Raw genomic sequence first — 71455 nt, 5'->3', positions numbered from 1 at the left:
TTGCACTGCATTCTAAGTGTGCTGTCTAATTTGATTAATGCTGACATCTAATATAACCGTAGCCTATTTGGCAAAAGGTTGCCATGATACTCAGTCTCAGGGCAGCATGTGGACAGAGAGGACCATTGTGAATTCCCCTGCTTCTTGGGAAAAACCCTTGAGCGATGAAAAACAGGATTTCCTCTTATTTTAGGCCTTAGTCTTCCCATTTCCTTCTCCTATAGGAGATTTGTAATAGGCAGCCACTCAAAACTCTGATATATCAGATAAATCCAGCTTGGTGTCAGCCTTTCTTTAAATTTCCATCAACAGGCTTTTACACTGCTGATATTTTCAACATCATGAAATCAGAAGCGATGCACAGGTGTAATTAATGACAAGAATGATTCCCCCTGTGGCTTTTTTACTATAATGTTTCACGGTGTTAAAAAAAAAGGCCCTTTAACAGATCCAAACACAAACTCAAAGTTTCTGCACCATGTCATGTTACTTCTCAAATGATCAACGGAATATAGCTGTATTTCACAATTAAGTTAATATTACATCATCATTTGTGTTGTTTTCCACATAGTTTGTGTAGCTGTGTAAGTCACTGCTAAACATTGACATTTTCTACAGTTTATGTGGTAACCCATAACCAGCTGACTCTACTTATATTTATACTGCTGTGGCTAATGCTACGACTGCACCACAGCTTACAGTATCTCCTTTTGAAATAAAAATGTATAGGTCTATTAATGTTTATTACAACTTACATCCTTATTTTTACCCAAGTTCGCTGCAGTTTTTATTGCTGTATTTTTATTACACATTTGATGATTAAAAATGATTAAAAAAACAAATGAAACTTGGTGTCACTCTCTGTTCCTGTCTGCTTTCTGTGTGTCGGACCAGAGTTTCCTCTCTCTATCCATTGATCAACCCACGCGCACACACACTGCTCCAGGACGGCTGCTGTGAGATCACATCCCCACAGCGAAGGTATGCAGACTCGGAAACACAAGCCTACACCCTGATCAGCAGTGGTTAAACACCATCCACTGTCTGAACAATACACCTCTGCTGTGTGGAGCTATGATTGATGGAAACATTTGTTGCCGGGTCAATACCACACTGCTGAAGTGATCAGGGAGCCAGAGCCAAGCAGCAAAACATGTAGGACTCAGGACAGCAGGAATGCATTGTGTGAGAACCTGTGCTCTTACGAAGGGACTTTCCAACTTCCCTTAGCTTGTTCTTGTTTGCATCTCAATGAAATGATCTAATCACCCTGTAAAATATATGCTTTAGTATTAGATTAAAGTAAGTCAAAATAACTTTGACTTACTAGCATGTGTGCGTATGTTTGGCCTCCTCAATGCATGTCCTAAATGAAACCAATTCAAAAGCATTGTTACATTTGGCCAAGAAACATACTTGTCCTATCAAAATTAAATTAAATTAAATTAACATTAACTGCTAGTTTTGGCCTTCAAAATCATTCATGTAAATCCATGTATAGTCAGTCACCTCAAATATTTATGTAGCACAACTGCACATCATAAGTTATGTTAAGGCACATTAGAAAAAGAGAAGGTGTAGACCTTCTCTTAGTAGTAGTATTTATAGAAACCCAACAGATCTCATCAAAGAGCAAGCACACATGGCAACAGTGGCGAGATAAATATTTCTCTGAAGAGGCAAACATTTCTCGACCAAAAAAAGGAATCAGAAAGTGAATGCAACATAATAAATTGTCAACAACCTTTGCAGCTGAGTTTGTCCTAAACTTTGTGATAAATTTGGCCAGAAACGTCCTATTAAAACTACACAATCTCAAGAACAATCAGGGCTGGTAAGGCCGAACTTTAACTTGGGGGAAGTAGGCTACAATAATGGTCTCCAAACCACATTATTCAGTCAAAAAAAAAGAACGTCATAGAAAAAAAAATATAACCTTTACCAAATATCATCATCTTTATATTCTGCAATATTTACACACCGGCTTCACCCAGTAAACACACACAAAAAACAATAATGCAACATCTTAGCCCTATGGGCAATTCGATGCGCCCCCCCTGCCCTGCCACAGTGAAACACCGCCCGTGCAGGGAGGGGCGCAGCGCTGCCGCAGAGGGGCAGTGGAGCAGGCCCACTCAAGGGGGTGGATCTGACTACACGCAGGCGTGGCTCACAGTCGGCCATATGAGGACGGGCAACTTGCTCTGACTCTGGCTGCAGTTACAGTGCAGTAGATAGGTGATCCAGTCATCTGCACTAAAAAAACGATCAATAACTCTGTGTAAAATAAATCAATATGTAGCTATTACTTTAACTATTTGCATAATGTCACTAAAATGTTACTTTTACAAAAAAATATATATTATTAAAATTATCCGTGATTCTAAATATGCTGCATCATAACTGCATAAACGTTCATAAAAATCAAACCGTTTTGAAATCGGACAAAAACTGAGTAAGTTGTGGTCATTATAGCAGAATATGCACCATAGGCTTAATGCTCTGAGGGAGAGAGTTGCCCGTTCCAAGATGGCCGCCGTACTGGCTACGCCGTGTCTTTGGGAAACAGCTGGGGGTGAGTCATCTAGTTCTTATATATATCTATGGGCCCACTGGCCCGGGGAGCAGTGGGACATGTGGTAGCGGATACCACAGCAGCAACAGGTGAGTGATGTTGTAGAGAGGGAACAAAAACCGTGACCAATATGAGTTCTTCTGATAGTTTTGCAGAGTGCAAGCGCCATGCCAACCTTGTCCACATGCATTCACCCATCTCCCATCACATAAATGTAACTTTTAACTTACCGTATCCAGTCCTCATTTAAATGAATGTGCGTGTGCGTGAGTCATTGCCGGAGAAGGTGAAGGGGTGCATGGAAAATCCAGGATACTTGAAAAGAACAAAAACTGCCATTTTGGACATAATCACATTTGCTTTAGCTGCTAAATTATAGACTTCTCACGGGTAGTATTAGCAAAAATAGTTAGTGAATTTAACATCATGAGATTATCATTTGCATCAGTCTCAAGTTTACAGATATGGTTTACAGAGGTAACTTTAGCTCATCCTCCCAACTTCTGAACAGTACAAGGCCAGCTTTATTATCTTACTCTTAGACAAAGACTAACATTAAGTTGCATTACACAGTGCCAGTAGCAACATAAGCATTAGCTGCTAAAGATTCAAAGTTTGGACAGTACAAGGCTATCACTAACTGCTAAACCTCTCCTAGTGTTATTTGGAAATTTCAAGGTTAGCATTGGCTGCTAAGCTGTGGACATTAGGCCTAACTACACACTTATCTTGAGACTTGACTATGGTAGCTACTCAAGAAGCTCTCAATGGAAAACAAAAGTTTAGTGAACAAAGGCTAAAAATAACATTTATTTATGTTATTTCAGGCATTTCAAATTTACTCACAAATATGCCAGACCATCATCAGAACAAAAGTATGGATGTAGGCCTGTAGGCTACTGACACAATTGTACACAACTGAAAAAGAAAAAGGGCTGTCCGATACTCAATAACTTTTGCAAGTTAACAAACAGAAACCCATGTAGGTTTAAGTTAAACATAGCTTTTCCACAGCAGAACTACAACACCCAGTCACTTTGCATAGAGTCAGTAACTACCTGGAGCAGGTAGGTCAGGATACAGGCATGTGTGGTTGTTGTTTCTTTTTTGTTCTCATCTCCTCTTTCATATTTTCACATCAGAGATCTAAAGGACACATTTTTCAGAGAGGAAACATGTGATGGGCAGACCTAACAACTAACATGTAAAATGAATACAAGGATACCGAAACAAATATGATAGCTTTATTTATATAGAATTATTTGCATCTCTATTGGACTGTTTAAATTCATTACGTAATTATCAGAGTTAATCATCACAATGTATAACTATCAGCCACAACATTATAACAGGTGACTGTTAATGTAGTGTCTTTTAGATATTGTTTAAAAACCAATGAGCAATGGAAAACAATTTAAACTAAAAAATAGGTATTAAATCACACTACAGATTATTGTTTTCAAAATGAACTAGTCACCCGTTTTAATGCTGAGGCTGATTATGATGCATGTTGTTTCGTGCCCCGTGCAAGCTCATACCATTTCTTTAAACATTGCGGTTAGTTACATTTCTTTTTCCCATGTTTTCAGAACTTATGAGATATCACCAGACTTTCAGTGGCTCCATCAAGAGGCAGCGAATTGGACTGGATATCCCTAGCAGGAGGGAAACTGTGCAGTGGTGGTTGCAATGACATTGACAATGGTAAGCTATTTCTTATTGCACTATTATAATGGAATAAAACAAATGTTTGAATGTGTAAAATAAATAAATTAGACCAATCAGGTGGTAGGCCTAAATATAACTTTGCTGTGTGTAATGTGTAATCTTCGGCTGTGAGCATGGTTAATCTTTTTTCATAAAGGGTGCCGCTCCATTTCTTTGCTGATGTCAAACCATTTCCGGACGGTAGAAAGACAGAGAGAAAGATAAATTGAAAATCATTTAGTTGAGTGTTTGTGCAAGGAGTAGTATCCCTCTTGAAAGATCACTTGATTGGGTTTTATCTGGTATGTTGTTGGCTTTGGTGTGGCACAGGGGAATTTCCTACATCCACTTTTGTTCCCCTCAGCGAAGTCATCTTCTATTAGTTGCAATATTCTCTATGCTGGAATTTTCCCTCCTTCCCTTTATGCGCTCGTTTATCTTTCTTTCTCTTTCACTCGCTTGCCTCTTGTGCAATATCTACGGTGAGCTAATTTCCTCTCGCCCTGATAATAGCTCTGGACCCAGGGTCATGATTAAAGGTTATTACAGCCATTAATTTCACCCTCAGTTTCTTGTCAGGCAAAGTTGATCATGTTGCCACCTCATCTGCTGCACCAACAATCTGATGTAACTCACTGTAACTCATGTGACTGACAATAAGCTGTGGTGTTATTTGGTGGGACTTCACTATCACCATGACCTCAGATTTCCTGTTGAGCAGAGATGATTTTATTTATTGATATTGCGACAGAGTTCTTTTTGAGCGGAAAAATGTGGCAATAATCAGCAGCTTATCAGCTATAAGTTTCAGTTTCAACTGATCTTGTTGATAAGATAGAAGGATTTTTTTCTTTATTTCTCAACAGGTAAAACCCTCAGACTCAGCTCGGACCATCAATAATCTAACTAATGTAATGACACTGGAGAAAAAAGTCAAATATATCAGATTTCTGAATTTTTCTCTGTGCTAATGGTTTTATTGATCATTTGTTTACAGAAGTGAGGTAATGGTTAGCATGTAGGCTACAGCACAATGATGAGAGAAAACATTTTACTACCATTAGATATTTCCACTACAATTTGATCAAATGCTTTCTCTGCATCCGGAGAAAGCACACAAAACGAGTCTGAATCATAAATGATCAGACACCAGTCTGCTTTTAATAGACCGGGTTTGGTCTGGATGATAGATCCACAGTTTGTTAATATTATTTTTCCATCCTCCTCACTGCAAACACTTCAGCCTAGATCTCAATGTATGCAGCAGAGCGATTAGTCCCTGACTCCAGTGGATTTTCCCCCCTCCTGAGTACTAGAGAAACAAGGGCTGCCTTTTGATCTGTCTGAAAAGTAGTTCATGGATTGTAGAAGATTCAGCAGCTACTGCAGACGTTCAGCTCAGCCAGAGTAATTGGGATATCTTATTTCTTTGCCTCTTTTAATGATGACAGGACACATTAAGTGCATTGAGATGTTGCATGGGGCTCTTTAAAGCTGTGAATGATAAGGAAAGAATGGAAGAACAACAGATTCCTCTGTCTGCACATGTGGTAATGTCTGTAGTTGAAAATGTAATATCATTTTAATTTAAAGGAGAAAACTGTTTGGTTTCAGTTGTTTAATTTTAAGTCTCAATCCAGTGATTTATGTTCAATAGACATTTGTTAATGTAAAAATGTTGAGCTCTGACCGATGTCTCACATGAGACTTCCTGGGACATGTAATGTTATTGTAATCTGTTCTTGCTCATCTCTTCACACACCCACTCAGGCAGGTGCTGGTAACTGAACCTCCCCTCAGGAGCCCAGTTAGACTGTGATCAAGACCCCTGAACCCCAGCTGCTCTGCTCCTCTGCTCCCAGTCCCATCGTTCACTGTGATCCACATCTTTCTGGTATTGACATTTTTAAATGATTGGTCCTGGTTGTATCTGGCTATTGTGGTGTTTGCTTTGTCAAACCTCAACTCTGGAGACTTTCGCCCCCATCCCTACACATTGGAGCTTAATGGAATTTGATCTGTTTTGACCACAATACTGAAAAATGACTGAACACTGCCATTACTGTTTGTTTTTTTTTGTCTATGAAGTGGAACAGGCATTTTGTGTGGGAAAAGATGCACCTATTGACTTTTTAGCCATGCTAGCTATGTGTCTTGGGGTATGCCAATGCCAGCTGGACAATCAGATCATCACTTCAGTCAGCAATGACGTATCTCATCAATTATTGGACAATGACACTGTACAGATATTTGTGGTATCCAGAGGATGACGGTTAATGATGTTTGTCATCCAATGACTTTTAATACCATCATCAGGTCAAAGTTTTCACTTTTCACTGTAAAAGTTTACAAGCATTCATATTTCCAATTTCTTCATCCCAACTATTGGTAAGATAATCAGTAAGTCATACTACACTGCAAAAACTCAAAATCTTACCAAGAATATTTGTCTCATTTCTAGTCAAAACAAATCTCATTATACCTAAAATAAGCATATTTATATATACATAGTTATACATAAAAAAAATAGCTTGTTTTTAAACACTTTTGACTTATTTCAAGCCTATTTTCACTTGAAATAAGTAGAAAAATCTGATAGTGGAGCAAGTTTTTCTTTCTTATTACAAGCACAAAAAACTTCCTTTCACTGGCAGATTTTTCTACTTATTTCAAGTGAAAATTAGTTTGAAACAAGTGGAAACTATCCAAAAACAAGTTAATTTTTAGGTGATGAGTCTTATTTAAAATGGAAAGAGATTAGTTTTGACTAGAAATGAAATGAGACATTTTGACAAGAAATAAGACAAATATTCTTGGAAAGATTTTGAGTTTTTGCAGTGTATTTCAGAGTTTCTCTTTTACTCAAGTCCCACTCAAGCCTAAAGTTTTAAGTCATTTCTGTCTGATGCTAATTTTGCGTTGCCTGCTTAGACAAGCCTCGGAGTGTTGGTGGAGCTCAGTCGTCGTCGTCAGCCGTCCGCCCCCTCACTGCCTTGTAGACATTCCTGACAGCGTCTCCTCTCTCTGTCTGATGCTTCTCTCTGGACAGCTGGGTCTTAAGCAACATGATCCCTGCTCAGCTCTGCAGCTCCTGCCGACACTTTGTGTGTATATATACAGCCAGTGTGTGGTTTTGTACATCCAATACACACGCATGTCTTAGATATGAGAGGTGCTACATTCATAAGATTCTGCGTGAAAAACAGGCCACCAACGAGAGATAGGGTCTAAATATGGGGAAATATCACCTTACATATAGTTTGCTTGTTGTTGTGCGCTTTTTTCTATATTTACGGTGTAGCGGATGTGGTCTGGACATTGAGAGCTATTAGGTTGCTACTAGGAATGTCTCACAAACAGAAAAGAATAAATCATCGCTCCCTTGGGAAGTTTTGGTGTTGTAATCTCTGAAACATGCTTCTGAGTCCCATGATTTAATTCCAACGAAAGGGTTTAGAAATGGTTCAGTAACAGTGACATAGCAGTGCTTCTTGCAAATCCACATTCAGAGTGGTGCCCTAACCCGTGTGACCCTATTTAAGTTACAGGTTTGTGACAGTGAACATCGCAGCCAGCGGGTGGGCCGAGAGAGCTGAAGATGCAGATCTTGGGAGTTCTTTCCCCGTGACTCAGCAGACAGAAATGGATGTCCAATATAAAAACAAAAAACGGCTGTCATGGCTACAGACGATTAGGAGAATGACGCCTTTGTGGTTAAGATGAGCAGGGGAAATTTGCCCAATTTATCCAGAATACCAGATCAGGGAATCAGATGACCTTTATTTGGATGAAGGAATGATAAATGGGAAACAGCAGTGAACCATGGAGAGCTGGATTCGGGTCAAACACTCACATTTCTTCATTTTCAATCCAGTTTAAATTCTCACTAAAGTTCACTTTCCCATAGAGACCTGGCGACTTGACATTGCCGTCGCCATGACCTAAGGGCGTGTGTCTGTCTCTGTGTATGCTCAAGTATTTGCTCTGGTATGCACTCACCTGAGCCATGCGTCACAAGGTGAAATACCTGCAGAGGTTCTTTCAGTGAAATGAGCCTGTGAATAGCACTGAAGTGAGATAATCCATTCCTTGGGTCTAAGAAAACAAATGACATACTACTCCCCTGCTATTATTTTCAGAAGGCTATAATGTTTCAAATTTATCAGAGAACAATAACTATAAGCCGTCATGTCATGATACACAATAATTAGACGCAAGTCCGAGAGGTTGTTAGTAATCAAACTCCCACAAGGTCTTGCCTAATCCCGGTGGTCTTTGCTGTTTGGGTTTTAGAGCGTTTTTATTTACATGAAGCACTAGCGTTGTGTCCCACTGGCGTCAGATTGGAATAGAGGTTCCAACAGATTTACAGGAAGCAGCGCGATACCCTCGTTCGGCGTGGGGAGCTGCACTGAGTCATGACGCATAGTAAACCAGTAAGTTACGCCTTGTGAAGTGGTTGTAACATCATTAAGCTCTCGGTGAGGCCACGCTGTCGGGAAGACTTTATGTTAAAAACATGACACAGTCACTTCTTATCTTTGTTTAGTATCTTTCGCTTTCCACAAAATAATCCGAGCGCACTCTTCTCAGACCTTTCAACCACATTTAATGACTTTGCTCAACAAATGGAGTTGGCACAGGTGCCGTGACGTCCTGTGAGCTGAGTGTAACTGAAGTCACACAATAACAAGACTATGAGAGTAGTCAAGGAGGCTGATGAGAAGTAGTTGAAAGCTCCGACAGGCTGTTGATGGGCCTTTGATCCTAATGATCTAGGATGGAGCCAGGATTTTTGGAAGAACCGAGGTGCTAAATATCAAATCCTTCCCACACTGCTCCCACTCTTTGAAGACGTTTTGGACTGAATATTACAAACATTTCTTAGTTTTTTTAAAAACTAATTTCGCATTTTAGCCTCAATTAAATCAACCTTGATGCTGGAAAAACAAAATCTGTTTTATAAGTACTGTGTTTAAAACGTGAGAGTTAACCTTTTAAACCCACAAAACTGTAACTGTGTAATGTGAACTCCTCCTGGGGTGGATAAAACCCAAACATTTTCCAACCCAGAGCTGAGAATGTGAGCACTCAGTTTTAGCTGTGGCCCTGCACGCGTGTGAAAGGGAAGGGAATTGAATAATAAACATTATGTTTTGATGCTTCACCTTTACAAGCCTGCAATTGCATCACATTTTGTCAAATTTCCATTCTAGCCCACACAGTGCTCTAATGGCCTGAACCCTTCTTCATGTTGAGGCAAACAACTTCTGTAGAAGAACAGTATCAAAGACTTCCATCTGCATGTCAATATGGATTAATGTCTTGAGATGTTGTGCTGCTGTGGACTTGAGAAGAGTGTGTGGGAGTGCAGCAGATGATGAAATGTAGCGAGACATGTTCCTTCTGGCCACCAAACTTCACCTCACAACACCCTGCTCAGCTGTTGCTCCACACACACACACACACACACACACACACACACACACACACAGCAGCTTGCTCGTCTTGTTAGTGCCGCATCTTCGTGTTTACAACAAACGCCTGCGAATCACTAGTTTTTGTCCTTCTCGGTTTAAAAGCTGAGGATGTGTACACAGGTCACGGCCTCGCACACTCTTACATCGTCTCCATTTATTGCATTTATCTTTTCCTTGAGAATGAAACAATGAACTCAGTGTTGCGCAGCTATGCCATCCACATAATGACGGCCTATGGAGCGAGCGCTGACGCCAAGGCTACAAGTATGGCCTAAGTATGTCAGTGCTGCGTCAGAGGATGTTTATACTGCCTGAGATCAGAGAGGAAGACACAGTCTGTATGTTCTCCTTGCAAGTGTGAGTGCAGGAAGACGGTTTCACATCCTGTGGCCAGATGTAGAGTACATTACGATGTTGGCTATCAACCATTGAAACTTCTGCTGGAGGTTCTTTTGGGGGTATTTCGGGAGTGGCTTGAAAAAGAAATTTTTACCTCAAAAAAGGACAAACAGGATGTTTTGTCTAAAAAAAAACTTCTTGTGTTGACAAGAACCCTTTTGTGAACTGTAGCTCAGGGACCAAAGGTGAATGTATGTGTGAGATTAAAGTGGTGCCAATTTGTGAAGGAATATTTTTAGAAAGGAGGCCTATCCGCTCCGGTAATACTCCTTAGATCAGTCTGACCCTTTGATGCATTCATTGTAGTGTGATCCCACTTCAAAGCTGCACACAGGCGCGGGACGGGACGGGGAGGCGAGGGGGGCGAGGCGTGCGCCTTTGCTACACACTTCATTACTGCTGGCCGGAGATTCAGCTTTCTGTCACCTCTGACCTTCGGGCATTTGTGCTCGTAACACACTTCCACTCTGTAAGATCCACAGCCGGAGGTATTTATGTGGAGGAGGGCTCAAGGCAGAGCCGACAAGGTTTTTTGTTTTGTTTTGTTTTAGCTCCAAATGCTGTCGCTCAAACTCCTATTGTATTGTATGAGCACCTCTAAAGCACTTTGAAATACAGTCTACTTGTACTTAAGCATTTTATCATGATGATCACGGCAGCTTAATGTTAAATGAAGTGCTTAGATCTATGAATGGATAAACATAACCTCCCCCAAGTTTACAAGTGTGTCTATTTTAAGTGAATCTACAAAACACTGTTGTAAAACCAATATCTCATAATTTTATGACAGTAGTATAGCAAATATTTGTTTCACATAAATTTTTTTTACCTACATTTTTTGACCTTGGTTTCTGGAATATGACTAAAGCCTTGCTCACTCACTCTTTTACAGCAGTAATTACATGGGTGTGTGCCCACATTGTCACATTATATCCACTGACACAGCCCTTATTTTATGATAGCGGGGCAGTAAAGCGAACTTCCTGTGTGTTTTTCGCTGCCTTGAAAAGAACCGAAGCGGCTGATAAACAGCCTTCAGAAAGGATTTGTCATCTGACCACCTGTTAGAAAGCCGCTTAAGTATAATTTAAAACCACACACAGAAACACTCACACACACACACACACACACCACAGGTAACAACACACAAGTAGCTTATTCCCCATTCAATTTCTTGCCACGTATGTCCTACTATACACCTACCACACCTCAGAGGCAGTTAATGTGCGTTCAAAGGCAACACTGAACCTTTCAAGTGTCCCGTGCTGGGGACTAAAACTGCTCCCTTATCAGTTATGACTCAAGCCTTGAAGCCTCCACTCACTCAGTGTGACATTCCACCTGACAGCAGACAGGAAGGGGACTTTCCTGTCCTCCACTCCCTTTTTACTTCTGCATGTCTGGCATTTACTCAGAAATACTTTGGTCGGAAACGGTCCCTGACTGTCAAATATACTGTTACTGACTCTGTAATCATGTCATCAGTTACTGACAGACTTTCAGTATAATAAAAGTAGATGACAGCAAGGATTTATGTCAAAAATGCAAGAATATTTATTCAAATAAATACAGTGACACACTGAACACACAGTGATAGTAAATAATTTAAACAACACAAGCTGTTTGCCAGTAACACACTGGAAACAAATAAATTAACATCATGGTTTTAGGAGTCATTCCTCCCAGGAGAGCAAACTTGAAATAGTTTTGACAATTCAAGGGTTCAGTCCTTTGTGTGTGGAGCTTCTAAAAATCTCTCCGTCTGTCGGTTTCGATCAGTTGTCCCGTGTCTCCGAGAGCTCAGTCCTGAACAATCCTTCATCTCTGGACCGGATGACCTCGTCTGTCTTCCTTTTTGGTCCGCTTAGTATTTCTTTATGGTCCACATTGACTCTGGAGGGAGACAGGGGGGGAGGGAAAGCACATGTCATTAGTTTCAAGATTCTGCCACCGTGTTTAGATGAAGTCACTGTTTATTTTTACTCATTTATAATCATATATCATGTCAGCTTGCTATATGACACGGTGCGTCGCTCACCATATTAGGAGTGGTTAAGTGCCATGAGTACCGGCTCAGGGCGCTCTCGCCATGCGCCTCTCCTGCTGTCCGGGCGACGCGCTCTCATTGTCCTGCCGCGTTTTAAAGTCCTGGATGGCCTTTCTGTTCTGGTAATCGATCAGGGCCATCGTGATCACCGCATTCCAGCAGTTCTCCTCCCCCGAGCACCGGAAATCGATCTCCTTATTGTCTGTGGTTACGATGGTGAAATAGACGAACTTGCCGGTGCGCTCCACGCAGTCCACCTTCTTGATAGACTGCAGCTTGAGCTCCTTGCCCTTGGTGCGCTTCTGCGTGTCCGCGTAAATGTTGAGGCTGTCCGTGGTCAGGACGCACGTCTTCCTCTTCCAGAATTGGAGCAGGTTGTCGCTCCTCTTCTCCAGCTCTCCCTCTTTGAGGATCTGGCTGATCTCCGCCGCTGACATTTTCATTTTTTAACGCCGGGCAGGTTTGTGAGACCCCTGCTGTGCCGTCCGAGGAGCCCGAGGAAGGCGCTTCTCTACACGCGTTTTTGATAATCCAGAGTGCAGTTGTGAATGAACCGAGGTGCCGGAGCACTTTTTTATAGTCGACTCTGGTCGGAGCCCTTCCCACTTGACGTCATATGGTTTGGGAATGCATCAACAGTTGCCAGTGGAGTAATTCAAGGCTGTGTGGGCGGAAGCTGCGGCGCAGGAGGGGGCGAGGACAGAGGAAGTCCTAACGTGGACCTAATTACACTGCCAACATGTTAATTAGTAATCCACATCCTACTGCGGAGATTAGTCCAAATATTTGCCCACTCTGCAGCAAGTGATTCAGTCTAATATCCTTAATTGCCAGATGCGCGCAGTGCACACAGCTGAGGTCGTGCGTAAAAGTCACCCTCTCCCTGTAAACAAATACAATCAACAATCATCTCTGAGGGATTTTAACACGAAATCACTGTTTTTATTTCCCCACACGCCGGGTAATTCATTCCCTTTACAACCCCCACCCGTGCCACCCAGCTCTCTGGTGATTCTTTTTAAAAGTTAACCTTTCAGACTAAACATGCATCACATCAGTGGTGTTTTACATAAACTCTGCTATTCCTGTCTGTGGATGTCAAGCCACTGAAACGCACCCAAACAGCCCACAGGCTGCAGTTTCCATTCAGTGAGCACGAGGTTCATTGGTGTGTACGTCAGTAGCAGCAAAAAGAGAAAGGGACTGGAGAGCACAGGTAGTCAGACTGTATGAATCATTCTCAGGTTGAAAATCCATCTCCATGCTGCTTTTAAAATTTAATGTTCTTATTTTTAGTTTACACAAAGATCTTAAAACTAGGACCACTCCTATCTGACCGAATGAGCACAGGGTCTACTTACAACTACTTTGTATTCAATTAAATCAGTAATTTATGTGGATGAGGGACTGAAGTAATACATGCAATCATTTTCCCCATTGGCAATTTTCAAGAAAATAAAACTTCCTGTGAGAGAAATCAACCAACCATGACATGTAATAACACCAATTTTCTATCAAATTATCTGTTTTCTTCAAACTACAAGAAAAAATAAGCCTCGGGACAGTTTTGACTCCGAGGATAAGTCCAAGCTTAAAGGATGAGGGAAAGATATAAACAGAAAAGGTCAGCTGATAATGTGTGGATTTTGACCAGGTGTCATATAATGCAGCAGGTGGACGTGACCAAAAATGAAAGCTACGTTGAATGACTCAGATATAGCAGTCCAGGTGTGTCCGCTCTCTTATCACCCTCAGCTCTGTCACTTCCTGCCTGAACTCATTCACATTCACAAATGAGTGCTCGTTGGCCTGACTTATTCATTTCAGACTGACAGTAGCAGCCTGTTTCCGAGCCGAGCTCCTGGAGTGTGAGTGAATCAGTAGGAAGCTGTGGTAAGAAGCCAGATGTTATTGAGTCTTCCTCCCCGCAGTTTATCCGGTCCTGTCCTGACACAATCAACCATCCTGACCCCTGTTGTCTGGTTCAGATACGCACATCACGCATGCGTCAAGCACCCACTTCAGGCTCTCCTGTCTGCCTCTCTATCAGTCTCCCCTCACAGACCTTCAGGGAGTGAAACGTCGACTTCCATCCTCCTCAACAACACACATGCGCCAGTTCTCCAGCAATTACACAAATTACTGGGTGACCTCGTGTGCTCTGTAAGTAGGGGACCACCCATAAAACTTCACACATCAACACCGCCGTGATCTTACACACACGGGCGGCAGCGAAGGCCGCTGTGAATCAGCTTGACAGCCAGTCAGTCAGTCTACTGAGTAAACCCCTGCATCAGTCCTGACACTAGCATCCTGTTTAATCCTCTGATCTCAAAGAAAAGGAAACCACATGTGTGTAATGAGTCAAACAGCGTGCCAGCTTCTGTTGAATGAGGAGGCGCACCACTGCCTCTTCACCTCCTTCCCCCTTTGTATTAGGGGCTTTTCTTTTCGTTGCCTAGCAGTGTGTGTGTGTGTGTACATATGGACATATGTGGGTTTTGTCTTTGTCTGAAGGAGTGCTGTGGTGGAGCCACGGAGACATGCCCAGGCAGTGACTCAGCATGTGGTGAAGCGCCTTACTTTGGAGGCGTGTGCTTGCCAAAGGAGGGCCAGGTGTGTGAGTCGGAGGGTTGCACATGTGTGTGTGTTTACACAAGTTGAAATCATTGTCTCTATCCGTGTATGCATAAGGATGATTCTGTATTTTTCTTGAGAATTAGGTTTGAGTTGAATTAATCACATCCTGACGTATTACTTTAAAAGCAGACATCACCTCAGAGTTACACCTCAGAATAAATATGAGACATTATTCAGGCTGCACAGTCAGTTTTCTTTACATTGATGGTTGTGGTTCCCTTTAGTAAACTCCCCCACACATAATATACTGCAAACAGTGACAGTGGTGGCTGAACTGAAGCGCTCCAAACATCCCAAACCGCACAGTGAGACTGCTCAATTACAGCAGCAGTAAAACTCAAATGTGTCACTGTTTTCTTTGTTTCTCAGGCGTATGGGAAAGAACATGTATTTCTGGAGGGAATCAGACTGTGTGATGGATTTCTGGAGGTGTGTTGTGACAACCCTGGCTTCATATCAGTGCCCTCCGGCCCTCGCTGTCTCCACATAGACAAAACAAAACCCTCGGAGAGGAAATGAGATAATAGGTCAGCAGCAGCATCAAGTGAGGAGGGTTTTTCTTTATCACAGAAATGAACAGATAAACTCTGAGTAACTTACCACAGGGGTCAAAAGGGCTTCATGTCTTCTTCTCCCTTTTACTTTGTTTATTTCAGTGTGATGGAGCTTCGCAGCCACGGGCGCAAAGGTGTGACAAGGCAGCAGGTGGAAGGACCAGAAAGACTCACAGACTGGGATTCATGTCGAGGCATGAAGCTGCAGAGTGTTTAAAGTGAGTCACAGCATATAAAAGAGACTAAAATACAAGGAGCTCAGCTCAGTGAACCCTGCAGGAAATGTTTTGTCTTCATGTAAATACAAGATCCAGGGTTATATAGGCCAATGTATAACCAGATCACAGAACATGTAATAACGTGCTGCAGCAAATGACATTGTGCAGTTTGACCCAAGGAAGCCTATTTCTATAGGGGAATTTGTAAATGATAGACAGATTATTTTTAGCGTTATATTATTTACTTTTTATTTAATCTACGGTCTAAATGACTGTAATAAAGATTTAACGTCTCTGATGAAAGAGAGACATGGCCAGTGTAGATAAAAGTGTGGACTCTGTAAACTGCCACACCTACAGTAGCAATTACTCTAACACCACTCAGAAATCAGTGGTTGTAATGGGCTGCAGTGTCCTGGGCACAAATGTTTGCCCAAGCCCATTAATGAGATGAAAGAAAATATTCTGCAAGACAGTAAAAATAATAAGAAAAATGTATTTGTATAGCACCTTTAAAAACAGTTAAACAGTTTACAAAGTACTTGACAAAAACAACATACAGGGACCACAGAAGACAGAAATGGACCGCCCAAGCAATACAGCAACACAGGCAATACAACACCTCAACAACAAACTGAGACCAGGAAGAAAACAAATTATGTTCAACAGCTTTTTCTTTTTCTTTTTTTTGCAGGTAAATGTGTTCATGCTGTGGGTGTTAATGTGCGCTGCGTTAGCCGGTGAAAGCCTCCCTCAGACTGTGAACTATACATAGTCGGTCTAACAATGGGCAGCAGTATGGATGAGCTGGCTGTGATGGGCCGTTGACAAGTACAGCAGAGCCCGCAGGTAACAGCTGCATACTGTGACACATTTATGACTTTAGCCTGTCTCTCCCGTACACACACACATGTATACAAACACACACACACACACACACATATACACACACACCCTCTTCAGCTCTTCTGCTCTTTGGTGACATGCCCTTGTGATGAGACTCCGGAGCTATTTGAGGCATTGTTCTGATAAGCCCTGTGTGTGTGTGTGTCTGTGGCATTCAGCAGCGTGGGAAAAAGAACAAATGGCTGATGAGGGCAGCGTGCACGGTCAATCACAATGCTGCAAGAGGAACCGTTGGAGAACAATGAAAACAGAAATGACTGCTGTCACACACTCTGCACTGTTTTAGGAACTGGGTAACCCTGTGCGATGACGGAGATAAATAAGCCCTATCGCATTCTTCATAATCAATCAGCGGCTTTCCTGTTACATTTCAGCAAGGTGGAATAAGTATTAAGATCCTTTAACTTACAAACACATAAATAAACTTAAAATAAACTTCACTTAACTTAAAAGTAAAAGCAGCAACATGTATTTTGTATCAAGTATCAAAAATGAACTCAATGTGCAGAGCAGCTGCAAAACGTTGCATAGAGTTGTCAGATCAACGTAATGGAATAAAGATGATAAAAAACATTTCTCTCTAAAATGTAGAGAAGAACAAAAGCGTCTCAAAATGTTTCTTAAGTTCAGTATATGCAGGTATTTTCAGACTTGAGCCGCAGGGAGCACTGAAATTAATAATTGTGATTGCACTGAATTATTGTATCCCACACTCTCTTCAACACAAAGGTGTGTGATTATGTAGTCTGCGATAACCATGCTCCTTCACACGCACCACCAACCATGTGAGTTATGAGATGTGATCTAGCGAGTTCCGTTGAGAAACTCACACGTTATTCTTGCCAAATTTGACTCTGCAAAGAGCGACAGGTATGCAGATCTGCGATCCTTCTCCTTACCAGGAATGTAGCGTTCACTTTGCCAGCTGCATAGTTTCACTGCAGCTTACATGATGAGCCTAAACTACTCTGTGATGGGAGCAGGGCCTTTTAGGTTTGATGGTCTTGTGTTGTGTTGTGAGCCACAGAAAATGTTAAATTTAATGATAGTTTATCCAGTAACAATGTGCACTTACTGTATACAAAATGTATACAAGATTTGTCAGATAATTTGGATAAAGCCAACAGAGAGAATGTCAAGAAGATGAATTAGTCGGAAATTCCCCTGAATATTTGCTCATTTGTGCAGCAGCAGTGATTGAGCAAGTCTAAATTTGACTGGAAGTCATCAATCAAAATCACATCATTACATTCTCATAATGATTACCTTTTATTACCTCATGCTCCCATGAATTTTATAAAGCAGGGCACGCTGCAGCAGGCAATTCTGACATATACTTAAACCAGCTTTGCAAAAGACTTCTTTTTCTTCGCCTGCTTTTATGTTACCTAATACCTGTTCGTGTAGTCCAGGCTGACTGGCAGCTTCATCCGTGCTCAGAAATCAATGAGCGTGATTCAGGTTAAACACACCACACCTAGTTCGCTGTTCATTCACTGATCCATTCATAAATCCGGAGAGAGGTGTGCTGCATGTCGCTATGCTGTAATTGGGCGTGAAGCTTGCTTTCCCACACATACCAGGCAGAGCAGCAACATGATAATGCAGTAAAGCAAATGAGATTAGCTTGGTTATAGTGTCCATTGTTTATAATGTTACATCTTAAGCACACATAGATAAACTTAAAAGAACAATGCGTGCCAGGCTGACAACTTTAATGAAATAGATGACCGCATAATTTCCCGATAACTCTTTAAACACTTTAAAATGCACTGACATACTTCTTTACAAGAACCTGATACATTCTTCTTATGATAGGTACTGTGTCTCCTCCCACAAACATGCCAGTCATGTCGACTGTGTGCTGGGATAGAATCTTTCCTGAAATAACCCATGATTGTGTTATTGCCAACAGCTGCCAAAATCCATATTTCCATCATCTGACACCCACATAAACCAGTCAAACACTCCAGAACAAGATGATTGCAGAGACCCGAAGGATATGGAAGGGACAGGTTCGCCTGAGACGATGGAAAAGGTTTATTGTGAAACCCTGTGTTAGTCACAGCCATGTTTGGTCTCGCTCTTGGAAGAGATTGTGCACTGCTCCTTTCAAGGACACTGCTCTTTCTCAAACATGAGTTTCCCATGAGGTCTTGTTTATGTGCAGCAGATGCCATCAGGTGTACTGACAACAGAACAGCCCCTTTGAGTGTTTATTCATATATTTGCTTTTTATTTGAACGGCAAGCCTAATTTCCCCTCAAATTGTGTCTTCTTTGGTCTTGGCTCACTTAAAAATACAATTTTAGACTCTGCTCTGCATCAGATTTGCAAAAACTCAAGTCAGAGGAACGACCAAACATTTATCACAGTGGTCTGATCACTAATGATTAACTGAACAGGGTTGTTTTTTTTATTCAAACATGCATTAAATGGCCGTAAAATTGTGAACACTTCCACTGGGGTTCTGAATGAGTGTGTCAATTTAGCAAAACTTACGCAAACAAAACTAAACATCTACTAGGCTTGGGCGGTATTGCGGTAATACCGTATACTGCAGGTATTTAAAAATAGCAACGGTATCAGTTTCAATACCGTCATGAAAAAATGCAATGCACTTATACAGGAGATAAGGATTAAATATTAAATAAAAGTAATTTAATGTCTAAAATTAATTATATGTCCAGTAGCACTTATGTGTGGTTGAATTTTAAGTTAGTTTAATATGTTTTAGCCTACTTTTAAACCCCCCCCCCCCCTCTCCACTCCCCCGTCGGACACGTTCCTCATAGTCACTCTCACTCACACACACACATCACACAGCCAGATCGCTCTGCACACAGTTTATTAACTTGATTAGTTTCAAAAAGTTGGTCAGGTTTTACCGTTATGCCTGTTATTTCACCAATAAACACAGTAGCCTAGATGAGCGTGAGTGACTGAGCTGCGGCAGGTGGGGTGGGGTGGGGGGTCCGCGGCGTGGAGCGGTGCGCGACTCTGACTGCAGCGGGGACTGTCATGTCTCTGCTCCGTGACACTGTGAGACTGACTGCCGGTGAGCCTGTGGGACGGGTCCCGCTAATCGTTGAAAACACCAGTGATACGTCTCCAAACCAGAAACTTGGAAAAAGTCGCTCTTGACAAGAAAAAAAAAAAAAAAGGGACCGGACCTGCCGTGCCGTGTAAAAAAAAAAAAAAAAAACTGACAGCGAGTGCGTGTCATGAGTTCCTGTATCTGGCCCTTCAAAATAAAAGCCCTATAGCCTTTCATATACAGTTCGGTCATATTGATTTTGACTTAATTTTGACAAGACAGGGCTCCAAATGTTTTTTTTTTTTTCCTGCGACCAATCAACCAATGAGATTTTGGTCTGCTAATGTTTAGCCCTAGTATTCAGTTTCTGAATGGTGAATACACAAGCCAATGTTTGGTAATGCCACTTACGTCATCATTTTTAATTAGTCACGGTAATACCGTATACCGTGGTAAAATGTGGAGGAAGTTTGACGGTATCAAAATGTGGATACCGCCCAAGCCTAACTACCGCTGTGTACTATTTTCAAAATAAATGTAGACCTTCTGATGGACCTAGATCATCAATAAGTTGCTTCAGTTTATCCTTAGAACACTTCAATATTTGTCCTGCATTCAACAGTTGTCAAAGCATTTCACACAAAACTAAAAATGTCAACCTGAACCTGAGAAACTTCAGGTTTGTACTTCATGGAGCAACAGAAAGAGGGAGAAAGATCAAAATGTCTCTAAAGCAGACATGCCCATAATGGGTCTGAAGTCTTGTGTGAGCAAAGCTGAGAGTTCTTATGTCAATGCCACCAGTAACATTATCAGATCTAAGAGGTAATGGGCTCTTTATCACGCTGCCAGTTCAGCTCATTCAGTTCTGAGCACCAACCCGCCGTCAGCAGCATAAAGCACCACTCTATTCCCTTTCTCTCTGTGGAGCTCTATCTGGCTCACTTCACTTCCGACCGGGAGAGGACGATACAAAAGACCCCACACAGACAAACTCGCTCAAAAACACACACTCATATTTATGCTCCCGTAGAAGAGCTGCCAAAAGCACCTTAGGGCCAAGAGTGGGTTGGGTGGGTGCAGCTGCGTTTGGGAGGAAGGTCGGAAGAAGACTGTGCCCTTTACACTTCTGCTGGACAAGGATGAGACGATGGTGGACGGCGTCATTTAGGGATAATCCCAGCACTCTGAATACTTTCCTTTGTTTTGCTGCTCCGAACATGTGCACAGCATAAAATCATCTCCTAACAGATTTCTTATATGTGTTTTTGATATAGTTAAAAATCCTCTTTGTCCTCTCCTCCTATACATGTACACACTTGTCAAAACATCAAACAGCTGAGAGAGGAGGAGTGTGCAGAGGAGGTCAAAGAGAGCACAGGGGATGAATCTCTCTTTTCATTCTCCCTCTTCGCCTTTCAACAGGAGTTGATATAAGTTATGAGTCAGTGTCTCACTCTCTGAATGTCGAGGACAGGTGCTCTTATCAGGTTCAATGAGACAAAAAATTGAACGCCTCAGGACAGAACACCAGGCACTGCTCATCGCCCTGGCTAATACCATCACTATGGTGAAACCTGGTGGTGACATTTATATGTGGGCAGGGATAAGGACACTGATCCTTGAAGAAAACCTACTCCAGACTTAAAATGTCCTTTCAGCATGACGAAGACCCGAAGCATACAGGTAACACAATCACTGGAATGGGACTCAAACATGTCTCTGAGGTGGTTGCAAAAACCGAGGCACTCTCGAGGTTGAAAAGTAAAAAGCCTTTAATTCAGCATGGCCATTCACAGACATGCATGCGTTTTTTGACATGTCTCTGACTGGGCTTGAACAAAAGTCCAAACCTCTTCAGAGAAACCTGAAGATGGCAGTTTACAGATGCTTTCCATCCAATCAGATGGAGCTTGAGAGGATCTGGGATGGAAGAATGGGATAAAGCGTCCAAATCCACCTGTGTAAAAGCTGAAGTATTGATCTGAATATGTGTGTAATTGGTTGACATAGGCAAAACATGACACTTTAGATTTCAATTTTAAGTGCAAACCAAAAGCAAGTGTGAGTAGTACAGTTCCATTTCCCAGGCCCTGCTACTAAAAGGCACAGAAATGAGTGTTCAGACACAATCAGGCTCCTTGTTACAGTGAGGCAATTCTCAAACCCCCCGCACAGCAGCCACAGCATGAATAAGGTCTTGTTCACAAGTCTGTAGGGCAAAATCCCCAAAATTACAGAAAGAGACTGGAGAGATTTCAGTCTGTGGTTTGTCTGTGTGGGACAGAAGGATCAGAATTCACTGCTGCCGACTCGTTTCCTCCAAACATCACAACTCCTTGTACATTTTGTTCTGGTACTTCTATTAATAATACAAACAGTTAGATTGAAATGGTGTTGATAGTGACCTAGGCTGCAACTTGATCTTGATTAAACCCAGACTTGTGTTTTCTCACATTGTCCCGCTGTCACCTCTGTTCCCATGAAGACAGAAGTCAACACACACACACACACACACGGATGCGAGTGTTGCCGGACAAGGTGACAGGATAAGAAAGCACCTGTCTTTCAACACTTGACCAAAAAAAAACTTGAGTTGCTAGGACACAAGTGTCGCCATCCTCCTTCAAAAAACTTCAGCGCACTCAAGACGCAATCTCCCACAATGCATTACAAGGGTCTCACAGAGGAGCATGCATGTTTCCTTTATCTAGATGACAGGATTCCAGACATTCTGGTCGCCTTGCCTGTTGGGCCGACCATGAGGAAATTCCTCCGGCCTGGATACCAACCCGCTCGCTGTCACAAGTCACCATGTTGCTGGTGAGGCAGAAGGTCTTCGGGCTCTCAGGTCAGCATGCTGAGGCTGTGACTGCTGGCTTTGCTCTAAGCTCTTGCCAATTATTTGCAAATCATCACCTGATGCCCATGAGAGTAAAAGTCAGCGTGTGGGACTTTTCAGTGTCCTGTCACATTGTGCTGTCAACAGCGTGTGCATTGACCCGTGGTGCACAGTCTCTTTCTTGACAGCAATATTAGAAATGTCATGAGCCGGTCGGTTTGGTATAGTCCGCTACGTGCCGTGCTGAGTCGGCCTTACAGACACGTTGAAATGTCCCAGCAGGAAAAGTACAGGGGTAAATTGTAAAAATAAAGACGATAACATTACATTTTGCTGTTTCAGTGTCAAGGTCTTGCACTTGAATCAAATGGAGCCATTGTGTTGTACCTGTTGTTAAAACTACCTAAAGGTCAATGACAGTTTTACGAGAACTTCACTCCATTATTTTCACAGCCCCCCTCCTATTTATCAGGGTTTTAAAATACCACACATGATGAATCTGACATTTATGCGACGGGACGGATGAATAATGTAGTACTTAAATCAAATGTTTGCTTTTTTTTTTAATTTTCAAAAAGAGAAACTCAGTGTTTGGGTAGGGTACAACTGTTTTACACCAAGTGGGACACAAACATAAAACCAGGGACAAAGAAGACAGCAGAGACAGCTCCATGTCACACAACTTTAATAGAATATTTTAACTAACTCTGTACAAATTGAAAAGAAATATTGCGCAAGTAACAAATTGTGAATAAGAACCAGTTAAGGCCATTGCTAGCACACGGTCCAATGTGGTAGATTTGATGTCGACCGTGGCTCTGAGAGATCTGTCCAACAAGATCTACAATCGTTCTTTTTAAAAACAGAGAAAGGGTGGGTTATTATTTCGCTGTCGCTGCTATCGATGACTAGCCACCAGGCAGAGGGGTCCAACCGAACGGCCGAAATCCAAAAGCAGTATATAAAATACATTGGCAACCTCTTCCATTTGTTTTCCAGACATTCTACAGAATCATTAGACAATAACAGAAATATTTATATATTCTTAAACAACTTTAAATGCTGAATTAGATTACATTGTGTTAATGACAATTGGCAGACAAATTCATTAAAGAGGACGGTATGTTTTTGTCTTTCATTTTGGCTTCTTGGCAACAAAATTTTCATTTATTCCAAACATCCTGCACCCTGTCCCACTGTTAAATGAATTCATTAGGAACTAAATACATACCAGTAGAGATCTCTTATACACAGAAAGAGGTGGAGCGTCAGCCAGTGTGTCTGCTCATTTCATTTATCAGGCTGTATATGACTATTGACGATGGGTAACCCTCGTCTTAATTTCATTCTTTGTTCTTTGTAACACAAATTAAAAGAGCATCTCACAGGTGATGAGGAAACAGGGAAGAATAATAATGAGGTTACATCTGAGGTATAACCACACATCTGTCACATGATCTTAATTAGTGTTACGCGTCTACCCAAGTGCTCAGTTTAAATGCTTGTTTAACCCAGTACAGCTTGGCAAAAGTGAGCAGTATTAGTGGAGAACAAAATTCCTCAATGTTTCAAATGCATTTTGATACAATAATAATAATAATTATAAAAAAAAGAAGAAAAAAACACAACTTGGCAGTTTTCATGTTTTTGTTAACCTGCTATGCCCAAATAATGTTTGAGCCAATCAGAGGGGGCCTTATATACTGTGGCTGTGCCTTAAAGAGATCTGAAAATGCACCACTTCATACAGCTGCATGACACCAGAATAAATAGTCCAATGACATGACAATGAACATTTAAAAAAAATGTAAATTAAATTCAAAATGATACATTGTATGTCTCTTAAAAAAAAAAAAACACCATAACAAAACAAAAACCCTTCAGCAACCCCAGTGAAAGATTAAGTCAAACTTGTTCAGCAGTTTCCTGGTTAACTATCACTTCTCTTGTTGGCATTAAAAAACCCTGAGTAACTGATTTATTTCCATGAAACTAAAGTTGGGATCCATTGCTTTCCTATCATTTTTCTTTTAATAGATGATGTTCTGACTTTTCTGGCAGTAGAAACCTACTCCACTTTACCAAGGAAGAAAAAGACTGACCCTATGTGGTGCCATGTTATTTCAATCTACGTCAAGTCACTTTCCACTTTAGGTTTGAATGAAGCCAAATAATAAAGGGGTGAGATGGGCGCAAGACAAAAGAAAAAGAAGTCATGCACATAGTAAAAACGCAGTTTGGTTTGCGTTCTATTGCGTTCAGGTGAGAGTTCATAAAAGGGCAGAGCCTGTAAAGAGTAGGAGGACTTGCTGATTGGCTAAGATCTGGATTGACTGGCAGCAGGTCTCCAGCTCCCCTGATCACCACGGTTACTGCTGTTTGCATTCGGCAGGCTGGGGCTGTTCTTTCTGTGGGGAGCAAAGAGCGAGAAAAAAAACAGATTTAAAAAAAATATGCAAACATGGTGGTAATGAAGCCACTGGGCATGAGCTATCAAGGAGAGGAAGCTAAGAAGACAGCAGACGCTACAGAGTGAATGCACCTGGTTTGGTACAGCAAAAGGGAACAATGTTAGAAAACCTTGGATGGGACTACAGTAGGAAAAACAAACTGATTGAAAGAGCAAAAACAGGACAGGAAGAACAGAAGCTGTATCTACTCAAGCTGTGAGTTAGAGATCCTAAACACCTTGGACTACCAGGAGAACGGAGGATGTAGTGAAAGAGAAAGGCAGCCAGAATAACAACAGCCAAATAGATGAGGACAGTGTACAAATGTATGTGGGACGCCTTCCTTATTTCTCCCTTACCTAGAAATGCATGGGATGAGAATGATTGATTATGCCTGTAATGGAGGGGAATCCAGGGGAGGGAGAGACAACAATATGCACAAGTTTAATTGTCACATTGAGAAATGGCATAGTGAGCATAGTGAAACATTGATGAAGCTGGTGAATTAGCGCCCTGGATTCCTGAGGCAAAATGAATAACTGATAAGCGGACAGCAGGTACCACGAGAGGAAAAACTCAACACAACACGCTACTGAGGAAACTCGTTCTCAGACACAACGGTATTGTTGTTCACCCCTTAAAAAAACTGCTTACAGGACATGTGATGCACAATTACTCACTATCAGACTGGAATAGCTCATAATGGACCATAGTTATTTCAATTTAACTGCAACTGAACAAAATAAAGCACTCTCTCTTTGGCTGTTATTACATAACATTTTGTAGTGAAAGAAACTTAACCTATATTATATTGTGTAATTTGAGTTAAATTCATGATACATCTCAGATTTATTTAGGATAAAGTTAGTTGATCATGGTGGGGGTTGAAATTTGGGTGTGAGTGCCTCATGAATACTGCTGGACGGTCAGTGTGACTTTGGTACAGGGGAAATGGAGGGGAGGGGGAACAACCAATAAGTGCCATAAGTGCTCATTTAACATGAAAATAATTAAATAACTTAAATTAATTAAGTGATGTTATTTGCTTTGTGGTTTTATATATGAAGAAAATGTCCTGACATACAAATTAAACATTATACTGACCTTGGGATCGAAGTCTCCCTCATCATCGTCATCATCAGCTTCATCATCTTGCTCCTGAGACACAAAAACAAGCCAACTGTAAGATAAAACAACCATCGCTACAAAAACATAAGTTGGAGGGACTGATATAGTCAGTGGTGACCAGATGTCTGGTATTTCAGAGTGACAGTGGTATTACTAAGTATTACCAACCTCCTCGTCTCCCTCTTCCAGCTCCTCCTCTTCAAACTGCAGGAAAAACAATAAAGATCAAGAGTTAAAATAAACATAAAGAGCATCGACTAGTTTGGCTTATAAACCCTCAAACGCGTCGCTTTTCCATGTTGTTACAAGAGTAACAAAGTTTTTCTGTTGTCATGTCAGAGGGGGAACAAAACACTCACGCTCTCGTCATCTTCAAGGGCCTCTCCAGTGAAATACAGCACTGCTCTGGGAACTATTCTCTCACGGAAGAAATGACCAATCTCAAAGTCTGTGGCTAGAGTGAACTCAGAGTCTTCGTCCTATAAAACAAACACACTTCATAAAAAAACACACACACAACTACAAAGCCAATATGTTGATGGTAAAAGAGGAAGCAATAAAATCGGTGATGATTTTATGAAGAATGCTCTACATTTTACTCACCATTTCTCCATCTGGTGAAGCTGAAAGGGAAAGTACAGACAATTTAACCAATGAGGATGTGATCAAATTGGTTTATAGGACATTTTAAGGAGTTACCTATAGTGGGGAAAAAATGAATTATAATTGGCGAGTTCGTTTTTTTAAAACACCAGTTAAGTCAACTGCCACATGTTATAATTTGGACAGCTTTTGCATTAGCTCTAACTCAAACAACAACTCAGTCCATTTATGGTTAGACTTGTTATACATGAGGTCACAGATGCTGTGGCAGGCTGTTAGCAAATAGCTCTGCTCCACCAGCCTATCATTAAACTGACTAAGGGTGAAGTCACCCATCCTTCCAACCCTGTCAACGCCATTGTATTTCAACTGCTGTTACACTTCTAAATGTCTGTGCTCACATCATCATAATTTCACTGTGCAGGGCCTCTACAGTACCATCATTACCATCAATTTAAAAAACAGACTGAATGACTCATGCTCTCCTGAATAACAGCAAAATCTTGCCCCGACAGGTCTTTATTTTGCTTGCATTACCCTACACATCTTCATTTATCTGGTCAAGTGATTCACACTTTTGTTTGCTTTCCAATTCCACATTTTCATACAGATAGATAACACTTAAATTGTATTGCAGAATGTAATTATCCAGTACAACACTAGTTTTCTATGCAATTTTTTAATAATCTTTCTTAAAATGGGAACAACTTTTAAACAAAGTCAAAGCATCGACTGACTTCACAAAGCCACATCAAATGAATACCAACTAACACATTTGATTAATGACTTCTTGTGATGGATGTTTAGTCAATTAAATTAATGTTGTGTTTAGATGATTCACAAACATATTCTCACAATAGTTCCTCTTACATCCTGATTGGGGAGATAGGATCGATGACAAAAAAAACCCATGTAGATATGAAAAGTTGTGTTCATGTTAACTGCTTAGTGTTAGCAAGAAACAGTTTCTTCAATGCAGTCTTTTAAACCCAACGTTAGCATTTCCTCCACTGTTCCTCTTCTTCAGTTTTACCTCGTCCTGATTTGGTCAATCACTTTTTCCAGTTATTCACCGACTGTTTAGCAACACACACACAAAAAAGTAACCCACCGAGATGGAAACTAATCGTAAAACCTAAGTAGATGTAAAGGTTTCAAAGTTGAGTGAACACAGCTTCATGTTCAAAGTCCAACCACTGCGAGCCACAGACATGTTGCCTACTCTGTCACATTATGCAGTCATTCTGCAGTATGTAGGAAGTGTGAAGGAGTCTGGCGCCACCTGCTGCTGTATTCAGTTCAATGCACATGAACCACATGACCAGCAAGTCTTTCCACACTGCCTGCAGATTAACAAAGACATGCTGACTGTCCGGCAGGTGAATTTGCATGTGGCTAACAGATAACAGAGCAAAGCTTTGAATCTAAATTGTTACTTGTTTGTGAGAAACATGCACATGCTTTAAAAGTGACATTTCGACCTTCAGAGAAATCCACTACTCTTTGTGTGCGTTCATTAAATGTATCGGCATTATGAGTGTTCTCACCTTTGACAGGATTAAAGAAGTTGAAGAAAGAGTCATTAGGAACCTGTTTGGTAACAGTGCGCACAGTGCCACGGCCTTTATGCTTCTGCTTCTTCTTAATAGTTTTCACCGTCACATCCTTCCCCTTGTGCCAATCTATCTGACAGCTAGAGAGAGGAGGTGTGGAAAGAAGTGAGAGGCTGCAGAAAGTAAGGACGCACAAGGGTAAAAGCTAGAACAGGTGCCAAGAGGAGGCTGATATGTGGGATGTAGATACAGAAAGAGTGAACAGAAATGTTTTATAAACCACAGAAAATCCATCCCATTGACTTGACAAGTTAACACCATGAACGCCCAAGCCACAGTTTAACACGCATGTTGTGTGCTCTGGCTCTCACCCTTCACAGTCGATGATCTCTGGCCCCTCAAATGAGAATGGGTCTGAGGCATCAGGCTCTGACTTCATCTTGTAGACTTTAGTGAGGACTGCATTGTTGAAGTAACCATTGGGCTCAAAGTGGAACTCTAATGTGAAACTCTGAGAGAGAAAAACAATGTAGATAATTTCACAGATTTTTCCCAAACTAGTTATAGTTTGCAATGATACTGATTCATACTGGGACAACAAATGGCCCTTTTCCACTAGCACGACTCGGCTCGACTCGTTTCTTTTTGCTTTTCCACTAGCCACTAGCCCCTAGCACCTGGTACTTTTTTGGTAACGCCTCAGCCCAGGTTCCAAGCAAGCCGAGGCGATACTAAAACGTGACGTCAGCCGACTGCCTTCCACTGATTGGCCAGAGTGTCGACAATGAAAGAAACAAAACACACCGACAGCAGCTCCTACTGATCTGTACTGAGACTGTTATTCTTTTAAATGGCTGCTGTGTAGAAAACCACACCGTGGTCTGTAATCGAGGTGCAGACGAGTGAGTTTGGAGCTGACGAGAGGATCAAAAAAAGAGAGCGAGACGACGTGACCGTAGCCGCCGTGATATGACGACTACGCCCACGTTGAGGAGGAACTATGAAGAACTCAGCTGTAATGGAAAAGCACCTAAACTGAGTCGAGCCGAGTCGAGCTGTAACTGTGTAGTGGAAAAGGGTCAAAAGATACTAACCATCGGCTGGCCTGGCTCAGAAAACTTGACTTGAATATCTTTCAGGTGTTTTAAGATGGGCTCATCATGCTCCTGTTGGGAGATTAAAAGACAAGGCAGAGATTTAGGACATAAAAAAAAGAGAAATATCTACAATGCACGAGTGACGGCTGCATCGCTGACTGATATACCTGTAGCATGTCGCTGAGCATGTCCACACTCTTGAATATGGTGAGCCAGAACTCAGGAATCCCTTTTGGGTCTTCCTCTGGCGTGGCTTCCTCTTTCTTTGCATCTTCAATTGCAGCTTTTTCCTTTACTTCCTCCTGCAAAAACAAAAACAAAAAACTATATAAACAATTCGATTTGTTAAGCTGTCAAGAAGTCTCATTGAGACTACTGATTCTCATTATAACTAGATTTTGTGTATGTTTTCTCTTTACTAGGATTTGCTGTCAAAATGTCTTTTTTTTTGTTTTTGCCACATTGCTGTGCATGGTGTTGCATGAAAAAATCAATATTCCTCCTGCTGTGGCAAACCAGAAGCAGCAGCGTTACAGAAAGCGATTAGGTTCAATAGGCCAACAAAACAAAGTTGTACTTACAGCTAGCTCCTCTTCCTCCTCTCTATCACTGTGCCACTCACACTCCTCATCTGTGGGTTCCACTGTTCCTGTGACAATGTCTCGTCTCTGAAAGAGAGACATGGTATGACAAAGTTAATCGTTTTAGAAAGAGGCTTTGGAACATCAGTGTGAAATATCGACAGACAAACAGGCATTCAATTGACAAGACTGAATTATTTTCAGCTAGCATGCTGAAATCAACACCGTTTGAGAGCTAGATGGACAGACACACACACTGCTAACAGGTGCAGCAGGATTACAGCTGTCAGTCTTCAGGCGACTAAGAATGGCTCGGTTTTTGTCACTGGCTCTGGAAATAGCCTTAACGTACAAAAGAACAGTTGACTACTCGTTGTAGCAGTTTTTGATTTAGCACCAAGGATGTGTCCTCAATGACCAAAGGTCAGACCACTGAGACAGATTTCATGACCCATTAGTGCAGGGAGTGACAAGTGATTCATAAATATCTTATCTTTTAATAAATAAATAAGCGATTGTATTTGTTAATATCTTTTTTCTTCTTCTAGTTTTTACAATGTTTGCATGGACTTTACTGAGCAGAGAAAATTCTGTAAACAACAATAAGGCCTCATTGTGAAAAAGTTCTGTTATAAACACATTACCAACTGTACCTTGTCAAAGTGTGGCTGGTAGAGGGCAGCATACTTCCTCTCAAGCTCATGGACTTCCTCATAGAACTTAGCCTCTATGTTAGCACACTGCACCTGTAGCCTTTTCAAGGCATGCACTCGCCTCTTCACTGCTTTAGGAAGCATACTAAGAAAGAGGAGACATGAGAAGAGAACTAGTCATATTTTTTTTTTTTTTACATTGACTTAAAATACCGATATTGACTGTCACAGTAGAGTAAACTGCATCAATTATAGCTATTCATGACAGCAGACCTGTTTTACATGTACAAAATGTTTTGTGCAATTTGATATGAGCAGTTCATTGAAGTTCACTTAAGTTGGATATGTTCATGTGACGTTACATTTAATTCTGATTAGTATCTACATTAACTCTTGCAAATAAGGTCACATACAAATCACCAAATGATGTAAAGGTCACAATACACCAAAATCACCACCTTGGATAATACAGTACCCTGTTTTTATTATATGGAAGTTACAGGTTGTCCCAATGTGAATCCTAGTGTGTTGTAAACATGACAATCTTCTCATTTTTACCCTCCTTCTGCCATAGCACAATCACAATATGAAATATCTCCGCTTACCTTTCCAAGAAGTGGAAGTTGACAGGTCTGTCCATTTGCCCACCTGGATTTTGCATCCCTTGATCCCCTTTACCTGCCAAACAGACAAAAAACATTGAACCAGGTGTACTTTTCACATCATCGATTCGTAACACAAAATACTGTTTCAGATTGTGTAAGTTGTGCCACTTTCATCTGCATTTGACAGAAATCCAATTTTGTTTCTCAACCTACAGTAAATGATGCAACAAATCAATCCAATACAATGGTGCATACATGAAGTTTAGTTATGTAACAATTACAATGTCGAGTTTGTGCCAAGACTTGTTGATATAACCGTTAATCTTTTTAGATTAGCCTATATTTAACATAGCAAGTTAGTCTTTCTATTGTGTTAATTATATGGATGTAAATATTACCATTTGACAAGTAATGTTAAACACTGAGTCTTAGTTGATTTCTCACACAATGTTAAGTTGAAATACAACTGTCTTTACCTTTACTGGCGTCCATTGTTGAGTGGCAACTCCTTCCTCTGTTAAAAGGCAGATTAGTCACATTAGACATGATGGGTCATGACAGAGAAGTTACCTACAACGTGAATGGGGAACACATTAAATGTCGAGTGTACTTCACCACCATCAAATCGTGGGGTTTTCGTTTATTTGTACTTCTCATCAATATCCAAATATCAGTTGTAAGTTAAACCATACTTCAAAAAGGTTCGCTGAGACAAGTCCCAGCCATAAAAAGTGAATTAAAGTGAGTGAGTGAGTGGCACGCCAGTTGAGTTTCCTCCCAAGTGATTAACAGCAACACACTGGTGTTGAGCAAGCGCAGGCCGATGACGCACTGACATGCTAATGGCAGCTGGGCTAGCTTATGACACTCAAGAGTTAGCACCAGCTACCCAATTTTTAAAAAAAACTGAAAATTGGCTGTTGCAAAAAAATCTGACAGTTAAGCCGAGCCACAGTGTGAACAATATCACATCTATCTACATGTCAACACCAGCTTACCAACGTGCGAGGACAGATAACAAACCCAATATGGGCGGTGCCAAAGATCTGACAGCAGCTAACATAAACCGGGATAGCAGCGAGCTAGCGACGTGCTACCAACTAGTAACTACGAGGCAACGTGCTGTGAACAATGCTTCAGCTAAAAGCAAACGCGAAGATTGACACTTAATACCATCAATCTCTCCTACAGTCGCGTAACATATCTGGAATGACCTATCCGCATGAATGACTAAGCCAACAGCGTGAACTGACATCGATTAATGCAGCTAGATAAAACTGGCCGTCAACGTTACGGCTGCTAGCTTACCGTTAGCTCGCGGGTTTATAAAAAGCTCGGAAAGTGTCGGGGAGACACTTCGCCCACGGTGTGTTGGATCAGTGTGATAGCTCGCAGCGTCAACGATTAACCAACTAATGTGCGAACAAATGCCCCAAATTGACGAAATACCTGTGCTCACTTAGCCGTTTTAGCTGACTTACCTCGGGCTGAGCGGACTTCTTGCTGGTCGCGTCGCTCACGCGTCTTCGCTTCAACCCCCACGCGAAAGCAACCAAGGTTGCCAGGTCTGTGAGGCAAAAATCGGCCAAACAGCAACTCAAACTCACCCCCCAAACCAGCTCAACCGGGAATAAAAACGCCTCCCAAAACCAGCCCAATATTGGAACTCAAAATATGCCCATAAAAATCCATATATGTTGTTTTAAAGTCCAACAACATTGCTTTAATTGCAAATATGTAGTATTATAATATCAAATGTGTCTATTATGTTCTTTCACGTCTGAACGGCCCCTATGCACGCAAAGCAGCAGCAACCCTGTCAACCCGCGGACCGATAGCCTACAAGTCTATGCCGCGGACATAATTTTGTTTACCCGCAGTAACACTTATAAAGTAGCCCAATTGCGCGGGAAAACCTCCGACCTGGCAACCCTGCAAGCAACACACGCGCTTCAGCATCCTGGATTGTGGTTGGACAACCGCTCAAGGAGGCACCGTGTTGCATTCAAGTGCTGCTGCATTGAGAGAATCTGATACTTCAGCTAATTCCAGTCTCTAGAACAGGGGTCTTCAAGGTTTTTTAGGTCAAAGACCCCCAAACTGATGGAGAGATGCAGCAGGGACCCCCTACTATATATATTGTTTAAAATTGTGTTTAATGTTAAACTGGGCCTAGTACAATGGATAAACGTTCGTTGTTATTGTGGATTCAGTACTAAGCTATAAATAATAAGGCTACACAGGTTCATACTGTATGTTCAGGCACATACTGCTGATAATATCAACAATGTCTGTCAAATGCATTATAATCATGCATACAAACAGATTTTTTTTAAAACAAATGTGGAAACAAAAATATATACAAAATTGTCTAATCAACTAAAAGTTTTGCGACCCCCCTGCACTACCTCCGAGGACCACCTAGGGGTTGTGGACCCCCTATTGAAGACCTCTGCTCTAGAATAAACAGACAATGGAAAAATAAGAACAATATGCATTTGCACAAATAAAATTATATCATAATCCCAAAGCCATTTATCTCAAACATCAGATAAAAAGTTAATTTGCAGACATATTCAAAACTATGTAAAACTTTGCTTAATTTTGTTCAAGATGGCTTTCCCACATGAACAGGAGAAAAAATGTGAACATAGGGCTGCAATAGAGACATTCGGAAATAGGCTTTTGGTGTCCACCATGACTGCTTGTGCCATGTTGACTGCAAGAACTCGAAAGTATGTGAAAGATCACACATTAATGCAAATGAGCAGATATGTGGATATGAAATGAAAGCACAGACAAAGCACAGTGTTCACTGGCAGGCCAAAGGAAGAAAGTGAAGGCTCTGAGGACTTTAAGTCAGGTGAACAGCATCACTGACAAGCCTTTACACTCCTTCCCATAACACAGGTTGAATATTTGAAATGTTTGAACTAGTATCTGATATAGGCTAATGTCTCAGTGGAGGTCAAAGTAAGTGCTACTCAAATGCCAGCGGGGTCGTGTAAGATAGCCTACACATTACGCTCCATATGGAGTGAGTATCAAACACTATCTACTCGTAACCTATACTCATCTGAGTAGCTCACTCAAAAAGTTATGTGCACCCCTGCACATATCATTAGTTATAAGTAAAGATTCCACCTTAAAGCTTTTTAAAATTTTGCTGATGGGGCTGGGAGGTACAGGAAAAACCTTCAGTGTTTTTTTGTGTGGGATTTGGACTACAATGTGACATAGATTCTTGTCAATGGACATATGTGTTGAGTGGCCCATATTATGTTTAGACCACAAGAGGGCTTCATACACCTGTGCTTCACAAGTACAGTGACTCCATCAGTGTCTGCACATTGACCGGCTCTGACATGTTTTATGAATGTAATAAGAAGTCAAGAGTGTGTTGTGTTGAGTGAGTGAATCTTTTTGTTTTCTCTGTTTTACAGCACCCGCGAAAGATTCAAATATTGTTTTCATTCTACAAAGGCAAATCTGACAGGCACTTGTGGTGTTTGTCTTGTTGTTTCATGTCCTTGCATTAATGCTAAAATTTTGATTTAGTTTATTTAGCTGTCATCTTTGAATTATTATTATCATTGTTACTATATTTTTAATACATTTTGTATTTTATAAAAAAAAAAGTCATTTTATTTATTTAGTTTTATCCAGTCATTGGTGTTTCCTCACTGCAAATTATTATTGTTAGTAAGATAGTGCTTCAGTTGCTTTCCTTCAAGTATTTTTTGCATGTGTCATATGTGAGGAAAACATGTGTGTGTGTGTGTGTGTGTGTGGGGGGGGGGGGGGGGGGGGGGGGTCAGTTTTACTTCTGCTTTGTTTTGCTTGCTTTTATTGTGTAAAGCACTTTGTGCTACATTTTATTTATGAAAAGTGCTATATAAATAAAGTCTGATTGATTGATAAAAAAATTGAAATAACCTTCCTATATTATGAAACAGCACATCATTGAACAAAAAGCTATATTCGAGGAAAGGCATGCAGTGAGCACCGGTAGTTAGTGTTTGCATGAATTAGACGGTAGGCAAGGTATCAATTACCTGCTTGGTCAAATAACATCAGTGTTTCATTAGATCCAAGAGATGACGTAAGGGAGATTTTGAACGTGTGTGGCAGAGGTTTCAAAGTGGGAAGTGGTTATAGCTTTGAGTCATATTCTGTCACCATCTACACATGGAGGGACCCATTTGCTTTGCTTCTCTCGTCATTAGGAATTACATTTGAAATTATACATTTACACCTTTCACATCTCACAAATACATTGTTTATTTGAAAATGTTGTGTCACAAGGGCATAGATGTCCAGAGAAAGACTAAACATGTACTGTATGCAATTTCCTACTGATCCACTGTTAACTTTTGTTTTTTCTCTGGAAAATGTTCTTTTGCGGAAATAGCCCATTGAATAACAGACATTAAAAAACACTAAAAATCTGTTTGCTATCAACCATTATGTAGTCTACATACTTGAGAGGAAGTGACAGCACTGGGGGCCCTCAGGATACGATTGTGGTGACCAGGCTTTGTGCCTGTCACAGTGTGACATTTACCAGCAGGGTCTGTACTCACAGAGGAAATCAAATGTGATTGTGCAGCATTTGGGGTGAGCCAGAGATCTAGAAACGTCTAAAGTGTACAGTAATCTCTAATTTTGGAAGAAAAAAAAATAAGGCGGTGGGGGAGTCATTTTGAGCAGAATTACGTCAAAGTAATCTTTTTGTAAAAATTATTTATTGCAGAAAAAATGAAAGCAACAACATAAAATTGGATATTAGGTATTTACGAATTGAAGTGAGTCAGATGTGCTAGTATCAACAGCCTTTATATCCAAGCAGGCAACAAGACAAATGTTTTACGCAACAAAAAATGATGATAATAGTGAAATAAGATAAGATAAGGAATAAGAGACTGTCGATATGCACACGTTTATTTTTGTTTGTTATCACCTCAAAATAATGGATCTTTGAGTTTAAACCAATAAATCAAAGAATAAAAATGAATTGAGTTTTTGGTTAACGGCCTGTCAAGACAATAGTTACACCTGCAGCTCTTACACACAGCTCTACTTTACAGCCTCAGCACATCAGCAAGTCAACTCCAAGATTACACCTGCGCTCAGTCTTTTGTATTAAAAAGACCCCCTCACGCCCCCTCGTGAGTGGGTAGCACACACCTCGCTATATCTTCACTGCCCAGCTCTGTGTGTGGAATTTTTTATTACATGCAAGTTGTTTGCTATGTACACTAACTGTGCAATCTGTCAGATTGGCTGATGGCAGTCAGGCCTTAAAGCACTACATCTATCTGTACAACTAAGATTATGCCTGAGAATTACTGAAGAAGTGCCACAGGGTGGGTGTTAAGAAGTGAACTTCACCAATTCCTGCGCTAGTCATACATCACTGTAAGTCTGAAATAACGGCTTGGAGGAAACCTATAGAAAACATCACAGCAAACCTGAATTGGTCACATGTATTTTATCTGTCACTAACAGTAGTCTGGAGTGTCCGTCTGCTCTCTCTTTTCAGTACAAAACACTTCTAACACTCAAACATCCCAGATAGGGGTTGATTTTTCTTCAGTTAAAGGTTTCTCATTAAAGTTTCAGCATTCAACTCGAGGATGTAACAGACACACTGTGTGTTGCTCGAGAGAGGTGATGGACACCTGTATTTACCATCATTGAAATTGCACCCTGTAATTTAATCACGATGACAGTCCTCTTTTTTGTGTGTTTTGTTTTGTTTTATTTTCTTTCTTTAAAAAAAAAAACAACCCTTAGTCTTGTGATCTATTTAATCTATTTATGATGTCTGTTTTTATGTCAAGGAGATGGAAATTAGCGTTCTCAATGTCACTGCACGCTGTCCTGTGATAAACTAAATAAACTAAACTAAACTATGTGAACAAAAACTTGAATATGGGCTGTATCACCCAGTATTTCTGGGTGCTTTACCAGTTCCTAGGTGTGACTCTGCTCTTCATTTTCTATCTGAGATATGGAACCATCTGTTAATAAAATCGTGACAGTGAATAGAAATCAGAAGGTAAAAACTGTAAATGAATGACTGAACCTTTCTTTGTAATCATCTTCACATTTTCAAACATTGATCAGTCAATTACTTAACATTGATTACTTGAATGTGGAAATGAATGGTGCAGACTGTGGAGCTCTGTGGAAATCTCTCTCTTCCTTTGGGAAAGAAAAACACACATCTTGCTGCCTATATTGGTCCTGGCCTGGAATCAAAGAGGTCTAGACGCGAGTCAACGCCCCCCAGTTGTAATTTATATTTCTCTGTCTTTGTTTTTTGTCTCCTTGTTTCTCACTTGTGCAAACACATGCGCGCACACGCAAAAAAAAAGAGAAGAAAAAAAATCGACTTCCTCTTGAAAGTGGGTGTCATGATAGCTTTTGTCTCTTCCTGTTGATTGAACATGTAGCAACAGTGTCTCCGTTGGCCCTTCTCATCCCACCCGGGTATTGGTTTTGTGAATGAAGTGTCCAAACTCCCAGATGGCAGTATTGATAAGGCCGGGAGGACAGGGCAGTGTTTACGAGCCATCCTGCCCCTGCATCCTCTGTCGTCCATTAAGCCCCTCTCCTCCTAACACACGGGTAATGGCCTATATCTGTACACCATAATCAGACAGACTCACACATACACACTGACTGTAAAAAGCCATCAAAACAAGGACACACAAACAAGCGCACACATGGTTAGCAGCCACATTGACACAGCTGCAGTCATTATTCACAGGAGGAGGTCTTGGGTTAGGAGGGGGGCGGGTGAGGGATGAAAAATGGCAAACGGAAATACTAGATCTCGTCTAAGGTGGCTGCGACTGACGGCCTTGCGTGCGTAACAAATTCAGCAGAGCCATCGATCCAACTTGTTGCAGGCTGAGTTCTCTGCTCACGCTTTAAGCGATGTGAGCGCAATTTAGTTTAATCTGCACCGATAAGCAATTTCCATCATGACATCTTGTTTGTTTTTGTCTGTTGCTTGTCCTCTGCGGTCGCCATCATTCTAATTCTCCCACGACAGCTAGGCCTTTTAGCAACTGACAAGAATAACCCATAACGCACCTTTCACAAGTTCAGACACACAAAAATTGAATTTTCTGTCTTGACAAAATATAAGTGACTTGTTACTATTTCTCCCCTATAATTTTAGCATCAGAAATCTGACAACAAAATGGGGTTTATTCAAATTCTGACAGTTAAGGATTTCCTGCCAAGGACACACTGACTTTCCTGTTTTCATTTTAATATGAATGGTATTAGTCTCCAAATGCACCAATTGATTAAAGGAAATTGGTTATTATTGAAGTTTTGTGTCCATAGTTAGTAAATAAGGAACAATAGGGATGGTTCAGCTGCAGGAGCTAATTTTATGTAACTGGTGGGTCACTCAGTTAAGAAACCCCTGAGGTCCCAAAAGATGACACTTGTTTTTTTTTTTTTTTTTTTTTACGTCTTGCACTATAACGAGATCTGTGTTGGGAACACAAGTTGTTACCTTGTTGGAACAAGATAATTGAATATAATTAGATGTGCTTATCCACTCATCTCAAAATGGAGAGTTAATCAAGTTTCATTTTCACCTGCGTGTCATGTGATTGAATCCTTGCAGATCTGGCACAATAACACGGTATTGTTCAAAATGGAAATCATATGCTGCATGTTATAAAGGACAATAGGCTTAGCCATTGGGAGGACAACACAGACTTTGATTATGGCACTGACTTCAACCATGATCAGATACAGATTGGGGAGATGCATAACTCCAGATGATTGTTTATCTTGAGCATTCAGAAGAAAGACAGAGCATTGTCGCATTCACTGTAACACACAGTCTTTTGGTGCGTTTATTAATATATTTACAACTTCTTATGTAAGATAGTTTTCCTCAAAGGCATGCATTAACCTGGAAGATGCTCATGACTGTCCCAACCTTTGGGACATATTAAATATCTTGGCCGCACAATATTAAACAACATAATGGATCTGTGGGGGTTTGTAGCCCATTTGAGTGACATTTTTCACTTAATGTTGAATATTTACCAAATGTTCTGCATTAGGACTGATAATATTTTGCTTCTGGTGCTTTTGTCTGAGGACAAGAGCGGTCCTGTGTGGTTTGATGATGATGATGATGACATGTGTGACTGACTTCAATTTGTAAATCAGAAGTCCAGGTAGCAAATAGCCTAACCAATTTCAGCATTTCGATTTGTTGATAAGAGATCTGAAATTAACTAGTCTTAGGTTTTCTGTGAAGATCAACCTCTCATGGTATTCAAATTGGATCTATTCTCTGACTAACTCTAATTCCCCAGAAAAATATGAAATGCATTCTTACGCCACACCTTTCACATCTTCTTTCTCTAAAGTGACTTCTTATATAAAGCCTTCATTTTGTTGAACGTTCAAAGACAGCAGTGACGAATGCATCCAGTACCCCCCAATAGGTCCTTTGATTTAATGCTGGCATGAAAACAATCTTTTGAGGAGCTGTGACATAACATGCACTTTGACTGTTTGGCATTTTGTATCCTGTGCAGCTCACATGATGCAAAGGTGCAAAGGTGAGGTATTATTTCTGTATTTTAGTGGAAACAGATACTGATGTCCAACGATGTCTATGTCTGCTACAAAAACAACTACACACACCTCTGTTGCTCTGTGTACATCAAACTGGTTGATAGGGATATTTTTTTTATAGTTTACATGTACAAAAAGCTGTATGGTTTATAGTTGATATTCTTTTGTTTACATCAATGAACACTCAATGTCCATGAAAAACTGTTCAATATTGATGGGTGTTAAATATTTATCAATTTTAAAACGTTTTTTTAATTCATTTTATTTTGTTTTGACGTGGAAAAAGAATCTTATATGACAAACTTAGGGTTGTGATTGTTCTGCTTAACTGCATGAAAAAAAAGATCCATATCTTGTGCTGGATAATCATGAAAAATGCTTATTATCAACAATTGTATTTCACATTTCACACATATGTAAATGGTTTAAACAAGCATAAAAGGTCATATAACTGACAGAACAAGCAGTTACACCACAGGTGGGGTTTATCTGAGGCTCCAGCTGTTTGACTTTTTTTCTGTCATGAGCCGCAATAGTGTGGCCCTCCAGGCCGCTGGTTGACAGGGGCCCATTAAGGAAAGGTAAATCTGATTAGGAGTCTCTCCAGCCACAGTGCCTTGTGTCACTGCTGGAGGGCGAATGGGCAATGTTACAGCGTCATTATGCTGCTTCTGTGACTCCAACAGAGGGCAAATGATTGGATAAGACTTTAACATGGTGCTTAGACTATATTATCTACGAGCAGGTTTATGTTTCTGGACACACAGGGAGGACGTCAGAGAGGAGAAGTGCTGAGTTGTAAGAGCGGGTTCTCGGGGTGCATGGTAGCTTTAAGGAAATTCGCTGCAAGTCTGTGTATGTTGCAAAGCGACATGAATGGATTTGTGTGTATTTGTGCAATGGAGCTCTGGAGTTCTCAAAGCAAAAAAATCATTTAATATTTAAGTGGATCCTGACGTCAAATATGGATTTTTTTCTGTCATTTCTTGCGAATAAGAGCCAGAAATAAACCCATTTGTGCTATTTGTGACCAGTTAGTTCTCAGACCACTTGTAGTGACTGATGGAAATCATTGTTGAATGACATATAACTCCTCATATGAATTTTTATCCCGCTGGGCAAATCCAACGTGACACACACACAGTGGATATGTGGATGCATCCGGACCACAATCAGACTTATCAAATATGACATTTAGAGGAGCAGAGGCTGCTTGAGAAACAGAGAGCACGAGAGAGGCGTGACATGTGCAGCCCAGAGCGCTGATGATGCATCAAGTTGTTGCTTAAAAAGTTAAAACCACTGCTTCCATTAAATATCCATGTTTCTTTAATATCATAACCTGTTTTTTTGTTGTTTTTTTGCAACACGTGATAAGAGGATTTGTTTTCCTCAAGAGGGACCAATGGTCAGTTTAGTCATTATGCTCAATTCAGGAAACTTCACTCAATTTTCTCTTTTCAAAACTGAGGTGAAGAGTAGATGATTACCTTTGCACCCATGAATGTTTGAACCTTTGGGTTTAAAACCTTCTAACATGTTTCTTTTAGCATGTACAAATGGGAAAAACTCCTTTGGTTCTGGTTAGTGACGTGGTCCTGTCACATCTGCAGCAGCTGGACTTACCAGCCTCCATCCATGACACCACTGTCATGACGACAGTTTTTACATTGGCCATTGAGCAACAGTTGCTCATACACTCGCCCGCCCCAGCAACACTTTTATGCCACCACTGTCAAATTACACATGCAGAGAGAGACATTGGAGGGGCTCTCTGTGTGATTAGTCATTCCACTTGGCAGCTGTATTTTGACACATGCAAAAACAATCGCAGTCATTGCCAGTTACAGATGCCCAGATGCTCTGTTGAAAAGAGAGCTGGACTGGGAACATCTTAAACAAACTCTTTTTTTTTCTTCTTCCTTTTTGCATTTTTGTGAATTAGCATCATCATCTTACAATTGTGGGACCATAAATATGATTTCTTTCTGCTTTTATTGACTTTAACCAGCTTTGCATGGCTGACAAATTCAAAGAAAAACCAACATGAATGGTCTTCGTAAGCAAATATCTGCTTCTCTGCTGTTCTGAAACTGTGTTGGCCGGATGAGCTCTAACATGTTAAGTAAAAAAAAAAAAGAAGAAATCTCCCATAGATGTTCAGCTGGGTTCTTGCTCATGCACTGTATGGAGGTATCTGCACCGTTTTCGACACCTGTTCCTATATTTATATTGATCACTTGTGGTGCTGTGGTGATTTCTTCATTTGAGCTTGTCTCTGTGCATGTGCAATACACATTTCCGCCTGTGGTTTCAAACTATTCAACCAATCAGCACATACATTTTATGAATCCAATGCATGTATTGAGCTTTTTCTGAACAGAAAAATGTTTGTGATTGGCAAAGTGATCTCTATCAATCTTACAGAAAGGACACTGTGTACAAGCTGAGGTACATGTATCAGAGCATTACAGCTTGATCTTAATCACGGGAGACAATCAATCACATCAAGCATCAAATATTACAGTTGCCAAGCTCTGTTTTCTTAAGCATGTCAATTTCTAATGTTGTTTATCCATCAAACATCATCAAAGTAAACATCTTGAGAGTTGTGTGCAGGTCGCTGGGTGGAGAACGTGTAAAGCATGTTCACTAGGAATAAAGTATAGCCACAATACACATGTATGAATATTTCTAGAAATATTATGCACACACACAAGTTTGTGTGGGCACCACCGCTCATGCAATAAGCACTACAGTCTGATATGTTCATTTTGAAGCTGTTTACCCAACATTATTGAGATTAATAGGACATTTATTTTGTGTTTCCTCTTCTCTTCATCAACTGGATGAGTCTAATGACCCCTGCAAAGGTGACCAGCATTGTTCAGCAGCGAGAGAGAGAGAAAAGAAATGTGGGGGATGATGAATAATAGCCCAGCTGGTCGTGTTAGCTGCAATTAGCCCATCTGAAGTCCCACAATTATGCGGGGAAAAGCTGACACTCACAATGCCCAAATGCCGCCGCTGAATCAATACATAATTGTAATAATTATCATCCTGGTGTCATTTGTGGATACGTCCGACACTTTCAGAAAAGAAGATGGAATTGGATAAACATTGGATGAATTGCAGAGAGATATCGTCCCTTCAAGTGCAGCATTTCAAACAAAAGGTAGCCTCAGTACCTGGTATGAGCAGTGATGGGGGGGTGGGAGTCGGCTGAGCGGTGATGATGAGTCAGCCTAACTCCACACAGACAGGAAAGACTTTGCAGCCCCTCTGCTGCTTGAGCGACTGAACACCACACCAAGAGTCGAGCAAGGGACGTCGTCACAATCTGCTAAACGTTAATATCAGATAATTTAGGAAGGTAATTTTCAAATCTCTCTCATGAACACAGATTAGACACCTTGGATTTTTAATGACACATGCCGTAACTTGGTTTTGTGTCCTGCTTTATACCCCAACCACCAAGGCTCAACACTGACACCATTTGAACAGAATGTAAAACCAAGACTTAAACATCACATTTGACCACATTCAAGATCATTCAGGGATTATTCAAGTATAAATCATTAGAGCAGAAATTAGTAGTTATCTAGAATGTGCTGGTTTTGGCTTTTTACATGTGATGACTTGCTGCTTTTCTGTCATTCAAGTCATTGTCAGTTTAATAACTTTGTGTTTTAGTATGTTCAAACAAAAGATGAGATTTGAGTGCTGGTAAACTCAGCTATACTTCTTTGTTTTGTTCACTTTTCAAGTATGTTCAAAATGAAAATAATTCATTATTTAATCGAGAAAACAGTGGGCATATTAATTGATAAAACATTAATGATAACAAGAATGATTACTTAATGCTTATAAAACGTCCATACATCATACGGATGTTATAGAAGTCATAAGTAGCTGTGGCGGCCAGGAGACAGAGAGCAGAAGCAGATATGGGATGAACAGTCTCACTGTGGTTTGAGAGGGAAATGAACACAGTGTGTACTGAATACAATCAGGATAAAAACACAAAAATGTGGTTGATGTATTATTAATTATCAGTTTGATTGTCCGTGATTTGAATTAAAAACAGAAAAACACACCAGCCATTGTTGAAATTACAGTGGCTCAGAGGTGCAGAATACATTTTGTTCTGTGTGGCTTTAAACGGCAAATTTGACCAAGTTGCATTTATATGTGTAGTGTTATGTCGAGTGTTTCAGTGAGGGGGAAGGAAGATCCAGTAAAGCTTTTCTCCAGGAGATTTTAAATAAGCAGTAATAGTCTGTGGTCTTGATAAACTGGGCTGGCACAGGAAAGCAGACATTTGGAGGGAGGGATAGCAGTTTATCTTGATCCTGATTCAGCCTGTAGCTCCACAGACACAAAATCTGGCAGAGAGCTGCAGTACAATCATTAAATCTCTTGTGGTGGGGAATACAATTGTTTTATATCAAATATCTAGTTCTTTCTAGACTCACTTTGTAAGTATAGATAATTGTCATTTCTTTAATTAGCAATGTATTTTTGGATGGCAAATGTTTTCTTGCTCTTTTACAAATGTCACTCCCTGGGGAACTTCAATAACTTGTTAATTATCATGGCAGAAAGTGATCAAAATGTTCTGTCCTTTGTCATCTTCATTGACCCTAAAAGTCATCTGTAAGATGGTTACTTAAAAGACAAGGATGGAACAACTGGGTTGGAACAAACCATGAAATTGATAATTGTTTTTCTATCACTGAATAAATGTCAAGTTTCTGCCCGCTGCTCAGACTTTTATGTCGTACCACTTTCAAAAAATGTCAAAAGAAGGAGAAAAAACACAACAGAACTTCATTCTAAAGATAATTTATTCTGTTTCCATGCAGAGAAGACGAGGTGGAAAGGTGGTTTCTATCTTATTGTCTCTTTGTTTTATCTTTCAGTCTTACTACTACCCAATAAATGAAGGAACTGCTGCTGTCAGTGCCTGGGGCTACATCAGTGCTCTTTAGCATTTTCAGCCTGTGTGTTCAGTTGGAGGAAGAGTCACACCGGGGTCCATTCATCCTCTCTCTTATCTTCTTTGCACCCTTGTAAGGTTGCTGCTGTGGCAGCATGTGGCCAGAGGTCCACAGATAATCGTTTTACCTGTGCTTGCCCATGGGCATCACACATTTGTGGGCATCGTACATCACTCGACAATCTTGTGATTGTGGACAATAACCACCAAAGTCCTCGGCCAAATGCTGCGCACATTCACTTGATGTGGTTGTTGCTGAGGTAAGAAGCAGACGCAGTGGCCCAAACAGGAAAACAATGTGTTGTTCTCACTTTCCTCATTACGTGCGTGTGCGTGCGCGTGTGTTTCCACAATCAAATCTAATTTTGTTTTGTGAGGATCTCTGGAGATTAGATTGAACTGATAAAGTGACTTAATTTTCCACAGTTGACTTTTCTCAGGTCTAACCTTTATGTAAAGCCCCGAGGTCAAAGCTTTCATTATAGTCTAAACTGACTACAGTGTTTCCAGCTGGTTTTTGTAACCACATAACTGCTTTACTCATTTAAAAACGTATGATCAAATAAAATGAACTGAGATAAAATAAAATAAAATAAAAACTTATTAAATGGAATTTAGATATAAAGACTTTTCTGACAGATTAAATGATCAAGATGTTCTGTTAGAAAACACAATCATATCCAGTGACTTTGAACCATTTCAAATTGTCAATGATGTTGTAATTATATTTTCATGCCTGAAAATGTGCTTAACATTTTGAGCATGCTCTGTTTGAAAATTCCCTGTTTCCATGCGTTTCACAAAAGGTCATACATACTGTAAATAGATGGCTCCAAGTTGGGTTGTGACTGATAGTTTCTGCGCTTTGATTGATTGGAGCGGATTCAGCGTGTATGACGTCAGAAACTGCAAACAAATGACTCCATAAAAAGAGGGAACCTGTCCGGACAAAAAAGGAAAAGCTCTGGGCGCGCGGCACAGCTTTGGGAGGTCTCGAGAGCACCGCAGTTATACACTGTCACTTCAGTCACAGTTTGGCTTGCGAGCAAAGATAATAGAGACGACTGAAGATGCCTCTCTCCAGCAGCTCCACGTCCTCCACAAAGAGCATCCGCAGAGCAGCATCCGAGCTGGAGAGGTCCGACTCTATCACGGTAAGAAATATCAACAGCACCTGTTGAATGATTTCTTTCTTTCTTTTTCTTTCTTTTCCTTCTTTTTTTTTTACATGATTGATTTTCAACCAGTCTGTAAGTGTCAAAAGTTATATTCAGAGTCAGAGCAGCACTAAAGACGTGTAGGCGTTACTGCGCGCATTGAGTTTGGAGAGGTGACCATTACGCAGTGGCTGATCAGGAAATGATTATATAGAAAAAAAACACATCACTTTTTTTTTTTTTTTTTTTTTACACCTAACACCAGCTTCAATTTGTGTATGTGGCAGCTACTCAGTCTTAGCTATGCCGTAGGTTTACCTTGACTGCTTTGCTGTTCTAATGCGCATTTGGAGATGTAAAGCGCTCCCATCAAATATCCAAAGAGAAAGCCCAAAGGTAAGGAAATCCGAGCAGTTACCTCAATCTCTTGTTGTGTCTGTGTTCTGTGTCAGTCACTTCAGTCGAAACACATACAGCAAGCCGCACTTGGATGTCTTTCCCCCCCTTTTTTTTAACAGTCCCCCAGGTTCCTCGGTAGACGGCAGAGCTTGATCGAGGATGCGCGCAAGGAGAGGGAAGCCGCCGCTGCAGCGGCAGAGGCGGCAGAGGCCACTGAACAGATCGTGTTTGAGGAAGACGATGGGAAAGCGCTTCTCAACCTCTTCTTCACCTTGAGGCACACCAAGACTCCTGCGTTGTCGCGGACACTGAAGGTTTTCGAGGTACCACATAGTTTTCAAAAATGATTAATGGTTACAATTAATAACAAATCTGTGTTTCTGGCGGTTTTATAAAGGGCTTATAAATTGCAACTAATCGCTTTCCTATTGTTTATTTTTTCGGTATCAGTTAAGCCAAGGCTAAATGTGAGGTTGCCAAGTCGTAAAAATCCCCTCTGTTTGACGTGTATTCTTTATATTTAGGAATACAATATAGTTATGAATGTTGTATTTGTTTAAGGGTTTCTCACTTTCTGATATGTCATCAAGTAGTTGTTTGTCAATAAGTGTATTTTAGTCTAGATCGTTTTCATAACTTTTCCATGAGGCAAGTGATCACAGGGATTTCTCTGAACCTGGCATCCCAAAAGTGAAACATTCATTAAATCAAGTCTCTTTTTAAAGGGTGCTTAGATGCAGTGGTTTCCCAAAGTGTGTATAATCACCATTAATGGAAACAGATACTGTGAGAAAGCCTGTCTCATTTATTCGAAATTAAAATCCTGATCATCTATAAAATATGATGACGTATAATGCTTCATTAAATTGAATTCAGAAGCCAATATGGTCTCTCTAATTGCATTATTTTATGGTGCCTTTGGGAGCTTGAATACTTATAATATTTGATCTTTGATTGTCATATGTTATAACAATCTATTGTGTCACCAAATCCATGCATGTTTTATTTAGTTATTTTTGCTTTATGTTCACTATGAGCTTGCAGAGATCTTAGTTACAACAAGGATGTAATCCTGTCCATAGAAAACGGTGTTTGATTGTATTTCAGACATTTGAAGCTAAAATTCACCATTTGGAGACGCGGCCGTGCAGAAAGCTCAAGGACAGCCTGGAAGGCCTGGAGTACTTTGTCCGTTGTGAGGTGCACCTCTCAGACGTCAGTACTCTCATCAGCTCCATCAAGAGGAACGCGGAGGATGTTAAAACCACCAAAGAAGTCAAATGTAACAACCTTTTCACCACTTTGAAACGTTGGCTGCTAAAAAGCACAAGTAAACTGAACCATGTCTCCCTTTTTTTTCTGTCAGTTCATTGGTTCCCAAAGAGAATAGCAGACTTGGACCGATGCCATCATCTGGTCACAAAATTTGATCCAGACTTAGATCAAGATCATCCCGTAAGTACCAACCCTGCCAGTCATAAGCCGATGAGAAACAGTCGTCATTACTCAGCTGGTTATATTTTTTCATGATACAGAAAATGTGATCAGTGTTTGATATATTTGATTTTAATAGGGCTACACAGACCCTGCCTACAGACAGAGGAGGAAGATGATTGGTGACATCGCTTTCAGATACAGACAGTAAGATGCAGTCTTTTTGCCTTATTACAGCACTTAACATCCATCTGACAGAACAAAGACAGAAAACTAAAACTTGATTATTCATGTTACATTTATAATGCTTGTGTATCCTCAGTGGAGAGACGATTCCCAGGGTAGAGTACACAGAGGAGGAGATTGGCACATGGTAAGAGCTGCTGCATGTTCATTTACGGTGCTGTTTATGTATAAACTGTATATATATGTGCGTGTGATGGCTGTAAAAGTATGTGAAGGCTGATGACTTACACCACCAAGCATAAAAATCACAATTTACTCTCACAGAAGCCGTTTCACCTTCCTGCTGTTTCAGTGTCTCACCATTCAAAGAGTCAGTTGAATGTCATATATGAGGCTGCTGGGTTTCGTCTGTCTTTCATGGGTATTTTGGCGCATTAGTTACAGATGGAGGGGCAGTTGGGTGGGGATCCTCTCGAAGCATATTGAGCTCATCTGGGCACAAAGTGGATTTTCACTTGAATCGTGAATTTTGGCTGGACAGTTCCAAGAAAAGTTATCACTTAAAATTTATGATTCCATCAAATGTGAGTTACCGAGACTCCTGGTCTGATGATGGATTTATGGATTCATAACGTACAGCAGGGAACATGCATTTGTACAGCAGTTTTCACTAAGAAGACAAACCACAGTGCCATGCATTATGTAAAATAATAGTCCCAACTTTCAAGATATTTATGGTGGATTTGTAATCAGTCACTGTTCAGTAATTTCTACATTTTTATGCTTTACTCTTATTTTGTTTGAAAAAAAATACATGTGAGTTTTAATATTATCGTATTTCATATTAGGCGAGAAGTCTATTCAACACTGAGGGACTTGTATACCACCCATGCTTGCAACGAACACCTCGAAGCCTTTCGCCTGCTGGAAAGGCATTGTGGGTATAGTCCAGACAACATCCCTCAGTTGGAGGACGTGTCACGCTTTCTTAAAGGTAAATACGGCATGAGAAATGTTGAAAGGCACAATAAGAAACACCCACATTGGAACGAATGTTGAATACCCATCAGCCCAAGGTTTTATGGTCTCCTTTCTATCTCTTCTCTCCTTATATATAACACACACTCAGAGCGTACAGGGTTCCTGCTCCGTCCAGTGGCAGGTTTACTCTCGGCCAGAGATTTCCTGGCCAGTTTGGCGTTCCGGGTGTTCCAGTGCACCCAGTACATCAGACATGCCTCCTCTCCTATGCATTCCCCAGAACCGTGAGTACACCTGTTTCTCTCATAAATCCATGTAGGCTACTGTACTGTCTGTGTCTCTGCAGTGATGTTTAGAAAACCTCCACGTGCTGCTTTTAATCTGGGATATGCGCATTTCTCACACTTTCTGTTAGTGTAGCTTTCTCAGCATTGTGATTTTCATCAGAAACATGTTATCAAAGCGTAGAACGACAACATTAAGTAAATGAAATGCTATTTTAATTCAGTCATTAACATGAAAAACAGTACACAGAGTCAAAACACCTACTTAAAAGAAATAACTATCAAGTGAGAAATACTTTTTTATTCATCTTGGGTACGGCTTATCCACATTAGCGTCGCGGGGGAGCTTGTATCCCATCTCAGCTGACTTAGGGCGAGAGGCGGGGTACACGCTTGACACGTCACCAGTGAATCAAAGGTCCAATATATACAGACAGACAACCATTCACACCCACGGGCAATTTAGAGTTGCCAATTAACCTGCATGTCCGTGGTCTGTGGGAGGGAGCCGGAGTACCCGGAGATAACCCACAAATGCACAGAGAGATCATGCAAACTCCACAGAGAAGGGCCCCAGCCAGCCGGTCTTGCTGTGAGGCGACAGTGTTAACCACTGCACCACCAAGAAATACTTGATAGATGGCAGTATATTAAAGTTAAAAGTAGCATTACTATCTTACATTTAACAACCAACCACTTAATGAGACTGACTCCAGATTCCAGACTCCGTTAATATAAATATAATGAAGGAATTTAACAGAAGATATTTTGTAATAATTAATGTATGATTTCTTCTTATTTTAGCCAACAATGTTAATCTTTGAATTCATCTTTTGTTTTCTGTTTAAATAAGATAACATCTTGAGTAAAAGCCTAAGGAAAGAAATACCGTAGGCTGACTTTCTTCTTTTCTTTCTTGCTTTTTGCTGTGATTTTTCCATTTCACACTGGGCACAGAATTACTTTTCACTCTGAAATCACTAAATATGATTTGTACCCAGATTAAAGTTTGTCATCCTAGAGTTTGGATATCGTTAAACTGATGGTGTCAAAAATAAAAATAGAATAAATAAATATCTGGTCATAGCTGAATTTCTCTCTCTCTCTCGCTCTCTTCCCCTTCAGTGACTGTGTCCATGAACTTTTGGGCCACGTCCCCATGTTGGCTGACCGCACATTTGCCCAGTTTTCACAGGTTAATGTTTGTGACGATCATGCAGACTTATAAAATATTATTATGCATGCTGTGCTGTTAGGTTTTGATAACAACATATTGATTATTTGTTGCAGAACCTCGGCCTGGCGTCACTTGGGGCTTCAGATGAAGATATTGAGAAGCTGTCTACAGTAAGACTCTTGTCCTCCGATACCAGCAATGTTTAGAAACTGCTCACAATTATTGAGGAGGAGAAAGGTGCTTAAGTATACATTTGACTTTTGGAAACCAAGACCTCCTCTGTGTTATTAGAATTACCGTTTCAACTTCCCCTTGACTGTGTGTTCTTTAGAGAAAAAATGTCAGACACACCTTTTGCTCTATTATGCCCACATTTACCAGATATAATAGTATATATATAATATAATAGTTTCTATACTACATTCTTTCTGGTGAAAAACATAAAAAACAACCTTTCCTTTTGAGAAAAGAAGAGATATAGACCCCTCCCCTTCCTCTGAACCCATATCCTCTCCTTGATCATGTTGTGGAGTCCTTCATTGAAAATATGACATAGATAATGAGTGTCCAGAGCTGCTTTCTTTTTCCCAGTCACTCTCTTTATGTTTTCCCTCTCTCAGCTGTACTGGTTCACTGTGGAGTATGGCCTATGTAAACAGAATGGTGAGATGAAGGCCTATGGTGCTGGACTCCTCTCCTCCTATGGCGAGCTTGTGGTGCGTTACCCCTCTCTGCTCTCCATTTATTGGCCATACCATACGCTGGATAAGAGAATGCAACAATAACAGCCGGCTATCGTTCCATACTTTTCTTTTATCTTCAATCCAGCACTCTCTGTCTGATGAACCAGAGGTCAGGGAGTTTGATCCAGAGTCTGCTGCAGTGCAGCCCTATCAAGACCAGACGTACCAGCCAGTCTACTTTGTTTCTGAGAGTTTTCCAGATGCCAAAGAAAAATTCAGGTATTTTCTTTATGGACCAGCACATGCAAACACACAAGTCCACACAGACACAGAGAGAAAAGAAGAAGAAGTAAAAGAAGAAGAAGGGGGGAAAATGAGAGGGGTTATGTAAGGACAAGGTCAGAGAACAGCCAGCCAACCCCTAAGGCCACAAACTTTTGTAGGTCAGCCATAGCAGCCAGAAGACAGCTGTTACTAATGTAGTGTTTCTTACCAAGGCAAAATGCTGGAGTCTTATTTGGCAAACACATCAAATGTTACCCTGCAAAACAAGTAGCTTTGGTGAGTGTTTTGACAGTATTTGGTCTTTAGGAGAATATAGCACATGACATCCCTGCCACACTGGGCGAGAAAATATCAACTTGGGAATGTTTGTGCAGCCCTAGCATAGTAAATATGAAACAGAGTTCATTGTGAGTGTCATTATATAGGAGTGTATTTCTTATATGGTGCTCAAACAGACCAGCAAACTACAGCTAAAGCAACTTTTCTATGAAGTTTCTTGCAGCCAAGAAAATTATTTTGGGTTTACAATGCTCAGACAGAGGCAGCTTCAATGCATACATTCATGAAGAGGTCAAAGACGACCTCCCCTTTGAGCTCACTACTGTAGGTCATACTTTAACTTTTATTTCTGTCCTCCGCATACCTTGGACCAGGACATACGTGGCCGGTATCAAGCGCCCCTTCTCAGTGAGATACGACCCCTACACCAGCAGCATCGAGGTCCTGGACAACCCACTGAAGATTCAGGGGGGCCTGGATGGACTAAAGGATGAGCTGAAGGCGTTGACAGATGCCCTCAGTGTGTTGTCATAATGACGCCCCCATGCACCACGACAACCCTTCCAAGTCAGTGACCATCTTGCTGTTGTTTGCTTCCTCTCCGCTGTGCTCTGCGATGTCCAACATGTAAACAAGAACAATGTGTTCATCTCTCTGTGGTGTATCTCCAGTATGATGCTGTTTCTGATGAGTTGTTGCTTGCTGTGGCTGGCTGTTTGGCCGACAAGGTTGCAACCATTAAAACCTCAGTGCTCGGCACAGGCAGTGTTTCCAAAGATGTTCAACACCTCGCTGAAGTGTGGATCCGTTTCTGAAGTGATGGGGTTTTATCGACCGGGCCATTCATGCTTTTAAAGCAAACTTGTGTTGTTTGAGAATTATGTCAAACTTTGAACCAAAATCAAAGGGAACTGTAATGAATGTATTAAAAATAAAACTAAATGGGTATGGTATAATTATTTTAAAGTCAAAGAAAAATAATTATAATAATAATATTATAATAAAGTGTATATTTGAATCACATTTATTTTATTTAGAAGAAAAACTGTCTCTGCTGTGTTAAAGGCTTTATTTTCCATATGTGGATTCAGTATTGAGTATAAACCTTTATGTTGTTTTTGTCTTGCAGTGAAAATGCCTAAAAAAAAGAAAAAGAAAAGATGAAACATACTTTCCATGTTCTGAACCGTTGATTACTGCTTCGGTAAAAAGGATCTGTCAAATAATAAATAATTGCAACAGAACTGTGTGCAGTCATGTTTACACAGCCTGTGATCCTTGCAATTACATGTGACTATAATAATTATCTCCTCTCAGGCCAGTCAAATGCTTGGCCACATGACAGTTCACACTTGTCTGCCACTAGAGGGCGCTGCCCAGCAGGTCGTCAAAAATCACAGCAGATCCTCATTGAGCTTATTAAAGCTCTAAATCTTCTTAATTCTCTCCTCCTGCCTTTAACCACAGTGGTTTTGCAATGTTATTTGATGTTGAAAACAACAAGCTTACATAAAACGTGAATGACAAGATAATCAAAAATGTGAATGGGGAACAGTGTTTTTTTTTTTTTTAATTCACTGAGAAAATAAATGAACCCTATGGTGTTTACAATAACAGCACAGATACTCACCTTCACTGATCTGATCCACTTTATACCTAAATGCCAAATGCGTCAACTTACTGTCCATGAGTGCTGGCACTATGCAGCGATGATCGATTCCATATGAAAGGAAAACTTTTGGGAACTTGTCAAGACAAACCTCTCACTCGTCAGGTAAGAGGATGTAAATCAGATCTTGGACAAGCAGCTCCCCTATCCCATCCCACCCCCCAACCCAACACCACCATCACCACCACCACCACCAACAACAACAACTTATGAGAGCTCCAACCTGCTGAAATATGAGGGAAACAAGTGGAGGTTTGCTACCTAGACCACTAGGTGTCAGTCTGAGTCTGAAGACATCACCACATCCTTAACTTCTGCAGAAGCCCCACTTACATAAAGGAACCCTCAAACAGTTTCACAAAGGACCAAAGTGAATGTGCTTTGCTTAGATATAACATCACATTCTCGAGATTGATATGAAGCCATGTTTTTCTTTTTCTTTTTTTTGTTTGTTCACTTTTATCAAGCTGCCAATGCAACATCTGGATGAGGCTTCACAGAATGACGAGTGATGCATGGGATTCATTTTTTGAAGATAAATATTATAATTTTATTTGGGAGCAGACATTTTTCTACTAGGCTATACGTTTCTCCATCACATGACACTGCATTTTATTGTGACTTGAGGAGTTCACACCATGCATTTCTGTATCAGTCACTGAGAGTCACTGCTGCATCATTCCTCTCTTCCTCCTCCTCTTCCTCCTCCTCCTCTTCTCCACCAGTCCCAGTTTACCTTCTGCGAGGGCAACCTCAGTAGTCACCCTCCACTGTATAGTGTCACTCAGGTTTGACCCCGGTGTGACTACATCCACACCTGAGTCAGAGGGAAGCCGCAGACCTCGGCCGCACTGCTCCCACTCTGAATGTTAATCTTAATTACAGCAGGGCGGAGACATTGACATTTTTCTTGGAGTCTGAGGAATTACGTCTATTCTTGTTCAGTCTGCGTCCTGTGTGTAAACATTGTGATTGTAGGTTACAGTGCGTAAACGTGGAAAATGCCTATGGAATTGTTCCATATTTTGTGTTGTGGCTCTCTCTCTCTCTCTCTCTCTCTCTCTCTCTCTCTCTCTCTCTCTCTCTCTCTCTCTCTCCTTTTTTTTTTCTTTTTTTTTTTGCCTTTTCTCCCTTTAAGCACTTTTCCATAAAACGTCTCTGGCTGGACCCTTTTTTTTTTTTTTTACCAGCCGTGAAGAGGAGGAGCGAGGGGGTGGGGTTGTGGGTGTAAGGGGCGTGTTTGGTATATAATACAGCTCCCTGAGAAGTTTTGCCTGTCGCCTGGTCTTTGGGACAGCCTGTCACACATCATCTCTATAGCCTCACCAACTGGGAAACTAACTCACCTGCAATCTCTCCAACCAAATAACCCACCCCAACGTTTTGACTACTGCCATCTGACATGGAGACCCAGCAAAGAAACGGACCCCACTCACTTTGCCACACCTGCCGGAGAACGGAGAGCAGCAGAATGAAGGTAACCAGAGGGAACAAGTAGTTTTGTAGGCTACTCTTGCGGTTGTGCTGTGCGTGTGCTGAAAGACCTCTGGCGGGGTTGTAACGATGTCTATGGGCTTTATGAGTGAGAAAACCGCTTCAGGCTGAGCTGATGCATTGATCGCATACATTTTTTTTTAAATAATTCCTTTTTGTGCAATATGTGCAACCGGGGCATCCTTCAATTTGCATGCAACTGAGAAAGTTTAAGATGCATTCACAACACGGCTGGAGCTCCGGGGCGTTTGTGCAACAGGTAATCTGACAGGATAGAAGAAATGAGTTGAGAGGTGTTTTACCCCCACCCCACCCCCCTCTGTCTGGATGGTGCGCCGTTCGCTGGACTCGGAGCAAACAGCTGGTCTTTCTTGCCGGCAGATAGGGGGCGGTAGGTCTGAGGGTCAGTGAGCTCGCTTCAGGGTGAGCAAGGGTAAAATATATGCTGAGTCTAGCTTTTCAGATAGTTAACTATCGAGCAGCCGGTCTTGCAACTTCTGGAAGGTTGTGTAAGGGTGTGAAACCAGAGATACCGTCTACTTTTTTCCTCCAGAATAAGCACTTCTCTCAGGTGCGACATGGTGACAGCGGGAGATAAACTGCCGAGGGGGTGGAGGAGTGGTGGTGGTGGTGGTGGTGGTGGTGTAGGGGGGCAAAAACTGCTCATTTGGCATCATTGGTCTCACGCAATAGTAGGTCAATGCACAGAAACATTATTTAACCCTGGAAGTCGTGGTGTCTTGAACAAGCGTGCAAACGTGAATGCGTAAAGAGCTGGATGGATTTCCCCCCTCTCCTCAGCCTGTCACACACACACACACACACACACACACACACACACACACACACACACACACACACACACACACACACACACACACACACACACACACACACACACACACACACACACACACACACACACACACACACACACACACACACTGGAAAGGCAACATCTGGCTGTCATCTGAGAATTTCTTTCATGTCATCACTCTTGTTCTGTGCGCCTGCGTTTGTTGAGCCGATTTGCTTTATCCTGCAATGTGTTTTTTTGTGTGTGCGTTTGTCTGCAGGTCAGGAAAATGTCTTCGACCAGTCCTGCGCTGCTGTTTGCACTGGCCCTGACGCTCTACGTTGTGGAAATGGCCTCGGCGGAGACGCTGTGTGGGGGAGAGCTGGTGGATGCGCTGCAGTTCGTCTGTGAAGACAGAGGCTTCTATTTCAGTAGGTTTCTGCGCATTACTACAAGTTCTCACAACGAGCTGCATGGACGTTGATTCCGCTCTTTCTTTCTTTCTTTCTTTCTTTCTTTCTTTTTCTCTCTTTTTTTAATTTCCCTCTGCGGAGTCTCTCTGTTGTTCATTTGCACACATCTGTTTGGATAGCTGAGAGTTTCGCTCTTGTCTGTGGCTGTGTGGTATGCGTGTTTGGTGTTTTTCTTTCTCACGCACTCACACTCACACGCACAAACACACACTCACACACGCGCGCACACACTCACAAACACACACACTGACGGGAGAGACAGAAAAGAGAGTGAGAGGGAGATTATAGCCAGCTGTGTGTCTCAAGACCTCGTCCAGGCTGCTCTGCTGAGTGTGCGCTTTCTGCCTCGAGCCCATACCACCTCTCATTGCATATGAAAGGCCGGCGAGCTGTGAAGGCACACACGACTCAGCGCGACACAATGGACCGCTTGTTTACCAGTAAAGTAATAGCACCCCAAGAGGCATACCAGTCACCTCAGCACCAGTGTTCCCAGGCCAGGCGACCACACTGATGAGTCGGAGGGGGATGGAGAGAGAGAGAGAGTGGAGGGAGGGAGGAGGGGAGGGGGGTGTTTTTGATGTCAGGTTAGGAGGAAAGATCATTAACACCAATTCTGATCATTGCTTCCATTGTGCGGATGATGGGACTAGCTGTAAAGCATTATGGGAGTGTGTTGTGGTAGCTGTGTTAATCCTCAAATGGATGAGCTTCTGTTTGTAGAGTTTGCCACTAACATAACTTCACTTCACCTTCCTTCACTCCGAAAAATGATATTGGCTACGTCCCACCCACTTGCTTTGCGCCTTTTGAGAGACAGGCAGCTCCTTTGTGTGCTGCTTGCCACAGAAGCTTCTCTCCAATCAGAAAGATCATTATCCAATTTGGGCCAACATAGATGTGTTCCCTCCCTCCCTCCTCCTCCTCTCCTCACCCTCTCTTTCTCTCTCATGTTGCTTTTCCTGCAATCAAATCTAGCCTTCCCTCTCATGAGATTTTTCCATCATTGTGTGGGGCGCAGGACTTCAAACAAGCCCTTTATTGATCGCGGATAGTGTTCCCCATCGCAACATGCTAACCATCCACCCCCTCACCTTATTTTTCTATACCTTTTACTCTCATGTCTACACTCTCCCCTCTTTTGTTTTGCATTCTTTCCCTCTGTTTTGACCCTCACACACCCTCTCTCTCTGCACTGATCCCTGTTTTCTCTACCTCCCTGCCCCTCCTCTCCTCTCTCCCTCCTCATCCTCTTTATCTCTGCTGACTTGACAAAGGACAAGGTCACAGAAGAGTTTCCATTTTATGTATTCACTCACCCAAAGGTCTGTTTGAGAGCTTAGCTGTCTCCGTCACTCTCTTTTAGTGTCTAGAGCACAGCGTGTTTACTTGTGTATTCACTCATTAAAGGACTTCCAGATAGCCCTAATCAGATTATCCTCTACAAACAAAAAGATTTGTTGCTGTTGGTCATAGATTTCCTTTTATCCTCTTTGCTCCATGGACTGCTATGATTGCTGAAGTAATCCTGCAAAAACAACCAACCCAGATTCATTACTGACGCCAGTGTTGTGTCCTCAGGCCTTAACCTCGCCTTTCTTTATCCCTCGCTTTGTCTCTCTTCAGGTAGGCCAACCAGCAGGGGTAGCAACCGGCGCCCCCAGAACCGTGGGATCGTAGAAGAGTGTTGTTTCCGTAGCTGTGACCTCAACCTGCTGGAGCAGTACTGTGCCAAACCCGCCAAGTCCGAAAGGGACGTGTCGGCCACCTCTCTACAGGTCATTCCCGTGATGCCCGCACTAAAACAGGTACATTTCAACAGCAACAACAACACATCAGTATGGGAAACAATGCTCATCCTTGACACTATCTGTCCCCATCTCCTGCGCCTCCATTTACCTCTGAACCTTGCCCCTATGTCACTGACACCTAGTACAGACTGAAACCCATGCAAAGACAGGTTTATCTCGCTAAATGGTCGCTGGTAAGCAGTTACCTTCCATGCAAAAGTGCTGATTGTCGTGGAAAACAACAAGACTGTCACAGCACATTATAATTCCGGAAAAGGCAGAGTCATACTCACAGACGTATGTGTGTGTGTGTGTGAGAGAGAGGGAGAGAGAGAAAGCCTGTGAGATGGTGCAGTCTGCCGGTCCGTAACAAAACAGTGTGTTCTGAGTGTGTGATTATTAGTCACGGAACAGCAAGCTCTCCAAAAGCTGGTGTGGATCTTGATCTGTGCAGTCAAAAACACCTGACTTGGCCACAGCAGAGCTTCTCTGAAATATGTCACAAACATGAAGGGAGTAATTCAGGCCTTTTCACTGCGGTCACAAGACAGAGCTGGGGCTGCTTCCCAGGCCTCTCAAAAAAAATCCCCCCCACCACCCCCCCAGCACTTCCCTAGGACAAGAAGAGAGAGGGATGTTTATAATGTTTCTGGTTTTACCTGTTAAAAAAAATCAGTGTCAGTGGTATGAGATTGCTGGTGATGTAAACAAGAAAAAAATAGGATAAATACTGCAAATGTGAGAGGGAACGTAATGGACCTGTCTCAAATGCAATAAAGAGGCTGCTAGGGAATTAGTTGGGACATGTCCCTAGTTTATCTGGGCAGGGAGAGTTGATGGGTACAGGCTGCTCTGAGGGCCAGCTGTGTTTAGCCTATTGAGCAGGCCTGAAGTGAATGAAGGGGGATAAACACTCTTCAAGTGGCAGGACCAAAACAAGCCATTCAGATGGAGCACTGGCTACTCACGCATAAATTCTAGCTCTGCTGCTACCACTCCCACTTTGTCTCGGTGTCTCGTCCCCAAGCGCAGCACCTAGTGCCGTTTAAAAGGAGTTTGCTCTGTGAGAACAGAGGTTTTGAAATGACATTGTTTTTATGTGTTGTTTCATTCTGTGTCTGGGGGTTAGTCAGTTCAGCAGGTCGTTGGGTGAACGACGACGTGCCCCTCATATGTATATGAGGCGAGTGACCGCCTTTCCCTTTGACAGTATGTTAAAGAGGCTGAACTAAGCACTTGTTGACAGCTTCTCTCAGTCGAGGAAACCAAAACAAGGGCAAGTCAGAGGACAGGCGAGTCTGTTATGACGCTCTGCGCTATAAGAATGACATTTGATTTCCATTTGAGTGGCCCAACAATGAAAATAAACAAAGCTTTCCTCCATTGTAACAAGCACTTGCACAGTATCTTATCACGTCTAATGAACTGACTCCCTCTTTTCCCTTTTTCCTCTATTTTCGCCTGCACGCCACAATAGGAAGTCCCAAGGAAGCAGCATGTGACCATGAAGTATCCCAAATACGAGTCGTGGCAGAGGAAGGCGGCCCAGCGGCTCCGGAGGGGTGTCCCCGCCATCCTGAGGGCCAAAAAGTTTCGGAGGCAGGCGGAGAAGATCAAAGCACAGGAGCAGGCAATCTTCCACAGGCCCCTGATCAGCCTGCCCAGCAAACTGCCTCCCGTCTTGCTCGCCACGGACAACTATGTCAACCACAAATGAGCCCGCTGCCAGCCCTTTGCACAGACAAGAGTTTGGAGGGAGAAAAAAAAGACTAGGGGATTATAGCTTTGTCTCTGACGTCATTTCTGTGGCAGTCCTCTCTGACCTCCCCTGCCCTGTCCGAGCCCACCAATCCCCCCCGCCCCCAGCCCCCCGCTCTCATCCACTACTTCTTGACCCCCTGGCCCTTTTCTAATGCCCCCATCAAACCCACCCACCCATCCACCCTCCTCCGGCACACAAACATGCCTACACATTCTTCCTGTCTGAACTCTTACGCTCCCTCTCTCTTTCAGTCACTGACACAAAAGGCACAAACACAAATGATGAACAAAAAGTTAACAATTCGGCTGAATGCAATTCAGGTGGATCCTTAAGCAAAAGAGAAAAGGGAAGGGAGAAAAGGAGATGAAAGAGATCTGTGGTTTGCAAGTGTCAAGAGGACACCCAGCGGAATGTTTTTTTGTCCTTGTGGAAGACAACTGAAAGTGAAGAGCAGCTTGCATGAAAGAATCCATTCCACATCATTTTTCCTGAGGCAAAAAGAAAACTTAGTTCTTTTTCTTATTAGTTTGCACCTCTACCTATAAAGGGACTTCCACACTGTAAGGAATTATTTTGTAAAATTAGATTCCTGTTCCAGCACCTTTTGATCACAAACAAAAAGCAGAAAAGAGTCTGCAAAATTGCACATTGCCACGGATTACGTCAAAGTAAAGAAAAAAATGGCACTATTTTTTTATGAACAATGAACGTGTAGCTTAAAAAAATGTCATGGTGCTAGCTTTGGGAATGGACTCAAAGAAGAGGTTGAAAAGCACGTTTTTTTTTTTTTTTCTTTGAATGAATATTAAAACTTTCCGTTTTAAGGAAAGTGTGACTTTTACAAAATGGAAAATAAAGGATCTGGGGGAGCTCCTGGCAGTGGCAATGTCAAGGGGGAAGTGTCACTGAGAAAAGATATGGGCTGTGTTGGCATCTAGGCTCACAGTGCTAGCGGCTGCTCATCACTAGCTTGCCAGCATTAAGTGGCAAGGGGGACCTGAGACCCAGTCCCTGTTCCTCCTGTCCTTCTGAGGCTGTCGGACACAGGGAGCAGTGTGGGGACACATATGGGACAACGTGGACCGCCTGGATTGGGACAGTACTACAGTTCTGGGACTGTACTTCCTGTTTGCCATGGCTTTGCAGACTGCTCTGACAGGAAGTAACATGGCATGGACAAAGAGCGAGTGGGATAATGATGACTATATTTTATTTTGTCTTTTTTTCTGTTTTCTTTTCATATCAATGTTTCAATGAAAAAAAGGAAAACCCTGTCAGTTTCTGGTACCGTGACATTCCTGTTTTTCCAAGTTAGGCTTTTTTTTTGTTTCTATGGTTATTGTTATAATATTATTTTACAGTTCTAAAGAAAGGCACAAAATTTCAATTCAAAGGGAAAAAAACAGCAATAATGTCAAACTAACATTTTATTTTTATTGTATATCAGTAGTATTCACATGCTTTTGCCTGAAAACAAATACTTGAATATATATATATATACATCTATATATATATATATATAAAACATATATATATAAATATAGATATATAATTAGTTTCCAGGGACGTTGTGTTATTTTCCTTTAGTCTGAGCTGTATCTTGCGTAATGAGCCGCCAAGCTTTTTTGTTTGTTTGTTTAAATACAAATAAGGGCACTGTATAAAGGCATTATTTATTTTGTTATAAAATATATTTGAAAAATTGGTCCAAATAATATACGTAGCACTGATGCTCAACTGACGGATTTATTTTGTATGATCTCTGTTTTCCAATTGGAGTTGTAAGGCTTTTTTGTAGATGCTTTGTACCAAAAATAATGTCTTTTTTTCCTTTTTTGTTTGCCATAGTTACTTTAAATTAATATTTTAACAGCAGCATAGCCTGGATTGCTTAGGCATGTTATGTCACAGAAATAGGCACATACTCTGAATACGCTGGTCTGCATGGATTTCCAGAAGCCTGTCAGGGTTGTCTGTGAAAAAGGAAAGCATCAATGAGTGACTTTTTATCATTGGAAAAATAACTGTTCAACATTGATTGTACTCAAACCCACTATGTTTTAAAAGCCACTTTAGTATTGCTGGCGGGGGGAATGATCAGTCCTTCATTAAATCATGTCTTTGTAATTGCGCATGGTGTCCTATGATCTTCTAAGGAGCATCTTGCCTATGTGCCAGTGCCACTGCCGTGTGTTGGTTTGGGTCACGAGGCCATAAATGTCCAGTCGGCTGTAGATTTAGGGGTTTAGCTTACATGTGACTTACAACTGGAGGTAATGATGTCGTTATGATGCTAGCAACCATCAAAGGTCACATAAAGGTCATTGTCTTTCAAGGAGAGATTATCATTGCTCAACACCTCACTGTTCTATCTATCTATCTATCTATCTATCTATCTATCTATCTATCTATCTATCTATCTATCTATCTATCTATCTATCTATCTATCTATCTATCTATCTATCTATCTATCTATCTATCTATCTATCTATCTATCTATCTATCTATCTCCTCTGTAGAAGACAATGTCCCTGATCTTATGCGTCATCAGTGTCTACCTGTGTTTGCATGGTGAGAATGGGGGGGTGGCAAGGTTGTTAGCCTGCCGTTCACCCCTCACAATCTTCCAATCATACAACCATTATGCATTTGATGAAGGGCTGTCACGCTGAACCATTTCTGAAGCACTCAGGAAAAAAAAGAAAGAGAGAAAGAAAGAAAGAAAGAAAGAAAGGAAGGAAGAAAACAATCTATGCTCTCCAAGGGAGAAGTGGAGTAGTTGCTGAGTGTAAGTGATAATCTTGTTGCGGAAGGGCAGCTGAGGTTGTTACACGTACCTGGCCACAATGATACAGCTCTCTGTAACAAACCACTGAAGCCAATGTCAGAAAACGAGATCATTCTGTGCCACATTATAGTTTCCTCCTCCTCCATTGTGTCATGCATCACCCATCATGAAATGGAGACTGAATGGATACTCGCCATACTGTGGTGGAGAGAAAACTCAACACTTTATATCTTCTTTCTGTCAGAGAGATTTCAATTTTCAAGGCTGCGTCCTGTCTCTAATTATATTCTACTTCAGTTGTGCAACAAAGCAGGCAGTGCAATTATTATTATTATTATTTTAATATTATTATTATTATTATTATGATATTTTTTATTTGATATATCTATATTTTCCTGCTAGGACTGCATTCATTCACTATTGTAATGTTCAAACAGGCTACTATAGTGTTCTTTTGAATGGCGTGAAAGACAACCACTTCTTTTCGCTGAATATGAAGAGATATATTGCCGAGCAATGGCAACTTTTTCTGTGTCAGTAGCTCACTCAGCCTGTGTGTATTTTATTGATTTAACCTCTGCACGCTAGAACGTCCGAAATGCACAATTCATGTACTTTCATTTTTAATATCAATAAAAAAAACATTTTATCAAACGTACAATGTCTAAAACATTTACTGCTTTGTTCAGTGTACTTGCCTCTCCTGGATGTGTGTTAACACTTTTCTGTGCGAGTTGAGCTTGAGTGCAATTTTTTTGAAATCTTTTTATATCAATTAAACTGTATGTACCCTGTAAATGATTTATTACATCTTAAGGCCTTGCAAAGAATCTCCAGCTGCTTTTAGCACCCTCACTTTCCCTCTCACCCTCCCTCCCCTCTTTTTTCTCTCCCTGTCTCCATCTCTGCCTGGCTCTTGGTCTGTCCGTCTGTCTCTGTCTGTCTGTCTCCTGCTCAGCGATTGTGCAGAGTGTGCCAAAGTGGAAATCAGCACTCAGAGTGGCAAGCAGGCTGGCCGCAACTCCTCAGTCCTTCCTCTACTGCATGCCACACTAAACCTGACCTGTTCTCTCTGCCTCTGACACACCCATCCGTACATCCATTCCTCCATCCTCCAGCGGCTTGCTAACTACTGGAGCAAGCTCCACTTCAGTGGCTAAGTTTAGTAACCGACATGTCTCAAATTATCACATGCATATTTTGAAAATGGCACGACCTTTCATTGTTGACATGCATGCAAATACCCACCCATGGGATGTCTGTTACCGGGCAGATCTGGAGTATAGTATCTTTGTTCCCAGAATGGAAATGTTTTGGGAACTGGGGTTAAATTGGTGCAACACAGTTTACTTCGGCTCTCAGTTCTGCTTTAGGTTGGCATCAAAGAGTTTGAACTTTACAGCCAGGAGAGGCAGAAATCTATTTTTCTTTGGCTGTGGTGCAAAGTTCTGCCTTACAGTGATGAGAATCACATGTGTTACTTCTGGGAAAAGTGAGGAGGCTGGTCGGCTATCGTTGCAGAGCATCTTGTGTTCTGTGTTTTATGGTCATAAATCGCTCAATTAAATCACCTTTGCCTGTCTCATGAAACCTTATTGCCCTACTAAGGAGTCCATCCCCCTGCACTAAGGGAGGAAAAACACTCAGCTGGAAGCATACACTGTCAAAAACAGTTCATTTCTGAAGCATGGCTGGAGGCTGCACAAGTTCACACACAATCATGCACAGACTGAACCTGCAAGCAAATGTTCACATATTTTCTCTTTCAGCAAGTAAATACTGCACTGTCCCTCGTTTCCCTTTTTTTGATAAATGCATTATTTGTGTATTTGTTATTCGAAACACATCACTCTTGCAGTGTCTTTTCCTTTTTTTTTTTACTGACTGACAGGTGTGTGTGTGTGTGTGTGTGTGTGTGTGTGTGTGTGTGTGTGTGTGTGTGTGTGTGTGTGTGTGTATGCCTGTGTTTCTCCAGCACGCGCCCTGGAACTGAGCTTGTTCCCAGCAGGTGTTTATACATAGTATGACTCTCTAGAGTTGGAGATGAGATCAGGGACTGTCTGGTCCTCAGGGCTCATCACATCATTGCTGCCTGGCAAGGCAGAGTCTGGCACAACATAAGTCAACCAAAACAAGCTAAACCGGGCCACTGTGAACCAAGACATAAACCTGTTTTCCCAATTGTTGACTTTGATGGCCGTGTTGGCTTAATCTTGTCTAGATCATTAAAGCTTACGTCGCAGTTTGTGTTATTGTGGGATTTCTGCCAATTAATGACTTTGTTTTGCAGAATTATCACCAGAACTAACCAGCGTGGATGGCTGGAAATTATTTTTCCCCGTATCCAAGGTATGCGTGTAATTTAGGTAGGTGCATTTTTAACTTGTTGTCAAATTTAAATTTACATCTGCATCTAAATCGGGGTCCGGGACATAAAAATCACTATAACATTATCCTATCCTTTAAATAAGTAAACAATAGAAGGAGCACAGGAATGCCACCTCAACCTAAACTGGTGGAGCCAAATAAACCATAAACCCAAACCCATGCATCCATCCCCATCAGAGAGGCCTCCTGAACTGTGGAGCGGAGTGTAGATGTGGGTGGCACAACTCTCCCAGGCCTGACATTGGAAACTGCCAAAGAGCACACTAGAGTTAGTTGTGGTTGGCCGGATGCACGGGATGCATGTAAGGCCAGGCCAACTATTGAGGCACAGGGTTTGGCAAGCCCAGACCATCACAGCCCAGCGTGGCCACACAGGCCAATTAAGACAGGCCTTCTCCTCTCCTTTCTTCTCCTCCCCTCCTGTGTCTCTCTCTCATCTCTCCCTCTCTCTTTATCTCCCACTTTCTCTCTTGTACTCCCTCTCCCCAATCCTCACAAAGCGTGCTCACACATTCCTCTTCTCCCACTTTGCCTCTCTAATTGCTGTGGACTGAAAAGAGGGATGGAGAGAGGGGAATGAGATTGAGAGAAAGAGACAGAGAGAGGGAGAATCAGAGGGAAAGGGGGTCATACCACAGAACCTCTATGGCCAGGACAAACTGTACTGGCCTCCTGGAATAGTCAAAACTCCTGTGTGCAGCGTGCATGGGCTCAAGCATTCGGCACTCTTGCTCTCATTAATTACACAGAAACATTACCATTTGGCTAATTTCCCCAAAGAGCTTAATTTCATAAAGCAAAATATAATTCAATCTACATCCTTGCATGGGCCCTGAGGTGGTTACAGCAGAGTATAAAGAGGTGATTGTGTTTCTTCAGCGCCCCACAAAACTATCTAATTGTTAATTCCTAATCAACCAGGAGCTGCGAGGAGGCTTTTCTAATTATGTAACCGTAGGTTCTGACATATTAACAATGAAGTGGAAGTTTTAGTGGCATTTCTACAAAGTAGAAACTATGTGAGGAGAAGAAAAGACGGTTGAGGATACTGAGGCTTCTTGATCAAGTCTTTTACTTTTCTTAAATCTTGTTAACATGGCCAAAGTCATAATCATCATTGTTATATCATGGTTTATAATGTGTAGAATACAAGCTGATAATTCAAGGGTATGAGGATGAAAACAAAAAACAAACTCCTTGGGCGCACAAAAACAACTGCACAATGTCAGTGTTTGTCTTTGGTCTATGTCTGATCGTCTCCTAAAAAGCACGAAAAGGATCCGAACAACCCACGCACACGCTAAACATAGATCGCTTTGGATGCTACATTTGTAAAGTTTTGCAATTTTGAGGCTTTTGGTGTCTTTGTCAACACACCATTGAAAGGTCAGAGATGGGAGAAACAGCCGGGCAGTGAGGATGTGACAAAATGTGTGGGGTAGACTTTATTTTGCAGGGCCAGAACATGGGAAATGGGGTGGTTAAGCCATACAAAATCATAACAAAGGGGGAAGTGGTTTTCAGTGTGGTCACTGGGTCATTGCATGACAATTTCCTCTTACTGGAAAACAAGGGGGTCACAGCTATACACTGAAATATTCTCTGTGTGTGGTGCACAGACCGCCTGGGCTATACTTATTCAAAGGGGTCAAATATTTCACCCTGTGACCGCTCTGTTTGAAAAATTTAAATACCATTCGCAATCTCAAATAAATGACACGTTAAAACATCAGGGCTCTCTATCTATCTTCATTTTCCTGCAGCGGCGACCTTAATCGCGTTTGGCATTTAACTCTGAAATATTCATGGATTTGTTAAAGGCTAAATTTAATTGGAGGTGTTGCAGGAAGAGTGAAGAGGGTGGCAGTAAACGTTTAAAAGCAAAACGCTGCACTTAATTAAACAAGGAGGTCAGCATCTTGTAACGTTTAAGGTTTCTGAGTTTTTAGCTTTAACATTATCCAGGTGGGTCCTTACTTCACTCTCTCAGGGCATTCATCATTGTTGCACGTCAGTGTCACTATGTGGAGGTCACTGGGGCAGTACCTGGGACTACACACACACATGCACACACAGGCACACACACCGACACACACTGCCATTCCCTCCTGCCATGAGTGACGGATGCATACCTGTCACAGTTAAACTAATTCTGCTGCACACATACACACTTTATTGTTAGTGGAAAAACTAAAAAAGAATTGTAACTTGAAAACCAAAGGCAGACAATCAGTTATGCTGGCACTTGTTGTGGTGGTGAAGGCAGAACAAAGCCGGCTGCACAATAACCAGGGACACTCCCCTCTATGTTTGAACAACATATAATTACAGATCAGGATAGGAGAGCCCATTCTAGGGGGAAAATAGCAATCTCTCTTAATTACAAGGCAGGCCATGATCCATACCTATCCGTCACTTCAAATAACTCTGTTGGATGACTCTCTGTTGGAGTAGCTGGCAACATTTCTGTTCAGGTAGAGATAAACAACACAAGCAGTGCTGCAGAGAACGGAAAGATTAATTGAACTGACAACACTGGGAGATTCCAATTTACAACAATTGATTTTGATTTTCGCACGTTTCCAAATTTCACATTTTAAGTAAGTAAACACTTGATTGATTTAATTGTAAAAAAAAAAGACAAAAAAAAGACAAAAACAAACCAACAAACAAAAAACCATGTGGGAGCAATCACCTCCACTAACTTCTGTTCTGCGTGTTTTTCCATTTCTATAAACCATACACAGATCCCTGTGGATGTTATTATGTGCTTTTGAATGACAAGTGTTGAGTTGGACTTTTGTGCAACAGTTGAGCAAGTGCCAGCGTGTGTGTCCAGCTGTCATGCTCCCACACACGCATAAACAAGCTCCAGTCTCTGGTCTCCAGTGAACAGTGTCAGCATACATTTATGGTGGAGGTTCCTCTCTCTCTCTCTCTCTCTCTCTCTCTCTCTCTCTCTCTGTCTCTCTCTCTCTCCTCCTCCCTGGCCAGATGAGCATTCTGGTTATCTTCCCTACATTAACAAGATAAGCTCCATTTCTTTGGCCGTTGCCAGGGCCCAGAGGTCGCAGAGTTCTTTCCTTCTATCACTCTCTTTCTCCTCCTCCCCTTGACCTTTTTCTTTCTTGTTTTTCTGCAACTTCTGTTTTTCTGTGTTCTAAAGAGTCAAATTCTGAAACTGGCATAGCGTGCACAATCCCCTGGCTCGTGAAATAATTGATATCTGCTAATGAATTAACACAATTCCCTCATCACTTGACTGTGAGAAATGTTCGTAATTGCACGTCAGTTTATCCTGAAAAGTGCGACCTCCTCTAAGAATGACATAGGGCCTACATTTCAGATGTTGTTGTCGTCCATGCTCCAACGCGAGCTGACGCACAAACAACCCGACAAAAACAAGACAGAAAAGTGTGAATATTTGTGAGGAAATTGCTCGAGAAGGACATTGCAACCGTGCCATTTGGCTGCCCCAAACCATTGTCTGTTGAGACTTGCCATGGAAGCTGGCAGTGGTTGTTTGTGTCTGCTGTGCCATCCTTCATCCCAAGACTGTCAATTTCATTCTCATGCTTCAGTAATGCGGATGGGAGGACATCCAATAATGCCACTACTGAAAGACTATGTATACAGTGGGGTCCAAAAGTCCAACAGCACTTTCCCATTCACCTGAATGGGAAATGTGTGTGTGTGTGTGTGTGTGTGTGTGTGTGTGTGTGTGTGTGTGTGTGTGTGTGTGTGTGTGTGTGTGTGTGTGTGTGTGTGTGTGTTTGCTTAGATATAATGGCATTGCCAACAGTCTGGCACACATGTACACAAACATAAACAAACATGCAAGAGTACACAAACATACATGAAAGCACACATTCATAGATTCATACACAACACGTGAACATGAACAGACACATAAATATGAACACACACACACACACACACACACACACACACACACACACACACACACACACACACACACACACACACACACACACACACACACACACACACACACACACACACACACACACACACTCATATACGCACTTACACACACATACGCACACACACGCAGGCACACACATTTGTGTTCACGGAGCCCTGCTAATGATGGGTGGCAGTATGATGTTTGTGTGTGTTCCAAAAGAATTGGCATTACTACTTGGGCCAAATCAGCAGCCAACAGCAGCAGGCTATTAACAAAACTGTTTCTTTGTTTGCTTTTTTCCTGTTTTTTTCTTGAGAGGCGCCAAGCAATTAATGGTCTGCCTATGGGAGAGCAGTAAACTGTGCCACAGCGGAGAACATATGCACAGTGATGCAAGACATGATGGAAAAGAATAGATGATCTTATGACTGGCCAGCATTCATCTTTCTGATCTTTATTATGGGATGGATCAAAGAAAGGACCAGGCCAGCTGACATCCAAAAGGACCAGACACACTTTCAACCATCCTGGCCAGTGTTACCAAGTTCAAAGCCTCCAGGCGAGTACAAGGATGAGAAACTGTGTGTGTGTGTGTGGTGGGAGGAAAGATCACCATGTTGAATTAATCCCCTTCAACACATGGAAAAGAGAAAGACGCAGATTGGAGCAGACAGTTTGTTACTTCTCCCTCAGCCAGGTCTTTCTAAGAAATAGTGTTTAGTGCTCTTAATGGTGCATCACAAGCGTTTTACTGACGATACAAAAAAAGAAAAAAGAAAAGAAGACAGACAGGTAGGAAAACGTGTCCTGTCCACGACAGTGAGGTGGTAAAACAGCATTCAAATGTAAACAACTTCTGTTGACGAGCCTTTATCTGCTGTTATATTGTACCACTAAAACTTAGCTGATAAGCAGACGAGATATGAATGAAAACCCGCAAGGAAAGAGCTTTGAAAATTGAAAACACTACATCTTCAAAGAGATCAGCAGCTATATCTCTTCTGTAATGACTCTTGTTATTTCTAAAAAATAAAAGTAAAAAAAAAAAAAAAAACGAGTGAAATGATTTTGATATTTTCAGTCCAAAAAACCAATGGTTTCATTTTTATATATATAAATAAATAAAATAAAATATCATTTTTATTATTATTATTATGATTAAAATTAATAAAGGATTTGCTGTGCCACTGTTTGAGGAATTGAATCAACTTAATAGCTTGTTTTGTTTTTGGGGATTTTGGCCTCTCATGCGCAGACTCTGTGTGCAGTGAGTGTCATGCTCGTGTTTGCAGCCTGATTTTATGAAGTTCCCACATTGCGAGTTGCACGCAGCCAGCGACATCACTGGACAACGGTCCATAGTTCAACACCTGCACCTGCTGTGTCCGGTGGTGAAAAACTCCCCGCCTGTCCTGTGGAGACAAGCAAAGGGATAGATAAATGGGTGTGCAATGAGGATGGACCTGATTAATGTTCAACCAGATAATGCTAAATTAGAGGATATGACAGAGCCATAAAATGGCAGAAAGTGAGATAATGATGTGGAGTTATGGCCCTTTGGTGGTTCTGAAAGCACTAGCTCATGTGATTATTAGATAAGTTTTGACGCTGTCACTTCAGAGTGCTCTGGAGTGTGTGTGCAGGTGCATAATACTTGTGCTTAGACAACCCCTGGAAAGATATGCGAGCATATCAGACCATAATGCTGTCTTGTATCAAAAATTCTATCTCCAAAGATATCTACCTTTCACCATCAAGGAAAAACAGCATGGGAGAAAGACATTTAGCAGTTACAGCCTGTGGTTCCTTATATCTAAGGAGTAATAGTGCTGGAAACACAAAGCTAAAAAAAAAAACACCCACAAATTGCCTTTGTTTTATTGTAAATTAACATTGTCAGTATTTCCTGTTACTCACTGAATGCAGCACCCCTCTGGGGTTTAAAGAGATGAGGTAACAACAGTGGTTTTGCCTTAACTAGACATTTTTGAGCTTGAAAATTAGCTGCAAATCCTTGTTTGGCTCCTTGCACATGTTTGGCTAATTCACACTGCAGTGTGAGCATATTCCTGAATGTATGTTTGTGCATATGTGGTCAAAGCCATTAAAGTTTTGTCTTTTTTTTCATTTGTAGGTTAAGTGTGTTTGTGAGAGGTGGCTGCGACAGGTAACCGGAAATTATCCGGTGGCTTGCTCCCCAGACAGACTGTGTGCGTACGCAGTGTGCCAGGCTATAATTGTGGGCTCAGAGGAAGAGAGGCTGTACCATGTTGGCCTTATTATTATCATTAAAGCGAGAGTTAGCCTGGTGTCTGAGGCCAGGGCGAACAGGGAGATGTTCCTCCAGACAAACTGCTGCTTACCAACCTTCTGTTTGTCCCGTGTGTGCTCACTGAATCAACTGCTGCCTGGTAGTAATTACTGCCAGGCCATCGCCGCAAATAACAATTTGTCTTTATTTCACCTCCATGCTGAAACTAATTTTTAAAAAATTTGAAATTAAAGGTTGTGCTGATAGTTTCAGACGTCATTCTCTCTCTCTCTCTCTCTCTCTCTCTCTCTCTCTCTCTCTCTCTCTCTCTCTCTCTCTCTCTCTCTCTCTCTCTCTCTCTCTCTCTCTCCAGAGGGACATATCTCTCCCTGTGTGTTAATTAATAATGTCAGTTATTAGCCCTGCAGTCTCGGCCACCTGCAGCCCTCCGTGTGATGAACAATGAGAGCTGCTCAGCTTCCAGTGTTCAGAGCCAACTGTGAGTTTCTGTGCATGACAAACTCTACCTGTACATTAAATCTGGACTCTTTTAAC

General features: G+C 41.5%; 4 protein-coding genes across 5 annotated transcripts; 2 read left to right on the top strand and 2 right to left on the bottom strand.

Annotated features, from left to right (window-relative positions):
* Positions 1-11777: 11777 nt before the first annotated feature.
* Positions 11778-12739, bottom strand: phlda2 (pleckstrin homology-like domain, family A, member 2). The gene is made up of 2 exons (XM_083974534.1): positions 12200-12739; positions 11778-12054 (listed from the first exon to the last, which is right to left on the bottom strand). The coding sequence occupies exon 1, from the start codon at positions 12649-12651 to the stop codon at positions 12235-12237; it is 417 nt and encodes a 138-aa protein (XP_083830660.1). The 5' UTR covers positions 12652-12739; the 3' UTR covers positions 11778-12054; positions 12200-12234.
* Positions 12740-24346: 11607 nt separating this feature from the next.
* Positions 24347-32725, bottom strand: nap1l4a (nucleosome assembly protein 1-like 4a). Of its 2 annotated transcripts, XM_083974126.1 has the most exons (15): positions 32557-32725; positions 31552-31589; positions 31076-31148; positions 30471-30615; positions 29818-29904; positions 29404-29538; positions 29234-29305; positions 28511-28650; positions 28134-28279; positions 26587-26606; positions 26343-26462; positions 26152-26187; positions 25960-26013; positions 25215-25249; positions 24347-24813 (listed from the first exon to the last, which is right to left on the bottom strand). In XM_083974126.1, the coding sequence occupies exons 2-14, from the start codon at positions 31565-31567 to the stop codon at positions 25244-25246; spliced, it is 1050 nt and encodes a 349-aa protein (XP_083830252.1). In that variant the 5' UTR covers positions 31568-31589; positions 32557-32725; the 3' UTR covers positions 24347-24813; positions 25215-25243. The 2 variants fall into 2 exon arrangements, with proteins under 2 accessions (XP_083830252.1, XP_083830251.1); XM_083974125.1 differs by lacking the exon at positions 25215-25249 and having other exon boundaries at positions 32557-32724.
* A 13041-nt stretch (positions 32726-45766) lies between these two features.
* th (tyrosine hydroxylase) lies at positions 45767-52095 on the top strand (the record flags this gene model as incomplete). The annotated part of the gene is made up of 13 exons (XM_083973319.1): positions 45767-45850; positions 46372-46575; positions 47360-47534; positions 47619-47707; positions 47826-47893; positions 48009-48059; positions 48721-48866; positions 49002-49137; positions 50263-50332; positions 50428-50484; positions 50935-51030; positions 51143-51276; positions 51936-52095. 13 exons carry the CDS (start codon positions 45767-45769, stop codon positions 52093-52095), a joined length of 1470 nt encoding a protein of 489 aa, XP_083829445.1.
* A 2410-nt stretch (positions 52096-54505) lies between these two features.
* On the top strand, positions 54506-63019 carry igf2b (insulin-like growth factor 2b). The gene is made up of 4 exons (XM_083974333.1): positions 54506-54707; positions 55801-55955; positions 57624-57801; positions 59261-63019. Exons 1-4 carry the CDS (start codon positions 54633-54635, stop codon positions 59498-59500), a joined length of 648 nt encoding a protein of 215 aa, XP_083830459.1. The 5' UTR covers positions 54506-54632; the 3' UTR covers positions 59501-63019.
* Positions 63020-71455: the final 8436 nt, after the last annotated feature.

The sequence above is a fragment of the Trachurus trachurus genome, assembly GCF_905171665.1.
Source record: "Trachurus trachurus genome assembly, chromosome: 6".
Taxonomy (NCBI): domain Eukaryota; kingdom Metazoa; phylum Chordata; class Actinopteri; order Carangiformes; family Carangidae; genus Trachurus; species Trachurus trachurus.
The sequence above is the reverse complement of the archived record's forward strand: the minus strand, read 5'-3'. Positions and strand labels throughout refer to the sequence as shown.

What these genes read in the sequence shown, in the direction of transcription:
- nap1l4a (XM_083974125.1), bottom strand. An exon ending in AGGAGGAAGAGGAGCTAGCT is followed by an intron (nt 29,539 to 29,817) that starts GTAAGTACAACT and finishes TTGTTTTTGCAG; the next exon opens with GAGGAAGTAAAGGAAAAAGC. An exon ending in CCCTTGAAGATGACGAGAGC is followed by an intron (nt 26,188 to 26,342) that starts GTGAGTGTTTTG and finishes TTTTTCCTGCAG; the next exon opens with TTTGAAGAGGAGGAGCTGGA.
- igf2b (XM_083974333.1), top strand. Translation starts at nt 54,633, where the DNA reads ATGGAGACCCAGCAAAGAAACGGACCCCACTCACTTTGCCACACCTGC. An exon ending in CGGAGAGCAGCAGAATGAAG is followed by an intron (nt 54,708 to 55,800) that starts GTAACCAGAGGG and finishes GTTTGTCTGCAG; the next exon opens with GTCAGGAAAATGTCTTCGAC. An exon ending in TGATGCCCGCACTAAAACAG is followed by an intron (nt 57,802 to 59,260) that starts GTACATTTCAAC and finishes ACGCCACAATAG; the next exon opens with GAAGTCCCAAGGAAGCAGCA.
- phlda2 (XM_083974534.1), bottom strand. Translation starts at nt 12,651, where the DNA reads ATGAAAATGTCAGCGGCGGAGATCAGCCAGATCCTCAAAGAGGGAGAG.